The following is a 72,089-nucleotide window of genomic DNA, read 5'->3' as shown; positions in this document are numbered from 1 at the left end:
CGTAGCATCATCTCCCTTCCTACTCTCTCTTTCTCTCTCTCACTCACTCACTTTTTCTCTCTCACCTCTTGAACATCAACATAGCCCAGCCACTATCCTCTTCAAAATCATAAAAAAGAACAAACTCAGATCAAATTGAAGAATAGAGCATGCATAGATTCAAAATAAAATCCTAATTTCTTAGAACCTTCACCAAAAATTGTCAATTTCTCAGATTCAAGATCACTATTTTCGTTGCAAATAACACAGAACATTAATTCGATTTTGGCGACGCTGGGAGGAGATGACGAAAACGTATCGCTAGGAGGAGAAGAGAGCAGCGACGCCGAGAGAAGAAGACGAAGATACGACGTTTGAAAAAGGAAGGAACTCAACGTTGAAGAAGTTGTGGTTGCAGAAAATAGATGACTCAAAATTGCTACTTCCTGAAGCCAAAAACCTCCCGAAGAAGAAGAAGAAAAAGAGGAGGGGAGGAGAAGATGGAGCTCACGACAGCAAAAGGAGGAACCACCATTAATACACAAAAGAGAGAGAAGAACGACAGAGATGAGAGAGACATCAATAGGGAAAGAAGAGGAAAGAGAAAAGTGCGAAGAGGAAGGAGAGAAAGAGAGAGGGACGATTAAAGAAGATAGAGTAGAAGGAAGAGAGAGAGTGCGGAAAGGGGAGGGTGCTGCAGCAATGGGGTTCTCGGTTTAGATGAAGATGAAGAGGATGAGACTCACCAAGGGTAGTTTGGGGATTTTATGTAATTATTTAAGGTTTGGGTAAATTTTGCTTGCGAAATCAATTTTTTATGGGTAGAAATGATAATTTTTATCTTCTATGGGTAGATATGTCAGCGTTTTCAACTTTTATGGGTAGAAATTGTAGTTTATTCTTTTTTGGATTATCAATTTTTTTTTGTATATGTACTAAATTTTAATTATCAATTTATGGTAAACTTTTGATTGTAATGTAAAACCATAGATTAGCTGAATATTGAAATCAAAATATGAAGCTTTGTTCTGATTATATATTTATTTAGTGTAATTATATGTTACTATTCAACACTCACATATAGAATTGTTCGAGTTCAATACTGATTTCCTATGATTGCAAATTTCTTAATGATTTTCCTTGCTCTACTTTTAAATAGATATCGCCGAATTATTCTTTCTGGTGTTGTTTTTGTAATTTTGGTTGTGCTTGTTTTCTTTTTTGAATCCTTGAATTGAAAACTTCATATCTTATATAGCTAAGGACGGAACAAATAGAATGCTTCTCAAGTTTTAAGGATTCTCTTTCTTACCTGTTGCAGATCTTATTTTGCTTTTTTATGCAACGTGTTTTATGTTTATCTTCTGATTGAAACGTTGCATTGCCATCATCATAAACGTAAGTAATGCATAGATTGATACAAATATAGGACACTAGCTTTTTATATTCCGTAAAAACCACAATGATGTATGTTTTTTTATATTTTTATGGTATGTTGGCATGGTTCTATAACTATAGATTTGACACAAGTGGAAGATACTAGTAAAATAGTTGTTGAATTGTGCTGCCATAATGAAATATAAGCATGACTTATCTTGAAGTATTAAACTTTTAGAATCTGCTTTATTTTTATGATGATGATATAATGATGCATGAAAAAATCATTGTATAAATAACATGATCCTGAAAGTGTATTATAAAGTAACGAATTATTATATAGTTATGAATTTTACAGAATTATAATTTGTAGATTAGCAAACTCTTTTTTTGTTTTCAAATATAATTCAGCACCCAGTAAAGTGCACTTATTGGCTGAATCTTACTTATCCCTATATTATAAAGAGTAAATGAATAAAAATACACATTAAGGAGTTTGGGTGGACAAAAATACACACCAATGAATCAAAACTATAAAAGTACACACCAAAGATAGTAATCGATGGACAAAAGTGGCACGCTGTTATTGGGGTTTTGTGTCGATTAAATTAACTACGTATATGGCAGTTTAATGTATAACCTAGCACACTTTTATATTTAAAAATCAGTATTTATTAAAGAGTAATGCTAGGGGCCAGCAACTTTTGTGATTAGTAGCCATCAAATAGCCATCAATGATGATCTAATGGTGTGAGATTGGTATGAGATTTCATCCCATGGTTCATCTTTCTCTACTGGTTACATGCTGGCCAAAATTCAATAAAATTGCTGGCCTCCTAGACTTTTCCTTTATTAAAATAGAAATACAAGTGAGTTGCCCTAATTTAAAAGAACCCAAATTTTATCCCTTTGTAAAATCTTGTGAAATTGAGGGATGAGGGTGAACCATGCTCTAAATCTCCCATATATCTCTCTTTCAACCTTTTTTGTAGTCTTTAATCCCCCTCTCTTTTTTTCTTAGTAGATAGTCTCACCACCAGAAAAAATATTTTAATGAAGTCAACACCTTTTTTTTGAGTATATCATTTCAACTAGTCTTGTATGATATCATTTCACCTGATCTTACTATGTTACTTGATCTTGTAAACTCATTTTTTACCATGACTTTTCGATCTTCTAGAAGTACAATAAATTTTCAGGTATGATTCCTATGTAATTTCTTGATGTCTTTATGTGTTGCTATTATCTACATAGAAGCATTTGGATTGCGTATAGTCTCTATAAAAATTTTTGGCTCTCCTTCATCTGTTAGAAGACAATACGCATCGTGGTTTGTCATAATATAATCCAAGTGTCATGATGGTGTTTTTCTTTGTCAAGTATATTTACAAATTTCTATGTCATTGGCCTCATCTAATTCTTGTTCCTCGTGCTTTGGTTCTGCTTTAGAAAATTCACCCTCTTTGTATTCTCATCTATTTGAACCGTGACTATCTCTTTAATAATACTATTACTTTTTTGTTCTCCTTGTAACTTATTTTTTTACAAATATCACATCTCTACTGACAACTACCTTATGAGTAGTGGGATTTTACATACGATACTCTTTAATTTCATTAGCATAATTCAAAAATATACATTTTTTAGATTTTGGGTCCAGCTTTATTCTCTCCTAAGAATTGTATGTCACATATATAGGACAACCAAATATATTAAGAAGAATAATTAGGTGGTTTACCTTGCCATATCTCTATTTGTGTCTTCAACTCAACTCCAGTTGATGATTATCGATTTATCACATAAGAGAACTTAGGTAAATAAGCAGTCCGCAACATAGCTTATGTTTGAGAGTCTTATTCCTTCACTCTGATATACCATTTTGCTTAAATATTTGTGCAACTATGAGGTGTCGCTGAATACCTGCTTGTATGCAAAATGTTAGAAAATCACCATTTACATATTTTCCTCCATTATCTAACCTCAAGTACTTGATCTTCTTTCCATATTCAAGTTTAACTTGGCTTTAAATTCCTTGTGTATCGCAAACACGTCTGACTTTTTCTTGATCGAGTACATCCAAAGCCTCCCAGAGTACTCATCAATAAATGATACAAAATATTTTACTTCTTTTAGGGACATTTTTGGTTACTCACATACATAAGAATGAATCAATTCCAATATGTGCCTACTCCAAGCAGCCGATCTACCAAATGTCAATCTATGTTGCATGCTTGTAACATAGTGCTCACAAAACGGTAAGTTATCGATTTGAGTCTAGAAGTGAGATTACGTTCTAAAAGAATCTCTAAGCCTTGTTCCACCATGTGACCCAGTTTGCAATGCCATGTAATCGTTATTTCTTCTTGACTTGCTGACGTAATTGATGCCTCTGCCTCTTGCAAAGCATCTGCGACAAGCATGTATAGATTCACCATAATCTTTTCTGCTTTTATTACCACAAGAGCACATTTAAAAAATTTTAAGATCCCACCTTCAATATGGATCTTTGTAACCAAGGTCATCAAACTGTCCAATAGACAACAAAATTTTCTTCAAGCCCTTTGCATGTCTTACCCCTTGAAGTGTGCTAACAGAACCATCAAATATTGTTATTTTGACAGTACCCACTCCAATAATTTTTAAGGCGTGATTGTTCACAACTAGAAAAATCACTTTTAGTAGCCATTTGTTTTGCTTTTAGCGGCAATAAAAATAGCGTCTAATATATTTTCTGGCAATTAAACATTAGCCATTTTATGGTTTGTCACTAAAAGATTTTAGCGGCAATTATAACAATTGTCAGTAAAAGCCTATTTAATGACCGCACAAAATATATAACTTTTAGTAGCCATATAAAATGGCAACTAAGAGTAATTTTAAAATTATAATGTTATTCCACTACTTTTAGTTACTATTGCTATTACCACAGTTATTCCACTACTTTTCACAGATTGGCTATCTAATTTTTTTCAGTAATTTGAGAATTTCCTCAAGCAATAGGCTTTTACCAATCCCAGCGGAGCCTGTGATGAACACGGATTTTTCCTGAGGGATGGCAGACAAAATATGCTTATGTTCGTTTCCCCATTCTATTGGAGTGGAGTGAAGGTTAGCCCAATGTTAGCATTCAGATTTTAGCCCTAGCTCAAAAATGCTACCTTTTCCTGGCTTTCCAAACAAAGCCCATCGAAGTCCAGTCCATCTAATTCATTTTATTCTCATTCCAGGACGGCCCAGGCTGCTATTCGAGTGCAATCGGCAAAAGCAAGTTTACGTTACTTATTTGAAAAAAAGAATTCTTTCGTTCTGCTGTCAAAAGTAGGGATTTGTGTCTGATCCTTTCAATCAAGCGGTAGAGGCAGAGGCTTTACTTCAATTGCCTACGCTAGGACAGAGCTGCTGTCAAGTGAGGATTGGTCGAGGGGAGTTCCATCATGTAGTTGGGTACAAAGAAGCCAGTAAAAGAGGAGTAGTCAGGGTACGACGAAGCACGCCTGGTACGTAAGCGAATACGGATCACGTGGGTTTGTACTCATCCGCTTTCGAGCTATCGAGTGAGGATTGGCTAAACGTACTTTGTCTCCTAGTTGATTAGTAGTTTGACGGATTATCATCGGTGTCGAGCCACGTTTTCATACCCGCAAAAAACAGGGGTCGGTCCATCGTCATAAACATGACTACACACCACTATATAAAATATAAAAAAAGAAAGAATTTCAAATAATAAGAAAAAGAAAAAGTCTTGCAACACCTATAAATAGGATGCTTCTTTTTCTATTTGGCAAAGCAAGGGGAGATATGGATCTACCAGTTACCACTGTAATACTTTCTCAAATTGAGCAAGCGATTCACCATGTAGAGAACGCAAAGTTCGAGCAAGAGCAAACCCTGGCGGCCTTCTGGGAGCACATGCCTCCTGTCGAGGAGGAGGTCGTGGTAAAGCGGATACAAGAGCTTCAGGACCGCATTCGCGCTCTCGAAGAACGAAGGAGGGCGCTCATCCAAGAGCGCGAATTGCTCCTTATCAAGGCGACCCGCATCATTTGCGGGAGACCGCGGGGAAGCAACTAATAAGTCCTTAGTTTTTCTTTTGCTTGCTTTTAACTATATATAGAATGTTGTTTGTTTGTTAACTTTTTGTTATAATGTTGTGTTTAGTTGTTTGGCTGGTTTGTCTATGTGTACGTAAGCTTCCTTATTGTACTTCCTATGTAATGGCTATTCATCAATGAATAAAAAGTGCTGGTCTGCGCTTATGCGATAGCTTTTATGCTGTTGTTCTGAGGGGAACATCTTCCGCCCATCAATCTGGAGCAGCTGGCAACATGCAATATACCCGAGACTGGATTCGGGCTTTGGACGACCGGAAGAGGGCTCTGCTCCTCAAACGGCAAGAACTAGTCATCGCAGCAGCAATCCTCCAAGGAGGAAATGGGGGCAACTAGAGGACTTTGCTGTTTTCTATTTCTATGTTGTGTTTAGTTGTGTGGCTGGTCTATGTGTGTGTAAGCTTCCGATTGTATGCACTCCCATGTAAAAAAATGCTTGTAGTGTTGGAATGGAAAAAATCAACTTTGTTCTAGTTCATTCTCTTTCCCTGTTTTGTGCATCAATTTTATTTGAATTCTTTTTGAAATAGTGAACATAGGCTTCGAGTGCCTACCAGTTGGTCGGCTAGACTATGACTGAGTCAAGCAGACACCTGCTAATCCGCGCTTCCATTCGCCATAACATAGACCTAAAGCCAAACCATCGACGAAGAACCTATCACTGACTTTTTTTCAAACTTTGTCTTCTACCTTAAGCTCCCATGCTAAGTCAACTCAGTAAACAGATTCGCTAGTTGGGTCAATTGGCACTCTTTCACTAGTGATTGTAAGCTAGGTGCCCTTAAATGACAGGACGGGAAGAAGCTCTAATGGAAGCATCCAATCAACCGAGAATTCCACCTTTCAGATTCTACATCTACTACTGCTGGAGTGGAGAATGAATCTACTAGCTGTTCCAGCAAACATATACTAAAAATAAGAAAGGGCTAGGTGTTCATGCCACCAACCAAATCCTGAAAGAAAAACAAGAGCTTCCCCGGCAAACCAGTAGAAGTTACCCATCGAGTCGAGCAATGATCCATTGGAGAAGCAAGCTGCTCTTTGTCACCCCATTTTCCTGGGGACCAAGAACAAGCTCCAAAGAAGAGGAAGGACTTCTCGCAATCTCAGGTACAATGGCTAGTTGGAAAGCCTTTCCATTCAAGCCAATCTTTTAATTCACATGAATGTGAAATCATTGCAACTAATTCTGCATACCAATCATCCGCCACCCTTTCCTTTTAGATGAGGGGAGTTTTCCCCAAGTGTCTTCCGTGCCAATTAGTCACTATGGTCGCTACTCTATGAGAGAATGTGGGTGCGAACTCATCTCCTAATCTCCTTTGATCCCAGATTCCATTTTATTTCCGAAAGCGGTACAAGGAAAATCAATCTCTCAACCAGTCACAGGTAGCCGGTAGGAGCAAGTCTTCTAATCGAGATTCCAAGTCTTATTTTGTATTTATGACATCTTATGTATTAGAAAGGTCTGGGCTAGACTAAGAAGGAAGGGAGTGAACCCACAGGAAGAGATAGAGATTATGTTTAATTACAAATAATTACATTTTTTTAATCTTACAAGAAATGAAAAGAACGAATAACATTTAAACCAAGATCAAACTCAGAACTGAAAGACAACAGAATAGAGATTTTTATCATTCCTAGCACTATAAATCACTCTATCTCTATATCGCTTTAAAGCAAGGTAGGCATGAAGTTCCCTTCGCTTGGTATCCGCATAGCGTTTCATACGAGTCTGAGCATTCTGTAAATTACGCTTAAGGAGAGAAGTATTGCATCTCGATCTCTTAACAGTTGCTCCAATTCTGAAGGGACCCCATCGTCCGGATAAAACTTAAGAAAAATAGGGGGGTCACGACCATACGCAGCTTTGAATGGAGTCATACCAATGGAAGTCTAGAAGGACAAGTTGTAACAATACTTAGCCCAAGGCAAGTAGGAAACCCATAAACGCGGAGTCTCATGAACGAAGCAACGTAGGTATAGCTCCAAACATTTATTTAAAGCCTCCATTTGCGGGTGGTACGACGAGCTCATATTCAGAGTAGTACGTACCATGAAGCTTACATAAATGTTTCCAAAAAGCACTTGTGAAAGCTTTATCACGATCAGAAACAATAGCCCGCCATGGAGTTTCACTATAGGTTCTAGAGATATAGAGTTCAGTGACTGTAAGGCTTTTTGCTAAGGCAGATCCTGATCGGAGGGGATACAACTCACTGGGTAGATTTTCTTTCGCCTACAGGGGTAGGCATTCCAATGAAGTTCCATTATTCTTTTTGCTAGGAAGGACTCCGCTCTTTGAAAGCGTTCACGCTATTTACTTAAACAAGTAAAAGTAAAGGAAGAGATGGGTTGGCTCCTTCTCTTTTTGGCTTAGCCTACCAGGGAAATAACTCCTTTGATAGCCCTTTTAAGTTAAGGCGGGAAGAGCGGATTCTTCTTCCTTTACTGTAAAGGGAGGTACATATTGACTCCTAGGGATTCGTTTCAAATGAATGTAACGATTCGTTGAACTATGTGAAATGTCTATCTAGTCTATAATCTATACGAAAAGAAAAGTACAAGTCACTCCAAACGCTTTCTCATTAGCTCGTATTATAGTAGCATTTCGGATTGGAAACTCATCGTCATACTGGTTGGCCCCGCACGGAGATCTCTTTCTAGAGGATTTCGTAACAAAGGGCTCCTGAGGTGCTAGCCGCCTTCTCGGGCTACACTTATACAGCCAGGCCAAACATACTGTCTGTGATTCGCCTAGCTGGGTGATACCTTTTGGAATGGATCCCATCCAGACTGACTAGAATGCCACTGATTTATACATAGCCCACAATCTCTCTATCTTTTGATATCGGGTATGCACTAGAGCGAGAAATAGATTTAAATCCAACACTAGCTACAAGTACCGGTTAAGCAGATCGTTGTCAATCTGCTTAATTGGTACTTGATATGAATGGCCATTTCCCCACACCCATTAGATTAGGGTGATTAGCATGAGTCTTTCACTGAGATTAGAGAGAAATCTCTAGTCAAGCTAAGGACTCTGAACCTCATACACTATTGTATGAGTCACGGAGCTATTTCCTCAATATGGCCTTTCGCTTCACTCAAGTAACTGCGTACCTTCATTTCGGAGCTAGCCATTCATGGAAAGGCCTATATAATAGAATGAAAAAGGCCTTACACGCACAGTTTAGAGTGACTTACCGTACCTTACATCCAAGAGGAATCGAACCTCTTCCAGTTTTGTGAAAAACTGGAATCCTTTGGATATCTCCCTCCTTTGCCCTCCTCCCTCCACCGTTAGTTTTCGCTGATACGGTCGCGCAGCGCTAACATAAACAGATCAGTTACTACAGGCATGAAAAATACGTAAAAAAAGATAAGCCACGCTAAGTGGTCCTTAAGTTCTTTTATACTTTTTGGAAATTCCCTGGTCGAGGGGCTCCAGGGAATTCATTCTCTAAGGCAAAGCTAAAGCAAGATAAGGTGTGGAAATGGGAGAGCGCTCTCTCGCGATCCCTACTCTAACGAGTAACCTAAGATTACAATGTCATCCACATACAAAAAAACCTTTGACCAGCTGTAGAATGGCGATAGAAAACAGAGTGGTCAACTCCACATCTACGAAGACTAAAATCAATAATCACCTCATTGAATCTACCAAACCATGCCCGAGGAGATTGCTTCAAATCATATCAATCTTTCTTCAGACAAAAAACTAGTCCAGACTCCCTCGCCATGTCAGAATGCATTTTGAATGTCTAGCTGATGACTTTCTCTCTAGGTGCCAGCAGTCCTCGTGTAGAGTTAGAGCCTAACGTGTAAGACTCAACTGCCGAGGATGCTCCCTCTTGCGAAGGATACAATGCCCTCGTGTGAACCTAGAGACGCCAACCTAGCTCACGCTAAGTTGATGTCGGCACTTGACTTTCAGCCCGGTATGACAGATTACACACTAAGTTCTTATCATATCATCCCCTTTTATTGATGGGCAAACAACGGGGATTGAACCCGCACGTGGTGGATTCACAATCCACTACCTTGATCCACTTGGCTACATCCGCACCTATCCCCACACAGGTTTTAGTCTCTATCTACGATCATATTCATTCAGACCCCCCCACTATCAAAGAGAAGCTTTTTCCTAGAGTATAGAAAAAGTATATTGTTGTGTTTTAGAATTAGGGGAAACAAAGCTTCAACATATGAATATGCCTGGCAAAGCTTCAAACAAAGAGGTTGGGCTGTTCACTTCATTGATTTTACTTCACTTAAGATTAAAGATGGGGGCACTATAGGCTTAAGCTCGTCATTCATGCAATTCCCCCGTCCATCGATCGATCACGTGAGCATCTTTTATAGAAGGGCAGCACATAGCGAACGAAAAAAGCGTTCATCCTGGATTCTATTCCTCAAGAAAAATGTCTATCAATTGATACCTATTCATTCGGTCAAAGTCTCCACGGCATTTTTATGCCTCTACTGAGATGTGCATCATGTTGGTTGATAGGAATCGGCAAAGACCTTCTTGTACACGTCCTCGAGGGCTGCATTCATGGCAATCATCACTAGTTTTTCTGAGGGCATGTATGGCTTTGTTCTTGGTGTTGTTTAATAGATGTCGAGTGCCGCTTTTTCCCGTCCGAGAACCTCCATCTGCTCTAACTGGGCGAGCTAGAATCCTTATGTCAGGTTGGTTGTTCAAAAGACATATCTTTTCTCTTTACCCTTTGCATCTTCATCTTTTCGAAAGCCTAGACCCATTCTTCTGGATCCTAATTAGTCCTAGGTGCAAGGCCTCTTCCATAAAAAAAAGGATATCTACTCCATTTTGTTGATAGAAAGAGGATAAGCGCTATCCATTGCATGAGTGGTAGCTCACGCTCAAAACTCCTCCTACACGAGTCCTAGTCATTACGTTGCAGTCCGTTTTTCGGCGTCGCTTGCGCAATTTTTTTCCCTTATTTGATTATTTCATCCATCCCCAACCTTAATCGAGTATGTATGAAGGGGGTCGGTCAGTTAAGCGGTTCGGGTTCTTGGTCGGTTCCCGTTCGTCTGCCCCCCCTCATAGTCCATTAGTAGGTAGGGTGGTCAACTTAGAGGGTGCCCGCCTCCAAAAGCGGAGACCGAACAACTGCCAGGTTGTTGAAGACACGTCTGAAGAGGAGGCGGGAGTGCTAGGGTATTGTACTAAGGGTCTAAAAAGGGTCTTAACCTAGCTCCCAAGCCCTTCGCCCTTCAAGAAAGCTATAGCTATGAAAGAAAGCTTAGGCAAAAGCCACTCTCAGAGATCATAATAACAAAAGAGGAAAGCATATGACGTAAAAGACAAGCTTACCTCGATCTGTCATTACATATGATATATCGAGAGTTCAAGACCATAACGTAAATCATTTAGAGAATGCCGATGAGAAAGTAGATTTGGTTCCGAAGTATGGAAAGCTGTGAATACAGTTAGTGAAGCTAGACCAGGAAGTGGGGTATCCCCAAAAAAGAGGTCAGTCTTAAGTTCTAGCTTAGATAGCTTAGACTGAGCTTTGCTTTCTTAAAAAGTTATTTTTTCGTTATTAGAGAAAAGCAGAAGCGGAGCACTCGTGGCACACTTACTATACCCATTCGAGAAGAAAGTATAGTTCCTATTCACCGCTACCCCTGAGTGAACAGTCTTTTCAACAAAAGAGACAACAACTTCTCCCTCGGGCTCTCTCTCCTAAGCTTGAAATAGGGAGGTTGGGCTAGGTGTAAAAGGCTTAAAAAGCTCCATATCAACATACATTAAAAAAGTGAGATTAGATCGAAAGTCATCTTTTTTCCAACCAACTTGCTCAAACGTAAATAAACGACTCCAAGGATTCTCTTTCCTCGGTATGCTAGAAAGAAGTTAGGAGGATGGTTGTTTCACGCTACGAAGTCATTTTTGTGTTGAATTGGACCTGGTACTGTCAACCTATCTTCGTTGAATAGAAGAAAACAAACTCGAGGTATTCCCCCTAACGTTTATGGGCATAGGTGCAAATGATTGGATGGCCCACTCTGGACCCTATCTTAGCGCGCTGCTCTGCAGCTTTGTTTGCAGCACTTCGCTCGTAGTTGAGAAGATTGAATTTGGGTGCAACTTGATTCGTTGGAACCAGTGTGTTCATATTCCGAGTAGGATTCAAAAGGATGTATCTCATGGAATAGAATCCGCTTCTAGAGGGTCTCGTGCTCCTAACAAAAGAGGGCTTTGCCAGAAATACTATGAATCATCGGGTAGGTTTTATCCTAAAGATTTGGAATAAAGGACGGAGGTTGGGTAAAGGGAAGAACAGCGATTGGCAGACTAGACTAAGTGTCCACTCACTACCTTTAGAGAAAAATAAGATTTTTGTTGTTAAGAACATAATTATCCAAAACAGTTAGCTAGCAGCGATTCAAATGGATTAGCTAATCGTTCTCCCAATGACCTTTTCGATCGGGTCACTGGATTTATTTTCAAACAAGGTCTTTTCCACTCGTGCTAAACACACGATTCCGGAAATCCTCAATCCATATATTTACCCATCGATCAGACCATAAGCTTCTGGGCGATACTGTGCTTCAAACATGTGGTCTTCACCTATATAGTATCGAAGGCTTGAGTTATGTCACTCTGCCCGGAGACTCCTACCCTTCTCTTATATTATCTTAGAAGCCTAACCTTTCTTATTTAAACTTCTTCCCGACTTTATATTAAGGTTTCGTATAAGACCTCCCAGACATTGTAATCGTGATCTCTGATGTTGGTATTGGCGATTTCTCATAACCTTCAGCTACCCTAATAGGTTCCTACATTTATTAGATGTTGTAAAGGTGCGAGTTGTCTCAGAGGCCGAAAGTTACGGGAGGATATATCGATAGGATACCCCAGCCGAAGGAAGTGTGATGAGCGGATAATTTATACGCTTTTTGGCATTGTTTTTACATAGTTTTTAGTATGATTTAGTTAGTTTTTAATATATTTTTATTAGTTTTTAAATAAAATTCACATTTCTAGACTTTACTATGAGTTTGTGTGTTTTTCTATGATTTCAGGTAATTTCTGGCTGAAATTGAGGGACTTGAGCAAAAATCAGATTTAGAGGCTGAAGAAGGACTGCAGATGCTGTTGGATTCTGACCTCCCTGCACTCAAAGTAGATTTTCTGGAGCTACAGGAGTCCAAATTGCGCGCTCTCAATTGCGTTGGAAAGTAGACATCCAGGGCTTTCCAGCAATATATAATAGTTCATGCTTTGCCCAAGTTTAGATGACACAAACTGGTGTTCAACGCCAGCTCTCTGCCATATTCTGGAGTTAAACGACAGAAACAGGTTGCAAAGCAGAGTTAAACGCCAGAAACAGGTTACAAACTGGCGTTTAACTCCAAGGAAGACCTCTACACATGAAAGCTTCAATGCTTAGCCCAAGCACACACCAAGTGGGCCCGGAAGTGGATTTCTGCATCATTTACTTATTTCTATAACCCTAGTAACTAGTTTAGTATAAATAGAACTTTTTACTATCATGTTAATGGTCCATCTGATCTTTGATTAGTCTTATGCTATCTTAGACCTTTATGGGGGCTGGCCATTCGGCCATGTCTGGACCTTCATCACTTATGTATTTTCAACGGTAGAGTTTCTACACACCATAGATTAAGGTGTGGAGCTCTACTGTTCCTCATGAATTAATGCAAAGTACTATTGTTTTTCTCTTCAACTCAAGCCTATTTCTTCTCTAAGATATTCATTCGCACACAAGAACATGATGAATGTGATGATTATGTGACGCTCATCATCATTCTCACTTATGAACGCTGCCTGACAAACACTTCCGTTCTACATGTAAACAAGCTTGAATGTGTATCTCTTAGCCTCCTAATCTACGATTAGAGTCTTCGTGGTATAGACTAGAATTATTGGCGGCCATTCTTGAGATCCGGAAAGTCTAAACCTTGTCTGTGGTATTCCGAGTAGGATCTGGGAAGGAATGGCTGTGACGAGCTTCAAACTCGCGAGTGCTGGGCGTAGTGACAGACGCAAAAGGATTACTGAATCCTATTCCAGTATGATCGAGAACCGACAGATGATTAGCCGTGCGGTGACAGCGCATCTTGGACCATTTTCACTGAGAGGACAGGAAGTAGCCATTGACAATGGTGATGCCCTACATAAAGCTTGCCATGGAAAGGAGTAGGAATGATTGGATGAAGATAGCAGGAAAGCAGAGGTTCAGGAGGAACAAAAGCATCTCTATACGCTTATCTGAAATTCTCACCAATGAATTACATAAGTATTTCTATCCAATTTTATATTTTAATTATCAATTCACCATAACCATTTGAATCCGCCTGACTGAGATTTGCAAGGTGACCATAGCTTGTTTCAAGCCGACAATCTCCGTGGGATCGACCCTTACTCACGTAAGGTTTATTACTTGGACGACCCAGTGCACTTGCTGGTTAGTTGTGCGAAGTTGTGAAAAAGAACTAAGATTATGAACGTGCATATAAAGTTTTCAGCGCCGTTACCGAGGAATGAACGATCACGATTTTGCATATCAAGTTTTTGGCGCCGTTGCCGGGGATTGTTCGAGTTTGGACAACTGACGGTTCATCTTGTTGCTGAGATTAGGTAATTTTATTTTAATTTTAAGTTTTTGTTTTTATTCTTTTTTTTATTTTCGAAAAATTTTCAAAAAAAAAATTTTAAAAAATAAATTATTCTATGGCTTCAGAATTTTTAAGAATGAATTCTAGAGTTTCACGATGATCTGTTGAATTCTGGCTGGCTGTGAAGCCATGTCTAATTCCTTTGGACCGAGATTCCAACTTATCATCACAAGAGTCTTTGGACTCCCATCGTATCAGCTGTTATATTCCTGATTTGTATCTGCTAAAGCTTGGCTAGCCATTGGCCATGTCTAGTGTTTTGGACCGAAGCTTTCACTGAAAGCTTGGCTGGCTAGTGAGCCATGTCTAATTCCTGGACCTGAGCTTTAGACTAACATTGAATGATTCCTGGAATTCTCATTAGAAATTTTGAAATCCTTATTTTTCTTTTTTCCAATTAATTTTCGAAAAATTACAAAAAAAAATTTTAATAAAATCATAAAAACCAAAAAAAATTTGATGTTTCTTGTTTGAGTCTTGTGTCAATTTTTAAGTTTGGTGTCAATTGCATCTTTTTAATTTTTCATTAAAATTTTAAAAAATTCATCATATGTTCTTCATGATCTTCAAGTTGTTCTTGATGATCTTCTTTGTTTGATCTTTGCATTTTTATGGTTTGTGTCTTTTCTTGTTTTTCATATGCATTTTCAATATGTTAGTGTCTCAACATTAAAAATTTTTAAGTTTGGTGTCTTGCATGTTTTTCTTTTCTTAAAAATTTTCAAAAATAAGTTCTTGGTGTTCATCTTGACATTCAAGGTGTTCTTGCATGCATCATATGTTTTGATTCATAATTTTCATGTTTTGAGTCTTTTGGTTGTTTTTTTCTTTCTTCATTAAAAATTCAAAAATAAAAAAATATCTTTCCCTTATTTTCTCATAAATTTTTGAAAATTTGAGTTGACTTTTTCAAAATTTTTAAAATTTAGTTGTTTCTTATGAGTCAAGTCAAATTTTCAATTTAAAAATTCTATCTTTTTCAAATCTTTTTCAAAAATCAAATCTTTTTCATTTTTTCTTTCATAATTTCGAAATTTTTAAAATTTATTTTCAAAATCTTTTTCTTATTTTTATTTCATATTTCCAAAATTAATGCTAACAATTAATGTGATTGATTCAAAAATTTTAAGTTGTTACTTGTCTAGTAAGAAAGGTTCAATCTTTAAATTTTTAAATCATATCTTTTTGTTTCTTGTTAGTCAAGTAATCAACTTTAATTTTCAAAATCAAATCTTTTTAAATTTCTTTTTCAAATCTTTTTTCAAAATAAGTTTCAATCACATCTTTTTCAAAATCAATTTCAAAATCTCTTCTAACCTCTTATCTTTTCAAAATTGATTTTCAAATCTTTTTCAATTAATCTTATCTTTTTGTTTAATTCTTATCTTTTTCAAAACTACCTAACTAACTCTCTCTCTCTAATTTTCGAAAATCACCTCTCTCTTTTTCAAAATTCCTTTTTAATTAACTAATTATTTTAAATTTTAATTTAATTTAATTTAATTTAAATTTTTTTTAAATTTTCGAATTTTAACTTTAATTTTAAATTAAAAACAAAAATATTTTTCTTTTCTTTTCAATTATTTTCGAAAATTTTTTCTCTCTCATCTCCTTCTAATTATTTATTTATTTACTAACACTTCTCTTCATCTCAAAATTCGAACCCTCTCTTCCTCTTGGTGTTCGAATTTCTCTTCTTCTATTCTTTTCTTCTTCTACTCACATAAAGGAATCTCTATACTGTGACATAGAGGATTCCATATTTTCTTTTCTGTTTTCTTCTTTTTCATATGAGCAGGAACAAGGATAAGAACATTCTTGTTGAGGCTGATCCTGAACCTGAGAGGACTCTAAAGAGGAAGCTAAGGGAAGCTAAAGCACAACTCTCTGGAGAAAATCTGACAGAAATTTTCGAAAAAGAAGGAGACATGGCCGAAAATAATAACAATGCAAGGAAGATGCTTGGTGACTTTACTGCACCAAATTCCAATTTAAATGGAAGAAGCAGCTCAATCCCTGCCATTGGAGCAAACAATTTTGAGCTAAAGCCTCAATTAGTTTATCTGATGCAACAGAATTGTAAGTTTCATGGACTTCCATCAGAAGATCCTTTTCAGTTCTTAACTGAATTCTTGCAGATCTGTGATACTGTTAAGACCAATGGGGTTGACTCCGAGGTCTACAGGCTTATGCTTTTCCCGTTTGTTGTAAGAGACAAAGCTAGAATATGGTTGGACTCTCAACCTAAAGATAGCCTGAACTATTGGGATAAGTTGGTCACGACTTTCTTAGCCAAGTTCTTTCCTCCTCAAAAGTTTAGCAAGCTTAGAGTGGATGTTCAAACCTTCAAACAGAAAGAAGGTGAATCCCTCTATGAAGCTTGGGAGAGATATAAGCAACTGACCAAAAAGTGTCCTTCTGACATGCTTTTAGAATGGACCATCCTAGATATATTCTATGATGGTCTGTCTGAATTATCAAAGATGTCATTGGACCATTCTGCAGGTGGATCCATTCACCTAAAGAAAACGCCTGCAGAAGCTCAGGAACTCATTGACATGGTTGCAAATAACCAGTTCATGTACACTTCTGAAAGGAATCCTGTGAGTAATGGGACGCCTCAGAGGAAGGGAGTTCTTGAAATTGATACTCTGAATGCCATATTGGCTCAGAATAAAATATTGACTCAGCAAGTCAATATGATTTCTCAGAGTCTGAATGGATTGCAAGCTGCATCCAACAGTACTCAAGAGGCATCTTCTGAAGAAGAAGCTTATGATCCTGAGAACCCTGCAATAGCAGAGGTGAATTACATGGGGGAACCCTATGAAAATACCTATAATCCCTCATGGAGAAATCATCCAAATTTCTCATGGAAGGATCAACAAAAGCCTCAACAAGGCTTTAATAATGGTGGAAGAAACAGGTTTAGCAATAGCAAGCCTTTTCCATCATCCACTCAGCAACAGATAGAGAATTTTGAGCAGAATCCATCTAGCTTAGCAAATATAGTCTCTAATCTATCTAAGGCCACTTTAAGTTTCATGAATGAAACAAGGTCCTCCATTAAAAATTTGGAGGCACAAGTGGGCCAGCTGAGTAAAAGAGTCACTGAAATCCCTCCTAGTACTCTCCCAAGAAATACAGAAGAGAATCCAAAAAGAGAGTGCAAGGCCATTACCTTACTTGGTATGGCCGAACCCAAAGAAGAGGAGGAGGACGTGAATCCTAGTGAGGAAGACCTCCTGGGACGTTCAGTGACCAATAAGGAGTTTCCCTTTGAGGAACCAAAGGAATCCGAGGCTCATCTAGAGACCATAGAGATTCCATTGAACCTCCTTTTACCATTCATGAGCTCTGATGACTATTCATCTTCTGAAGAAGATGAAGACATTGCTGAAGAGCAAGTTGCTCAATATTTAGGAGTAATTATGAAGCTGAATGCCAAATTATTTGGTAATGAGACTTGGGAGGATGAACCCCCCTTGCTCATCAATGAACTGAATGCATTGGATAGGCATAAATTACCTCAAAAGAAACAGGATCCTGATAAATTCCTAATTCCCTGTAACATAGGCACCATGACCTTTGAGAAGGCTCTGTGTGACCTGGGGTCAGGAATAAACTTAATGCCACTCTCTGTAATGGAGAAACTTGGGATCTTTGAGGTGCAAGCTGCCAGAATCTCATTAGAGATGGCAGACAACTCAAGAAAACAAGCTTATGGACTAGTAGAGGACATGTTAGTGATGAGCGGATATTTTATACGCTTTTTGGGGTTAATTTCATATAGTTTTTAGTGTGTTTTAGTTAGTTTTTAGTCTATTTTCAGTAGCTTTTAGGCAAAATTCATATTTCTGGACTTCACTATGAGTTTGTGTGTTTTTCTGTGATTTCAGGTATTTTCTGGCTGAAATCGAGGGAGCTGAGCAAAAATCTGATTCAGGCTGAAAAAGGACTACTGATGTTGTTGGATTCTAACCTCCCTGCACTCAAAAAGGATTTTCGGGAGCTACAGAACTCCAAATGGCGCGCTTCCAATTACGTTGGAAAGTAGACATCCAGGGCTTTCCAGCGATATATAATAGTCCACACTTTGCTCAAGGATAGACGACGTAAACTGGCGTTCAACGCCAGTTCCATGCTGCTGTCTGGCGTCCAGCGCCAGAAACAAGTTAGGAGTTGGAGTTCAACGCCAGAATTGGATCCAAAGCTGGCGCTGAACGCCCAAAACAGCCCTATGCACGTGATTAGCTTAAGTCTCAGCCCCAGCACACACCAAGTGGGCCCCAGAAGTGGACTTCTGCACCATCTATCATAGTTTGTTCATTTTCTGTAAACCTAGGTTACTAGTTTAGTATTTAAACAACTTTTAGAGGTTTATTTTCACATCTCATGACATTTTCAGATCTAAACTTTGTACCTTTTGAAGGCATGAGTCTCTAAACTCCATTGTTGGGGGTGAGGAGCTCTGCTGTGTCTCAATGAATTAATGCAAGTAATTCTGTTTTCCATTCAAACATGCGTGTTCCTATCTAAGATATCCATTCGCACTTCAATGTGAATATGATGAACGTGACAATCATCATCATTCCCCCACGAACGCGTGCCTGACAACCACTTCCGTTCCACTATAGAATGAATGAATATCTCTTGGATCTCTTAATCAGAATCCTCGTGGTATAAGCTAGATTGATGGCAGCATTCAAGAGAATCTGGAAAGTCTAAACTTTGTCTGTGGTATTCTGAGTAGGATTTAGGGATTGAATGACTGTGACGAGCTTCAAACTCGAGAGTGCTGGGCGTAGTGACAGACGCAAAAGGATAGTAAATCCTATTCCGGTACGATTGAGAACCTGCAGATGATTAGCTGTGCGGTGACAGCGCATTTGGACCTTTATCACTGGAAGGATGGATGGTAGCCATTGACAACGGTGATCCACCAACACACAGTTTGCCATAGGAGGACGTGCGTGCGTGAATAAGAAAACAGAGGAAAGTAGAATTCCAGAAGACAAAGCATCTCCAAAACTCCAACATATTCTCCACCAGTACATACAAGTATAATTTGTGTTTTGCCCCTTTTATTCCTTGCAATCAAAATTGATAAGTGAATTATTTTATTGTTTTCCTGACTAAGAGTTACAAGATAACCATAGATTGCTTCAAGCCAACAATCTCCGTGGGATCGACCCTTACTCACGTAAGGTATTACTTGGACGACCTAGTGCACTTGCTGGTTAGTTGTACGAGTTGTAAAAAGTGTGATTTACAATTCGTGCACCAAGTTTTTGGCGCCGTTGCCGGGGATTGTTTGAGTTTGAACAACTGACGGTGAATCTTGTTGCTTAGATTAGGAAATTTTTGTCTTTTTGGTCAGAGTCTTTTATTTTCTTTTCAAAAATTTTTCAAAAAAATATTTTTTCTATTAAATCTCGTGCCAAACTTTAAGTTTGGTGTTTTCTTGTTGGTTTTCCTTTGTTTTTCGAAAATTTTATTTTGGTTTTCTAAAAATTTTAAGTTTGGTGTTCTTTCTTCATGTTCTTGTGTTCTTGTGAGTCTTGAAAGTGTTCTTAAGTTTTCCTTGCGTCTTGATCTTAAAATTTTTAAGTTTGGTGTTCCTTGGTGTTTTCCCTCCAAAATTTTCGAAAACAAGGAGCATTAGATCTAAAAATTTTAAATCTTGGGCTATCTTACTGTTTCTCTCTTTCCTCTTTAAATTCAAAAATATCTTTTCTCTCTATTTTTAAAAACAAATTTTTGAAAATTATTTTTAAAATTCAGATTTTTTTTCAAAAAAATTTAAAATCTTTTTCAAATCATATCTTTTTCAAAACTTCCTGATCACTTTCTCTCTCCTCATTTTTTCGAAAAATCTTCACCTATTTTTATTTTACATCATCTCCCTTTCTCCATCATGGATCTAAGTGGAAATGAACAGTCCAGAAGGACTCTGGGGTCATATGCTAACCTCTCTATTGCTTCATATGGGAGTAGTATCTGCATACCCTCCATTGGAGTCAGTAGCTTTGAGTTGAATCCTTAGCTCATTATCATGGTGCAGCAAAACTGCCAGTATTCCGGTCTTCCACAGGAAGAACCTACAGAGTTTCTGGCACAGTTTTTACAAATTGCTGACACAGTACATGATAAGGAGGTAGATCAGGATGTCTACAGATTATTACTGTTTCCATTTGCTGTAAAAGATCAAGCCAAGAGGTGGTTAAATAACCAACCTAAGGCTAGCATAAGGACATGGAAACAACTGACAGAAAAATTCCTGAATCAATACTTTCCTCCAAAACAGATGACACAGCTAAGACTGGACATCCAAGGCTTTAAACAAGGAGATAATGAATCTTTTTATGATGCCTGGGAGAGATATAGAGAGATGCTACGAAAATGCCCATCTGAAATGTTTTCAGAGTGGGTTCAGTTAGACATCTTCTATTATGGGCTTACAGAAAGAGCTCAGATCTCTTTAGATTGCTCAGCTGGTGGATCTATCCACATGAGAAAGACAATTGAAGAAGCTCAAGAGCTCATTGATACAGTTGCTAGAAATCAGTATCTGTACTTAAGCAGTGACCCTTCCATGAAAGAAGAGGCTAAAACAGTAACTGCTGAACTCAGTCCTGCAGAGCAAGCTGCTGAATTCAATAAGCAATTGGATTTTCTAACAAAGCAGTTAGCTGAATTCAAGGATAAACTACAAGAGACAAGGATGGCCAATATAAACATGGAAGTACAATTAAAGCAAACAAGGCAGCAGCTGTCAAAACAAATAACAGAAGAATGCCAATGAGTTCAACTAAGAAGTGGGAAAGTACTAACTACCCCACTTCAAAGCAGCAGGAAACCAAGAAATGAGCAAACCACTCAAAATCCATCTGAGGACAATAAGAGCCCAGGGAAAAATAATTCTGGCGCTAAAACGCCAGAAGTTGGGTGGAAGGCTGGTGCTGAAAGCCCAGACCATGCTCAGGACTGGCGTTCAACGCCAGAAACAAGCAAGGATCTGGCGTTGAACGCCCAAAAGAAGCACAGTTCTGGCGTTCAAACGCCAGGAACAGATGAGGAGCTGGCGTCTAACGTCACTCCAGCTTCTAACTCTGGCACTCAATTGCCAGTGAGGGATCAGACACACACAAGTGCTGATAACAACCCATCTAAAAAGGCTCATTCAACCACTTCTGTAGGAAATAAACTTACAGCAACTAAGGTTGAGGAATATAAAGCCAAGATACCTTATCCTCAAAAACTCCGCCAAGAGGAGCAGGATAAGCAATTTGCTCGCTTTGCAGATTATCTCAGGACTCTTGAAATAAAGATTCCATTTGCAGAGGCACTTGAGCAAATACCTTCTTATGCCAAGTTCATGAAAGAGATCTTGAGTCATAAGAAGGATTGGAGAGAAACTGAAAGAGTTCTCCTCACTGAAGAATGCAGTGCAGTCATTCTGAAAAGCTTTCCTGAAAAGCTTAAAGACCCTGGGAGTTTTCTGATACCATGCACATTAGAAGGTAATTGCACCAAGACAGCTTTATGTGATCTTGGGGCAAGCATCAACCTAATACCTGCATCCACTATCAGAAAGCTTGGTTTAACTGAAGAAGTTAAACCAACCCAGATATGTCTCCAACTTGCTGATGGCTCCATTAAATACCCATCAGGCGTGATTGAAGACATGATTGTCAGAGTTGGGCCATTTTCCTTTCCCACTGACTTTGTAGTGCTGGAAATGGAGGAGCACAAGAGTGCCACTCTCATTCTAGGAAGACCCTTCCTAGCAACTGGACGAACTCTCATTGATGTCCAACAGGGGAAAATAACCCTGAGAGTCAATGATGATGAGTTTAAGTTGAATGCTGTCAAAGCCATGCAACATCCAGACACATCAAAAGACTGCATGAAAGTTGATCTTATTGACTCTTTGGTGGAAGAGATCAACATGGCTGTGAGTCTCGAATCAGAGTTGGAAGACATCTTCAAAGATGCTCAGCCTGATTTGGAGGATTCAGAGGAAATGAAAGAGCCTCTAAAATTTCCTCTGGAAGAGGAAAAACCTCCTAAACCCGAGCTCAAACCATTACCACCATCCCTGAAATATGCATTTCTGGGAGAAGGTGACACTTTTCCAGTGATCATAAGCTCTGCTTTAAATCCACAGGAAGAGGAAGCACTTATTCAAGTGCTAAGGACACACAAGACAGCTTTTGGGTGGTCCATAGGTGACCTTAAGGGCATAAGCCCAGCTAGATGCATGCACAAAATCTTATTGGAGGATAATGCTAAACCAGTGGTTCAACCACAGAGGCGGCTAAATCCAGCCATGAAGGAAGTGGTGCAGAAAGAGGTCACCAAATTACTGGAGGCTGGGATTATTTATCCTATTTCTGATAGCCCCTGGGTGAGCCCTGTTCAAGTTGTCCCCAAAAAAGGAGGCATGACAGTGGTTCATAATGAAAAGAATGAACTGGTTCCTACAAGAACAGTTACAGGGTGGCACATGTGTATTGACTATAGAAGGCTCAATACAGCCACCAGAAAGGATCATTTTCCTTTACCATTCATAGACCAGATGCTAGAAAGACTGGCAGGTCATGATTATTACTGCTTTTTGGATGGCTACTCAGGCTATAACCAGATTGCAGTAGATCCCCAGGATCAAGAGAAAACAGCATTCACATGTCCATCTGGAGTGTTTGCTTATAGAAGGATGCCATTTGGGCTGTGTAATGCGCCTGCAACCTTCCAGAGATGCATGCTCTCTATTTTCTCTGATATGGTGGAAAAATTTCTGGAAGTCTTCATGGATGACTTCTCAGTATATGGAGACTCATTCAGCTCCTGTCTTGATCACCTGAAACTAGTTCTGAAAAGATGCCAAGAGACCAACCTGGTTTTAAACTGGGAAAAATGTCACTTTATGGTGATTGAAGGGATTGTCTTTGGGCATAAAATTTCAAACAAGGGAATAGAGGTGGATCAAGCAAAAATAGAGGTAATTGAAAAATTACCACCACCTGCCAATGTTAAGGCAATCAGAAGCTTTCTGGGGCATGCAGGATTCTATAGGAGGTTTATAAAGGATTTTTCAAAAATCGCAAAACCTCTGAGCAATCTGCTAGCTGCTGACACGCCATTTATGTTTGACACAGAGTGTCTGCAGGCGTTTGAAATGCTGAAAGCCAAGGTGGTCACAGCACCAGTTATTTCTGCACCAGACTGGACATTACCATTTGAGCTAATGTGTGATGCCAGTGATCACGCCATTGGTGCAGTGCTGGGGCAGAGGCGTGACAAGCTTCTGCACGTCATTTATTATGCTAGCCGTATTTTAAATGATGCCCAGAAAAATTACACAACCACAGAAAAAGAATTGCTTGCAGTGGTTTATGCCATTGACAAGTTTAGATCATGCTTGGTAGGATCAAAGGTGATTGTGTATACTGACCATGCTGCTCTCAAATATCTACTCACAAAGCAGGATTCAAAACCCAGGCTCATAAGATGGGTGTTGCTTCTGCAAGAGTTTGATATAGAAATAAGAGACAGAAAAGGGACAGAGAACCAAGTGGCTGATCATTTGTCCCGGATAGAGCCAGTAGAAGGGACGTCCCTCCCCTCTCCTAAGATCTCCGAGACTTTTTCGGATGAGCATTTATTTGCCATTCAGGAAACACCATGGTTTGCAGACATTGCAAACTATAAAGCTGCAAGGTTCATACCCAAAGAGTACAACAGGCAACAAAAGAAAAAATTAGTTACTGACGCAAAGTACTACTTGTGGGATGAACCCTATCTCTTTAAGAGATGTGCAGACGGAATAATCCGGAGATGTGTGCCTAGAGAAGAAGCACAGAGGATCCTATGGCATTGCCATGGATCACAATATGGAGGCCATTTCGGAGGTGAGCGAACAGCCACCAAGGTCCTCCAATGTGGCTTCTATTGGCCCACACTCTATAAAGATTCCCGAGAATTCGTACGTAACTGTGACAGTTGCCAAAGAGCAAGTAATCTGCCTCATGGTTACGCCATGCCTCAACAAGGAATCTTGGAGATTGAGTTGTTTGACGTATGGGGAATTGACTTCATGGGACCTTTTCCACCATCATACTCAAACACTTATATTCTGGTGGCTGTTGACTACGTATCAAAATGGGTAGAGGCCGTTGTCACACCCACCAATGATACTAAAACAGTGCTGAAGTTCCTCCAGAAATATATCTTCAGCAGGTTTGGGGTCCCTAGAGTACTAATCAGTGATGGAGGCACTCACTTCTGCAACAAACAGCTTTACTCTGCCATGGTCCGGTATGGGATTCGCCACAAGGTGGCGACTCCATATCATCCACAGACTAATGGACAAGCTGAAGTCTCTAACAGAGAGCTAAAAAGAATCCTAGAACGGACTGTAAGTACCCGTAGAAATGATTGGGCAAGAAGCTTGGATGATGCTATGTGGGCATACAGAACAGCATTCAAGACTCCTATAGGGACCTCTCCATACCAACTTGTGTATGGTAAGGCATGTCACCTGCCTGTGGAACTGGAACATAAAGCCTACTGGGCAACCAGATTCCTAAACTTTGATGCCAAATTAGCTGGAGAAAAAAGATTGCTCCAGCTAAATGAACTAGAGGAATTCAGATTCACTACTTTCGAAAATGCCAAGCTTTATAAAGAAAAATAAAAAAAATGGCATGACAGGAAGCTGTCATCTAGAATCTTTGAACCAGGACAAAATGTTCTGTTGTTTAACTCTAGGCTCAGGCTATTCCCCGGGAAACTGAAGTCCCGGTGGAGGGGACCATATGTGATTACAAGTGTATCACCATATGGTTATGTGGAGCTTCAAGATATTGATTCTGATAAGAAGTTCATTGTTAATGGACAGAGAATCAAGCACTATCTTGAAGGCAATGTTGAGCAAGAGTGCTCAAGGCTGAAGCTAGATTAAAAGCTCAGCAAGGTCCAGCTAAAGACAATAAAGAAGCGCTTGCTGGGAGGCAACCCAGCCATGGGGCATCACTTCCTCTAAGCATTTTGCCCTATTCTTGATTTTATTTGTTTATATAAAGTTCATTGATCCTAAGGTAAAGAGTCAATTGTATAAGTTCACAGGGTTACAGAAGGATTCTGCACGCAAAACAGAGAAAAAGAGCTCACTGGCAAGAAAACGCCAGTAAAAGTCTGTTTTGGGCGTTCAACGCCCAACAGAAGCATCCACTGGGCGTTGAACGCCAGTAAGGATAGCCATCTGGGCGTTCAGAAAAACGCCCAGTAACAAAGGACTTCCTTGCGTTCAACGCCAGAAATAAGCAGCAGCTGGGTGTTGAACGCCCAGGAGAAGCAGCATTTGGGCGTTGAACGCCCAAAACATGCAGCATTTGGGCGTTCAAACGCCAGGATGGTGGGGAGGAGGTAAATTCGTTTTTTCTTCATATTTTTCATTTTAATCCTAATTTTCATGTTTCAATTCATGATTTCTTGCATAAACATGTTAAGAACCCTGATTTCTAAAATCCCTAATTTCTAAAAATCCTTCTTTAAAAATATTAAATGTAAGCACAAATCCTTTTTTTTCAATCCAACTCAACTCTTTTTCAAAATTTTCAAAACAAATCTCTCTCTTTTCATTCAAAAATCTTTTCAACTAAGCAATATCTTTTTCAAATCTCCATACTATCTTTTTCAAAATTCCAAATCTATCTTTTTCAAATATCTTTCATATCTTTTCAATTTTAAATCATATCTTTTCTTATCATATTTTTTTCTAAAAATCATATCTTCTATCTTATCTTTCTCCCTATTTTTCGAAAACCCACCCTCCTCTCCCTTTAAATATGGGTTCGGCCTCGCTCCCCTCCCATCCACCATTGCACCTAGCTCTCCTTCTCTCCCTCTCCTTTCTTTTCTTTTTGCTTGAGGACAAGCAAACTTCTAAGTTTGGTGTGCTTATCCGTGATCACTAAGATCATGGCTCCTAAAGGAAAACAACCCACTCCAAGAGGCAAGAAAGAAAGCGTTCCAAAACCACTTTAGAATCAAGGGAAGTTCTTAACTAAAGAACATTCAGACCATTATTACAAAATAATGGGTCTAAGATCAGTGATCCCGGAAGTTAGATTCGATCTGAAAGAAGACGAATATCCGGAGATCCAGGAGCAAATTCGAATCAGGAACTGGGACATCCTAGCTAATCCTGAATCGAAAGTGGGAAGGAATATGGTCCAGGAGTTCTATGCTAATATGTGGCATACAGACAGGCAAAGACTATCTGGATCTACTATCTATGACTATCGGACCTTGGTCAGAGGAAAGATTGTTCATACCCACCTTGACAAGATCAGAGAGATCTTAAAACTACCTCAGCTGAAAGATGATCCAGACTCCTTCAATAGGAGAATGATGAGAACAGACAAGGGCCTGGATAAGATTCTAGAGGATATATGTATTCCTGGAGCCAGGTGGACCACCAGCACGAAGGGTGTTCCAAATCAACTCAAAAGAGAAGATCTCAAACCAGTCGCCAGAGGATGGATGGATTTCATTGGGCATTCTCTGCTGCCCACTAGCAACCGTTCTGAAGTCACTATTAGAAGAGCAGTGATGATCCATTGCATCATGATGGGAAAAGAAGTGGAAGTTCATCAACTGATTTCAACTGAATTTTACAAAAATGCAAACAAAAATTCCAAAGATGCCAGGTTGGCTTATCCAAGCTTGATTTCTATGCTCTGCAAGGATGCTGGAGTAAGGATGGGAATAACTGAGTATATCTCAATTGAGCGACCAATCACCAAAGCATCAATGAAAAAACAACAAGCACAGGATGACCCCATCAAGAAGAAAACACAGGAATTTCTCCTAGAAATCCCTCAATCTGAATACTGGGAGTATCTTGAAACATCAGTTACCAAGATGCAAGAAGCTATGGAACAAATAATGAAAGAACAGAAGGAACAAAGTAGCATTCTTTGCTATTTGATTAAAGAACAAGAGAAGCAAGGGCACGACTTAAGGGAATTGAAGCGCCAGAAATTATCTCTTGAAGGACCAAGCACCCCGCAGATTAGAGGAACATCCACTCCCCAGAACAAAGGTTGTTAAATTCCAATCTTAGCCTTAACTCTGTGATAACTGTTCTTATTCTAGTTTTACCTTAGGAGTCATATAGTAGTAATTAGTATCGATATTTTTGATTTTATCTCCAATTAAGCTATAATTTAATTTTCTCATCATCATCAAACATGAATAAAATAGAAGAATTTCTTTAGAATAAGAGGCAATAATTTTTTAGTTTTTAATAAGAACATTCTAATTATTTACATGTGGTGGCAATGCTTTCTGTCTTCTGAATGAATGCTTGAACAGTGCATATGTCTTTTGAATTTGATGTTTAAGACTGTTAAATATGTTGGCTCTTGAAAGAATGATGAACATGAGACATGTTATTGATAATCTAAAAAATCATAAGAATGATTCTTGAAGCAAGAAAAAGCAGCAAAGAACAAAGCTTGCAGAAAAAAAAATAGAAAGAAAAAACAAGCAGAAAAAGCCAAAAGCTCTTAAAACCAAGAGGCAAGAGCAAAAAGCCAATAACCCTTAAAACCAAAAGGCAAGGGTAAATAAAAAGGATCCCAAGGCTTTGAGCATTAGTGGATAGGAGGGCCTAAAGGAATAAAATCCCGGCCTAAGCGGCTAAACTAAGCTGTCCCTAACCATGTGCTTGTGGCGTGAAGGTGTCAAGTGAAAACTTGAGACTGAGCGGTTAAAGTCAAGGTCCAAAGCAAAAAGAAGAGTGTGCTTAAGAACCCTGGACACCTCTAATTGGGGACTTTAGCAAAGCTGAGTCACAATCTGAAAAGGTTCACCCAATTATGTGTCTGTGGCATTTATGTATCCGGTGGTAATACTGGAAAACAAAGTGCTTAGGGCCACGGCCAAGACTCATAAAGTAGCTGTGTTCAAGAATCAACATACTAAACTAGGAGAATCAATATCACTATCTGAATTCTGAGTTCCTATAGATGCCAATCACTCTGAGCTTCAATGGATAAAGTGAGATGCCAAAATTGTTCAGAAGCAAAAAGCTACTAGTCCCGCTCATCTAATTAGAATCTGAGCTTCACTCAAAAAATCTGAGATATTATTGCTTCTTAAATTATTTGTGTTCTATTTTATTTATCTAGTTGCTTGAGGACAAGCAACAGTTTAAGTTTGGTGTTGTGATGAGCGGATATTTTATACGCTTTTTGGGGTTAATTTCATATAGTTTTTAGTGTGTTTTAGTTAGTTTTTAGTCTATTTTCAGTAGCTTTTAGGCAAAATTCATATTTCTAGACTTCACTATGAGTTTGTGTGTTTTTCTGTGATTTCAGGTATTTTCTGGCTGAAATCGAGGGAGCTGAGCAAAAATCTTATTCAGGCTGAAAAAGGACTGCTGATGCTGTTGGATTCTGACCTCCCTGCACTCAAAGTGGATTTTTTGGAGCTACAGAACTCCAAATGGCGCGCTTCCAATTGCGTTGGAAAGTAGACATCCAGGGATTTCCATAAATATATAATAGTTCATACTTTGCTCAAGGATAGACGACGTAAACTGGCGTTCAACGCCAGTTCCATGCTGCTGTCTGGCATCCAGCGCCAGAAACAAGTTAGGAGTTGGAGTTCAACGCCAGAATTCGATCCAAAGCTGGCGTTGAACGCCCAAAACAGCCCTATGCACGTGATTAGCTTAAGTCTCAGTCCCAGCACACACCAAGTGGGCCCCAGAAGTGGACTTCTGCACCATCTATCATAGTTTGTTCATTTTCTGTAAACCTAGGTTACTAGTTTAGTATTTAAACAACTTTTAGAGGTTTATTTTCACATCTCATGACATTTTCAGATCTGAACTTTGTACCTTTTGACGGCATGAGTCTCTAAACTCCATTGTTGAGGGTGAGGAGCTCTGCTGTGTCTCAATGAATTAATGCAAGTAATTCTGTTTTCCATTCAAACATGCGTGTTCCTATCTAAGATATCCATTCACACTTCAATGTGAATATGATGAACGTGACAATCATCATCATTCCCCCACGAACGCGTGCCTGACAACCACTTCCGTTCCACTATAGAATGAATGAATATCTCTTGGATCTCTTAATCAGAATCCTCGTGGTATAAGCTAGATTGATGGCAGCATTCAAGAGAATCTGGAAAGTCTAAACCTTGTCTGTGGTATTCCGAGTAGGATTCAGGGATTGAATGACTGTGACGAGCTTCAAACTCGAGAGTGCTGGGGGTAGTGACAGATGCAAAAGGATAGTAAATCCTATTCCGGTACGATTGAGAACCTGCAGATGATTAGCCGTGCGGTGACAGTGCATTTGGACCCTTATCACTGGAAGGATGGATGGTAGCCATTGACAACGGTGATCCACCAACACACAGTTTGCCATAAGAGGACGTGCGTGCATGAATCAGAAAACAGAGGAAAGCAGAATTCCAGAAGACAAAGCATCTCCAAAACTCCAACATATTCTCCACCAGTACATACAAGTATAATTTGTGTTCTGCCCCTTTTATTCCTTGCAATCAAAATTGATAAGTGAATTATTTTATTGTTTTCCTGACTAAGAGTTACAAGATAACCATAGATTGCTTCAAGCCAACAATCTCCGTGGGATTGACCCTTACTCACGTAAGGTATTACTTGGACGACCCAGTGCACTTGTTGGTTAGTGGTATGAGTTGTAAAAAGTGTGATTTACAATTCGTGCACCAGTTAGTAAAGGTTGAAGGCCTTTACATCCTTGCTGATTTCATAATCCTAGACACTGGGAAGGATGAGGATGAATCCATCATCCTTGGAAGACCCTTCCTAGACACAGCAAAAGCTGTGATTGATGTGGACAGAGGAGAGTTGGTCCTGCAACTAAATGAGGACAACTTTGTGTTTAAAACTCAAGGATCTCCTTCTATAACCATGGAGAGGAAGCATGAAAAGCTTCTCTCACTACAGAGTCAACCAAAACCCCCACAGTCAAACTCTAAGTTTGGTGTTGGGAGGCCACAACCAAACTCTAAGTTTGGTATTGAACCCCCACATTCAAACTCTAAGTTTGGTGTTGGGAGGTCCCAACAATGGTCTGAACATCTGTGAGGCTCCATGAGAGCTCACTGTCAAGCTATTGACATTAAAGAAGCGCTTGTTAGGAGGCAACCCAATGTTATTTAATTATATCTATTTATTTTCTATTGTTATTTTATGTTTTTTTAGGTTGATGATCATGTGGATTCACAAAAACTACTGAAAAATCAAAAACAAAATGAAAAATAGCATTAAAAACAACTTACCCTGGAGGAAGAACTTACTGGCGTTTAAACGCCAGTAAGAAGCATCAAACTGGCGTTTAACGCCAGAAAGAAGCATCAAGCTGGCGTTTAACGCCAGAAAGAAGCATCAAGCTGGCGTTAAACGCCAGAAACAAGCACCAGACTGGCGTTTAACGCCAGAACAGAGCATGGAAGTGGCGTTAAATGCCAGAAACAGGCTACATTTGGGCGTTTAATGCCCAAAACAAGCAGCAAGCTGGCGTTTAACGCCAGACATGCATGCTAAGGGCGTTTTACATGCCTAATTAGAGCAGGGATGTTAAGTCCTTGACCCACTGGATCTGTGGACCCCACAGGATCTCCACCTACCCCACATCTTCTTCTCTCCTCTTCACACCTTTTCATAACTCTCTTCCACAAATACCCTTCACCAATCACCTCAATCACTTTTCCCCATCACCTCTTCACCATTCACATCCATCCTCTCTTCCCCAAAAACCCCACCTACCTCCAAAATTCAAACTCTTTTCCCTCCCAAACCCAACTCTAATGGCCAAACCCTAAACCTCCCTCCACTCCTATATAAACCCCTCATTCCTTCTTCATTTTCACACAACACAACCATCTCTTCTTCCCCTTGGCCGAATACATACCTCTCTCCCTCTCCTCCATTTTTCTTCCTCTTCTCCTTCTTTCTTTCTTCTTTTGCTCGGGGACGAGCAAATATTTTAAGTTTGATGTGGTAAAAGCATTGCTTTTTATTTTTCTATAACCATTAATGGCACCTAAGGCCAGAGAAACCTCAAGAAAGAGGAAAGAGAAGGAAATTGCTTCCACCTCTGAGTCATGGGAGATGGAGAGATTCATCTCAAAGGTCCATCAAGACCACTTCTATGAAGTTGTGGCCAAGAAAAAAGTGATCCCTGATGTTCTTTTCAAGCTCAAAAAGAGCAAATATCCGGAGATCCGACAAGAGATTAAAAGAAGAGGATGGGAAGTTCTCTCTAATCCTATTCAACAAGTCGGGATCTTAATGGTTCAAGAGTTCTATGCAAACGCATGGATCACTAGGAACCATGATCAAAGTGTGAACCCGAATCCAAAGAATTGGCTTACCATGGTTCGGGGGAAATACTTAGATTTCAGTCCGGAAAATGTAAGGTTGGCGTTCAACTTGCCAATGATGCAAGAAAACGCACGCCCCTACACTAGAAGGATCAACTTTTTCAAAGGTTGGACCAAGTCCTCATGGACATATGTGTGGAAGGAGCTCAATGGAAAGTTGACTCAAGAGGCAAGCCGGTTCAGTTGAGAAGATCGAACCTTAAGCCTGTAGCTAGAGGATGGTTGGAGTTTATTCAATGCTCAATTATTCCTACTAGCAACCGGTCTGAAGTTACTGTAGACCGGGCCATCATGATCCATAGTATCATGATTGGGGAGGAAGTGGAAGTTCATGAGATTATACCTCAAGAACTCTATAAGGTGGCTGACAAGTCTTCCACTTTGGCAAGGTTAGCCTTTCCTCACCTCATTTGCCACCTCTGCAATTCGGCTGGAATTGACATAGAGGGAGACATCCTCATTGATGAGGACAAGCCCATCACTAAGAAAAGGATGGAACAAACAAGAGATCATGGACCTCAACAAGAGCATAAGAAAATTCCTCACCATAAAATTCCTGAGATGCCTCAAGGGATGCACTTCCCTCCACAAAACTATTGGGAGCAAATCAACACTTCCCTAGGAGAATTAAGTTCCAACATGGGACAACTAAGGATGGAGCACCAAGAGCACTCCATCATCCTCCATGAGATTAGAGAAGATCAAAGAGCTTTGAGGGAGGAGCAACAAAGACAAGGAAGAGACATAGAGGAGCTCAAGAGCACCATTGGTTCTTCAAGAAGAGGAAGACGCCACCCTCACTAAGGTGGACCCGTTCCTTAATCTCCTTGTTCTTATTTTCCTGTTTTTCGTTTACTATGCTTCATGTTTATTTATGTTTGTGTCTTTATTACATGATCATTAGTGTTTAAGTGTCTATGTCTTAAAGCTATGAATGTCCTATGAATCCATCACCTCTCTTAATTGAAAACTGTTCTAAAAACAAAAGAACAAGAAGTACATGGTTTCGAATTCATCCTTGAAACTAGTTTAATTATTTTGATGTGGTGACAATACTTTTTGTTTTCTGAATGAATGCTTGAACAGTGCATATGTCTTTTGATATTGTGGTTTATGAATGTTAAATATGTTGGTTCTTGAAAGAATGATGAAAAAGGAGAAATGTTATTTGATAATATGAAAAATCATAAAATTGATTCTTGAAGCAAGAAAAAGCAGTGAATACAAAAGCTTGCGAAAAAAAAGAAAAGAAAAATGGCGAAAAAAAAAGAAGAGAAAGAGAAAGAAAAAGCAAGCAGAAAAAGCCAAAAGCTCTTTAAACCAAAAGGCAAGAGCAAAAAGCCAATAGCCCTTAAAACCAAAAGGCAAGGGTAATAAAAAGGAAAAGGCTTTGAGTATCAGTGGATAGGAGGGCCTAAAGGAATAAAATCCTGGCCTAAGCGGCTAAACCAACCTGTCCCTAACCATGTGCTTGTGGCGTGAAGGTGTCAAGTGAAAACTTGAGACTGAGCGGTTAAAGTCAAGGTCCAAAGCAAAAAAAGAGTGTTCTTAAGAACCCTGGACACCTCTAATTGGGGAATTTAGTAAAGCTGAGTCACAATCTGAAAAGGTTCACCCAGTTATGTGTCTGTGGCATGTATGTATCCGGTGGTAATACTGGAAAACAGAGTGCTTAGGGCCACGGTCAAGACTCATAAAGTAGCTGTGTTCAAGAATCAACATACTGAACTAGGAGAATCAATAACACTATCTAAAATCTAAGTTCCTATAGATGTCAATCATTCTGAACTTCAATGGATAAAGTGAGATGCCAAAACTATTCAAGAGGCAAAACGCTACTAGTCCCGCTCATCTGATTGGAGCTAAGTTTCATTGATATTTTGGAATTTATAGTATATTCTCTTCTTTTTATCCTATTTGATTTTCAGTTGTTTGGGGACAAGCAACAATTTAAGTTTGGTGTTGTGATGAGCGGATAATTTATACGCTTTTTGGCATTGTTTTTACATAGTTTTTAGTATGATTTAGTTAGTTTTTAATATATTTTTATTAGTTTTTAAATAAAATTCATATTTCTAGACTTTACTATGAGTTTGTGTGTTTTTCTGTGATTTCAGCTAATTTCTGGCTGAAATTGAGGGACTTGAGCAAAAATCAGATTCAGAGGCTGAAGAAGGACTGCAGATGCTGTTGGATTCTGATCTCCCTGCACTCAAAGTGGATTTTCTGGAGTTACAGGAGTCCAAATGGTGCGCTCTTAATTTAGTTGTAAAGTATACATCCAGGGCTTTCCATCAATATATAATAGTCCATGCTTTGCCCGAGTTTAGACGACGCAAACTGGCGTTCAACGCCAGCTCTCTACCCTATTCTGGAGTTAAACGCCAGAAACAGGTTACAAACTGGCGTTTAACTCCAAGGAAGACCTCTACACATGAAAACTTCAATGCTCAGCCCAAGCACACACCAAGTGGGCCCGAAAGTGGATTTCTGCATCGTTTACTTATTTCTGTAACCCTAGTAACTAGTTTAGTATAAATAGAACTTTTTACTATCATGTTAAGGGTCCGTCTGATCTTAGACCTTTATGGGGGCTGGCCATTCGGCCATGCCTGGACCTTCATCACTTATGTATTTTCAATGGTAGAGTTTCTACACACCATAGATTAAGGTGTGGAGCTCTACTGTTCCTCATGAATTAATGCAAAGTACTATTGTTTTTCTATTCAACTCAAGCCTATTTCTTCTCTAAGATATTCATTCGCACACAAGAACATGATGAATGTGATGATTATGTGACGCTCATCATCATTCTCACTTATGAACGCGTGCCTGACAAACACTTCCGTTCTACATGTAAACAAGCTTGAATGTGTATCTCTTAGCCTTCTGATCTACGGTTAGAGTCTTCGTGGTATAGGCTAGAATTATTGGCGGCCATTCTTGAGATCCGGAAAGTCTAAACCTTGTCTGTGGTATTCCAAATAGGATCTGGGAAGGGATGGCTGTGACGAGCTTCAAACTCGCGAGTGCTGGGCGTAGTGACAGACGCAAAAGGATTACTGAATCCTATTCCAGTATGATCGAGAACCGACAGATGATTAGCCGTGCAGTGACAGCGCATCTTGGACCATTTTCACTGAGAGGACGGGAAGTAGCCATTAACAACGGTGATGCTCTACATAAATCTTGGCATGGAAAGGAGTAGGAATGATTGGATGAAGATAGCAGGAAAGCAGAGGTTCAGGAGGAACAAAAGCATCTCTATACGCTTATCTGAAATTCTCACCAATGAATTACATAAGTATTTCTATCCTATTTTATATTTTAATTATATTTTAATTATCAATTCACCATAACCATTTGAATCCGCCTGACTGAGATTTGCAAGGTGACCATAGCTTGCTTCAAGCCGACAATCTCCGTGGGATCGACCCTTACTCACGTAAGGTTTATTACTTGGACGACCCAGTGCACTTGCTGGTTAGTTGTGCGAAGTTGTGAAAAAGGACTAAGATTATGAACGTGCGTATAAAGTTTTCAGCGCCGTTACCAAGGAATGAACGATCACGATTTTGCATATCAAAGTGTTCTATTCCCAGTGGTCCAATAAAAACAAGTTGTTTATTAATCCTGGGCACAACTCTGGATCCATATCCATCTGTCTCTTCCAACAAGCCTGGTTCAATACGAGCTGTATTGGTTGTCTCACTGCATGCACTTAAAACAAAGCCAATTCCACTTGGGAAGATCAACCCCTCCATATTCTTATTATGGTTGCTCGTTTTCAAGTACTTTTTATTGAACCATCCGGTATGTTTATAACTTTCAAATTGAACTGGTAGTTCATGTATTGTAGACCAGGCATGGAGCGTACCATTGGACCTCTTCTGGAACTCCGTTATTCAAGTAAAGAAATGGGGTGGTTGCTTGCTTTTTCTCTTTCCCTTTAGCTTGGGACTTCTTAATAGTATGAATCCCATCTATTGATTCCCTTTCCTTCGATACTGATAAACTACTATTTTATGGTTTATAATGTGTTTAATTGTGTGATTTTATCATGATCTTTACCCACTTATTCATATGATTAGCATGCATTTATATATCCTTCCTAAAATTATTACATGATTGAAAACTTGCTTCCTAGAGACTTTTAATTATGTATTTTAATTCTCCTTTATTCTATTCGATGCCGTGATCTGTGTGTTAAGTGTTTCAGGCTTTATAGGGCATGAATGAGTTGGAGATTGGAAAGGAAGCTTGCAAAAATGGAAGGAACACAAGAAATTAAGGAGATGACCAGCGAGAAGTGACGCGGCCGCATGGCTCACGCGACCGCGTGGAAGAGAGGAAATCGCAGTGACGCGGCCGCATGGCTCACGCGACCACGCGGATTGGAATAGCACAAGTGATGCGGAGGCGTGGACGACGCGCCCGCGTGGCAAAGCAAAACGCCGCATGACGCGTTCGCATGAATGACGCGATTGCGTGACATGCGCGATCTGCATAATCTGCAGAATTCGCTGGGGGCGATTTTGGGCCCTATTTCGACCCAGTTTTCGGCCCGAAAAAGCAGACTAGAGCCAGAGGACATGCAGAAACCAAAAGCAACATTCATTCTACACAGTTTTTAGTTTTTAGATCTAGTTTTACTCCTCCTCTAGGTTTTCTCTCCACACATTCATAGTTCTTAGGATTTTTAATTCGATTGCTCTTTGCATTGGGATATTGAGAAGAGTTATTACCTCATCAAGACTTTGTCATTCTAGTTCGTTTTCTTTACTTGGCTTTACTCTTCCATGTCCTTTAATTTACTCAATGTTACTATTGGATTATTTTAGAATTATTAATACAAGAGTTACTTTTATTTTTTATTGATTTCTTTGAGTTTTATTTATCATGTCTTTCTTTAATTCCCTTGTCTATGTTATGTGTTCCATAATCACAATTAGCGAGTAGTTCCCTAACTTGATGGGGAGTTGATTGAAAGGAACCCTTGAGTTGGAATACTCAAAAGAGAGATTGTAATTGGATTCATTGTTGGATGGCTCTCTAGTCACTAACGCCAATCCTTCCAAGTAAGCGGATTGGGACTTGTGAGTAGAAACATCATTCCAACTTGTTTGACTTTCCCTTATTTAGTAAGGGATAACTAAATAGAACAACCTTCAATTATCAATTAATCTTGAGAGTACTGCAACAAGAATGGGGCTTCCAACTAATCTACTCCCAATCAAGGCTTTTATTTAAATTACTTAATTCCCCCAATTTAATTTTCTGTTTATTCAACTCAAACTCTTTCTGAAAATATCTGATTAATGAAATAGCACACCTTTCTGCAACTCGTTGGGAGATGACCTGGGATTCATACTCCCAGTATTTTAAATTTTAATTTTTGTGACAACCTTTCTAAATTGATAAGCGGATTTCTGGTTGGTTAAGAACTATACTTGCAACGCACAACTTATATCAATTCTTAATTAGCCAATTTCCGCCACGTCAATTTTTGGCGCCGTTGTCGGGGAGTTGCAATAGAGTTCTAAAGTTATTAATTGGATTTTATTTATTTTCATTTTATTTTATCTTGCTACCATGAGCTAGTTGTTTCTTTCGTTAGATGACGCGTTCACTTCCTGATCCAAACTTGCTAGTATTTGATCCTGAGATTGAAAGAACTATTTCACGAATAAGGCAAGCTCGGCGTCGGTTAGTCCTCTCTGAGGGCGGATCTGAAACGTCACTTGAGAAAGAAACCAGCCTCCGTTTTACTGATTTGGTTGATTTACGTGCAGGTAACATGGCAGCAGCTAGGAGAGTTACTATCCAGGAGGCTGGAGCCCCTGATTTTACAATGCAACCATTTCAAGCGCATCACCCAGCGGTGGCTATAAACTTTGAAATAAAGACCGCACTGCTCAATTTGATGCCCAAGTTTCATGGCTTACCTGCTCAAGAGCCTATCAAGCACCTGAGAGATTTTCAAGCAGTCTGTTCTACTGTCAGGCGTGATGGTGCAGATGAAACTTCAATTTTGCTGAAAGCTTTCCCGTTTTCTCTTGAGGGGAAGGCAAGAGGGCGGTACTACACTCAACCAGCAGCAACTGTATCCAACTGGGATACACTGAGAAGAGAATTCTTGGAAAAATTCTTTCCAGCTGAAGTTACTAATAAACTGAGGAAAGGCATTTCCATGATTGTCCAGGATGAATCTGAAACTCTCTATGAATACTGGGAGCGCTTCAATAATCTTCTGGAAGCATGCCCCCACCATATGATTGACAAGATAGTATTGCTTGGTTACGTCACACAAGGCATGAGGCCCCAAGATAAGACCACATTGGAAAGTGCTAGCAATGGGTCTATGAAAAAGTACAAGACCACTGATGAGGCATGGCAATTGATTAGCGACTTAGCTGAATCGACTCGGAATCATAGGCAGGAACAAGGCCGTTCAAAAGCTGTTGCAGAAGTATCCTCTAGCAGAGAGACTGCTGCTCTGACTCAGAGTATCTGTGAAATAACCAACATGCTGAAGTAGATGCAATTGAATCAACAACAAGTTCAGCAAGCTCAACCTTCTCCACCACAGCAAAACCAACAGTTAGTCCCACAGAGAGTTTGCGGAATCTGTGCTGATTATAGCCACTATACTGATGAGTGTCCGCAGCTCTAGCAGGAAGACAATACCGTGGCAGCCATTCATAACTTCTATGACCGCCCCAACCAAGGGTACAATCAAGGTGGCAACTATAACCATGGATGGCAGGACAATTCTAACCAGAATTGGAGGGACAACAACAACAATAGAGGAGGCAGAGACAATCAGGGAAATCAGAGGTGAAATAATAACAACAACAGACAGCAGAACCAGAACCAGCCTTACAGAGCGCCTCACCTAAGACAATCCCAAGGACCACAGAATATCCAACAGGAGACCTCTCAAATTACTTATCCTTCCTCATCTTCTAATGATGATTTACTACAATCCATTGATCAGAGACAACAGACCATGGAAAATAACATTAATGCCTCTCTAAATGGTCTGATCGCTACTCTGCAAGCTCTTGTCTCACAGATTGGATCAATGAATAACTCCAATAACCAGCCTTTGAGCTCCAGTGGAATCCCCTCTCAACCATTACCCAATCCCAAGGGTGACATTAATGCCATCACCCTAAGGTCCGGAACCACACTGCAGGAGAGGAATCAAGAGGAGCCAAGCCCACCAGAACACGCCTCAGCTGAAGAGGTAGTGGAAATAGAAGATGTTGAAGAGGAAGAGGACACGCAGGACATAGCTGGAAAAGAAGAAGTTCAACCACAGGAGGAAGCACCACAGGGCACAGATACTGCAGAAGACACCACTCCTATCCCATTTCCACAACTTGCAAGGAAGCCCAGGAAGCAGCTGGAACCTGATCCCAAAATGGTAGAGATATTCAAAAAGGTTGAGGTAACTGTTCCTCTTTTTGATGTTATTTAACAGGTACCTAAATATGAAAAGTTTCTAAAAGATTTATGTATACATAAAGACAAAATTAATGAATTAGAAACTATTCCTTTAGGTAGTTCCATATCTGCTTTAATGGGAGGTTTACCTGAAAAGTGTAGTGACCCAGGTCCTTGTATAGTTAATTATACTATTGGTGGTGTGATAATTTCTGACTGCATGTGTGATTTAGGAGCATGTGTGAGTAATGCCTTTGTCTATATATGATATTTTGAGGCTCCCTCCCTTAAAAAGGTCGGCAGCTCATTTTGTGTTAGCAGATAAGAGCATTATTACAGTGGTTGGAGTTGCTGAAGATGTATTAGTGGGCATTAAAGGACTCACATTCCCCACTGATTTTTATATTCTGGAGATGCCCCAAAATGACTCAGAGAAGCCATCATCAATCCTACTTGGAAGACCTTTCCTGAAGACATCAAAGTTCAAATTGGATGCTTTTCAGGAACATACTCTTTTGAAATAGATGGTCGCTTAGTAAGTTTCAACCTGAATGGAGTTATGAAGCACCCTCCAGAAGATTATTCTATCTTCCAGTGTGACATCATAGATGAAACTGTAGCTGAAGTTCACCAGGAGGAATTAGAGGAGAAGCACATAGGACAAGGTCCAAGTGTGGGGACATTTTCAGAGGACAATGACAGTGCTTTACCATTGTTACCAGCTCCAAACAACCCAGAGCCTGACCATGACCAGAAGTTAGAATTAAAACCCCTTCCTCCACACCTCAAATATGCTTACCTTGAGGACAAGCAAAAGTGTCCAGTTATCATTGCAAGGGAACTCACTTCTCAACAAGAAGAGCAGTTACTTAGTGTGCTGAGGAGGCACAAGAAGGCAATTGGGTGGAGTTTGGCAGATATAGTAGGCATCAACCCTCAAGCATGTGAGCACAGAATATTTTTAGAAGAGGGAGCAAGGCCCGTTCGTCAATCCTAGAGAAGACTGAACCCCACTATCTTAGAGGTTGTCAAAAAGGAAGTGACCAGACTACTGGAGGAAGATATCATCTATCCCATCTTAGACAGTGAATGGGTAAGCCCAGTACAAGTAGTGCCAAAGAAGTCTGGAGTCACTACAGTGAAGAATGAGCATGGAGAGCTCATAGCAACCAGAGTACAGAACGCTTGGAGGGTCTGTATTGACTACAGATGCCTCAACCAAGCAACCCGTAAGGATCACTATCCTCTTCCATTCATTGATCAAATGCTGGATTGCCTGTCAGGTAAATCACATTATTGTTTTCTAGATGGTTACACAGGTTATTTCCAGATTCATATAGCTCCTGAGGATCAGGAAAAGACTACTTTTACATGTCTTTTTGGGACTTATGCTTACAAGAGAATGCCCTTTGGCTTGTGCAATGAACCAGCTACCTTCCAAAGGTGCATGATGAGTCTTTTCTCTGATCTTATTAAGGACTGTATGGAAGTTTTTATAGATGATTTTAGTGTTTATGGCGATTCCTTTAGCCTTTGATTAGATGGATTATCTAGAGTATTAGATAGATGTGTCAGTACAAACCTCGTATTAAATTTTGAAAAATGCCACTTTATGATTAAACAAGGGATTGTACTAGGACATGTTGTGTCTAATACTGGCATTTCTGTAGATCCAGCAAAGGTGGATGTTATTTCTAGTTTACCTTACCCCTCTTCTGTGAGGAAAGTTCGCTCGTTCCTTGGCCATGCAGGATTTTACAGGAGATTCATTAAGGACTTCAGTAAGGTAGCACTTCCCTTATCCAGACTACTGCAGAAGGATATTGAGTTCGAGTTCAGTGAAGATTGCAAACAAGCGTTTGATAAGCTGAAGACCGCCCTGACTCAAGCTCCAATTGTGAGAGGACCAGACTGGAGCCAGCCATTCGAAATAATGTGCGACGCTTCCAACCATGCAGTAGGAGTAGCATTGGCTCAGTGTGAAGGTAAAGATCCTTTTGTTATTGCTTATGCGTCTAAAACTCTAGATGCAGCACAGTCCAATTACGCTACTACTGAGAAAGAGCTTCTTGCTATTGTTTTTGCTCTGGATAAATTCTGAGCCTATTTACTTGGTACGAAGGTAGTAGTATACTCGGATCACGCAACTCTAAAGTATCTATTAGCTAAAAAGGAGTCCAAACCAAGGCTTATACGTTGGATACTGCTATTACAAGAATTTGATTTAGAAATTAAGGATAGGAGTGGTAACCAGAATTTAGTGGCAGACCACTTGAATCGCCTTGAGCACATTTCAGATGACCCCACTCCTATAGCTGATAATTTCCCATTTGATAACCTGCAAGCAGTATCCGAGGTAGTCCTTTAGTATGCACCTGTAGCTAATTATCTAGTTAGCCGCACCTTTCCTCCAAACTTTTCTAAGCATCAAAGAGACAAGCTGAAAAGCGAGTCTAAATATTATATATGGGATGACCCATATTTATGGAGATGTGGCACTGACCAGGTAATTAGACGGTGTGTGCCTCAATCAGAATTCCAGTCCATCTTAGAGGCCTGTCACTCATCTGAGAGTGGAGGACATTTTGGCCCTCAAAGAACAGCTAGAAAAATCTTAGACTGTGGATTCTGGTGGCCTACACTTTTTAGAAACACTGCTGAATTTTGTAGATCTTGTTTCCCATGCCAAAAATTTGGTAATATATCCAGGAGGGATGAGATGCCTCAACAAATTATGCTTTTCTATGAAATTTTTGACGTTTGGGGCATTGACTTCATGGGTCCATTTCCAAATTCTAATGGTTATTTTTATATATTGTTAGCTGTGGATTATGTTTCCAAATGGGTGGAAGCAATTTCTACCCACACTGATGATGCTAACACTATTGTTTCCTTTGTGAGAAACCACATTATTTGTCGCTTTGGATCACCACGAGCAATCGTAACTGATCAAGGCACCCATTTTTGTAACAGGAGACTAACAGGATTAATGAAGAAGCATGGAATAATTCATAAGGTTGCAACATCATATCATCCTCAGACTAATGGGCAAGTCGAGGTGTCAAACAGAGAGATAAAGCGTATCTTGCAGAAGATAGTCAAAACTCATAGAAGAGATTGGAGCACCAGGCTACAAGATGCACTTTGGGCGTACAGAACTGCATACAAGACACCCATTGGGATGAGTCCTTTCCGCTTAGTCTATGGAAAAGCTTGTCATCTCCCTGTTGAAGTCAAGCACAAAGCCTTTTGGGCAGTAAAGGAGTGCAACATGGGAATTGAGGAAGCCGGAGATGAAAGGAAATTGCAACTGCAAGAATTGGAAAGCCTTCGCCTAGAAGCTTATGAGAATTCAAGACTATACAAGGAGAAGATGAAGGTTGTACATGATCAGCACATTAAGAGAAAAGAGTTTCAACCTGGAGACTTAGTCCTCCTTTACAAATCTCGACTGAGACTCATGCCAGGCAAGTTGAGATCAAGATGGGATGGTCCATACAGAGTAGAGAAGGCCGAACCGTACGGAGTTTATCACCTAAGTCTTCCTTCCAGCTCTGAACTTATCAAAGTTAATGGACATCGTTTAAAGCTGTACCATGGAGAGCGGATGCAGAAAAACAAGGAGCTCGAGATCTTCCTCTTGGAAGATCCTCACATAGCCGAAGATTGAGCTAATGGAGCGTCCAACTTACGGACGTTAAAGCAAAGTGCTAGGTGGGAGACAACCCACCATGGTGTGATCGTTCTTTTCTTTATTTTTTAGTTTTTTCTATTTAATAACTCTTCTCTTTATTAGTACATTTCGTGCATCTGCATTTACATACCTTTATTTATTTAAAAAAAATGTTATGCGACGCGACTGCATAATTGACGCGTCCGCGTCGCAAGGAGATGGGGAAAAATAAAAACAAACAGAGAGTCATGCAGGAGCGTGGCTGGAGGCGTGCCAATGGCACAATTCACCCCACGCGACCGCGTCGCCGAGGCGTCCACGTCACATGGGAACATTGGCCTCCCACGCGACCGCGTGACCCATGCAGCCGCATGCCCTAGAATTCGACGTTAAAAGGGTGCACGACCGAAAGTTGTGCTAGAGTGGTGCTGGATTGGTACTGAACGCACAATCCTTCCCACGTGGCCGTGTGACCGACGTGACCGCGTCATATCCTTCTAATGGCCACTCACGCGATCGCATGCCCACGCGATCGCGTCACCCAATATTTGGCAATTAATGATTTTGAACAGAGAGTTGTGCGAGCGCGAGGTTGCCCTCGCGCCATTAGCCTAAAACGGGTCACGCGACCGCGTGACCGACGCGACTGCGTCAATCAGTTTAAGCGCAAGTCGCCCGACCGCGTGCCTCACGCGACCGCGTCGCTTACGCCGCACAGTTTTCCTGATTTGCCAACTATCTTATCTTTTTCTCCCCAAATCCTATTTTCTCTTTTCCCTCCTTATTTCTTCTCCCTCCCTTCTTCTTTCTTCCTTCTTTCTCACTTTTTACACCCTCACTCTCTCTCTCTCTCTCCCCCCCCATTAACAAGGTTTTCTTTTTTCTTCTTCTCTCCTTACTTTTCAATTTTTCTTCTTTTTTTCTATATTATCTTGTTTCCTTTTCTTTTTACTTTCATTATTCATATTTTCTTCCTTTTTACTTGGTGTTAAAAATTTATTTGAGTCATTATTTCTCATTATATGCTTGTGGATTGTTCTAAATTTGTTTGGCAATTATATATTACTTTTTAAAAGGGTTGCTTGCATGTTCAATTTAATACTTTCCATACATTATTTTACCATGCATGCTATGTGTTTGTGAAAAAGCCCATATGGCATTTTGCACTTTTCTCTGTTATTCTACTCTACTGTTAAATGCCCGTTTTTCACAAAACCCTTTTTATATTTTATTCGTTATAAATAATTGTCAATACAAATGTGATGGTTTGTTACGAGTGATGCTTGATCTATGCTACTCATGCCTTTGCCAGCATGCCAATAAAGACTTGCATTCACTTGTCATCATATGTCATCATATGCACTAACTATTTTCCATTGATGACTTTTCACATGTAGTCATGACCATGTGTTAACATCATTTACCTTTTACTGTGCATTCATAACCACCCTTTTCCGTTCTCTTCCTTGCTCTATCTTTTTGAATTTAATTTACTTTCTCTCCCCTTTTTCAGAATGGCCACCAAGAAAGGAAAAGAGAAAGCTACTCCCAAATCTACAACAAGAAGAGGAACAAAAAGAGCATTAGTGGCAGAACCCTCTTCAACTGTGGTTAAACCCTCAACAAAGAGACTTAAGAGGATTATAAAGGTTGATGATAAAGAAAAAGCCTTCCCAGCAAAGGACACTGCACGATTTTCCAATCGCTACTGTGAGTAGATGTTCCCCATCCTGGCAGAAAGGAGCTACAACAACGAATACCTTCTTCTCCTCCCAAACCATATTGCTACCTTTGTTGAGCCGCAAATTGCACAAAGACAATGGGGTTTCCTACAGAGACAGCCGAGGCAGGTCAATCTTTCTTGGGTAGTCGAGTTCTACTCCAACTTCCACCTGCCAACCCTGCAGTCTGTCTTTGTCCGTCAGAAGCAAGTCCCTATTACAGAAGAGGCCATTCAAAAAGCTCTAGGTCTTTCCCCTATTCCAGAAAGTTTGGACGCCTTTCAAGAAGCCGCACTCAAGCGCCAGATGTACCAATTTGACTGGGATGCTGTTCTCAGAGTTATCGCACTACCTGGCAGCCGATGGATCTACAGATACCATCGTACCCGCCCTAAGGGAATTTCGGCTTCAGCACTTACCTTGGAGGCTCGCGTATGGACACAGATCATGTCCCATTACGTCTTTCCGAGCACTCACGAGTCCTCCTTCACTGCGGACATGGCCGTTCTACTATGGTGCATCCTTACAGACCAGCCTCTGAACCTACCAAGAGACATCCGGAATGTCATGGGACATGTACAAATCGCGGGCAACTTACCTTTCCCCGCCTTGGTCTCAGATCTCGTCTCAGCAGCCGGAGTCTCCTTCAGAGCTGGGGACACCAAAGCCATACTTCCACGGGATGATCAATATGTCCTTAATGGGAAATATATCAGACCCTCAGCAGCCACTACAAGCCAGCCCACTGAACCGGCTCAAGACATTCCTCCTTCCATACCACAAGCACCTACCACAGACCAACTGCTCCATCAGATACTCGAAAGGTTGGATCGGCAGAAACACAAAGCTAAGATGAGAGAGCGCCGTAATAAGCGCCGATTCACATACCTCAAGTAGCTGATTATGGGAAAATTCAAGGACTCAGACACCCCGGACTCCACTTCCTTTACCAGCACAGGGAGCCATGATGGTCCCAACTGTGGAGATACTGCTACCAGCCCACCCCTGTTCCTGACAGATGGCACCGAGGACGGTGCAAAGCCTTAAGTGTGGGGAGGTTGGTCAGTACCTGACTTCCGGAGGTAATTTCTCTTCCCTAAATACCAATAAATTAGGATATTTAGTTAGTTTTTCTTTTATATAATAGGATAAATTGCATAGTAATAGATTAGTTGCATGCATGTTCCACTTGATTGAAAAGACAATAAGTTTCTTCTAAGACTCTATTTTTGGAACAAAATTTCACTAATTTTAATTAAATTTTTATGTTAAATTTGCTTGAAGTTGTATTTGGAACATGATTTTTGAGCTAAAGAACACACAACCTGTGAGATTTGAGCCTTTATGCATGGTTACATTATTTAACCATAATTATTTTATTCTTGTGTGTTTACTTCCCTATGATTGTAATCTATATTTTGTTTCATCCTATATGTCCAATATTTATTATATTTATATGTTTGCATATGATTGAGGCCATTAATTGTTTAGCTCACTTATCCAAATTAAGCCTACCCTTTCAATTACCTTTGTTAGCCACTTTGAGCCTTTAAATCCTATTTGTTCTATATTTTACCACATTACTAGCCTTAAGCAGAAAAACAATTATATATCCCAAACTGAATCTTTGGTTAGCTTAAGACAGAATTGTGTGTGCTAATTAAGTATGGAAAATTGTAGGGACAAAAGATAATAAGGGAATGTGTCATGATAATATAATGGAAATTTGAATACCTACTCATGTGAAACTATAAGAATTAAAAATCTATGTGCATTGATAAGCTATGTTTATTTTTATGCTTATATAAAAAAAATTCAAAATAAAAAATATTCAATAAATAAATAAGGGGACAAAATTACCCCAACGTTAAGTTAAGAATTCAAAGGTCAATGCATGTATGATAAAATTAAAATAAAAGTTGATACATGAGTATGGAATGTAAAAGAGAAATTCTGGGTAGCTAGGTATGAATTCTAAAGTTATATAGAATATATACATAGGTTATGTTAAAGCTTGGGTTAATTAAAGATTCAGTTTATAAGCTTACTTAGCCATATATGTATCCTTACCATTACCATGGCCCCATTACAACCTTGAAAAGACCTCATGATGTCTGCATTGGTATATTAAATGTTATTGATTGATTAGAAGAAGAACAAAAATTAGAAAGCATGACTAGAGAAGGATAGAGTGATTGCCCTATACACTAGAGAGATTAGAGCGTATATACATAATCAGTGAGGGTTCAATGCTTAAAATTCTATATTCCCTGCTTTCATGAGCTGCCTTCTTGCATCTTTATCTGTTCTTACTGCATGAGAATTGAATTAGTGGAATTTGATTTGTAATAGTTTTGAAGAGCTTATTTATTATTGATCAAGTGGACAAAAATCATATAGTTGCATTCATATATATAGGTTGCATTGCATTGCATGAGTTTTACATGTTCTTACTCATTTATTTTATCTCCTTCAACTAAGCATGAGGACATGCTAATGTTTAAGTGTGGGGAGGTTGATAAACCACTATTTTATGGTTTATAATGTGTTTAATTGTGTGGTTTTATCATGATCTTTACCCACTTATTCATATGATTAGCATGCATTTATATTTCCTTCCTAAAATTATTACATGATTGAAAACTTGCTTCTTAGAGACTTTTAATTATGTATTTTAATTCTCCTTTATTCCATTCGATGCCGTGATCTGTGTGTTAAGTGTTTCAGGCTTTATAAGGCATGAATGAGTTAGAGATTGGAAAGGAAGCTTGCAAAAATTGAAGGAACACAAGAAATTAAGGAGATGACCAGTGAGAAGTGACGCGGCCGCATGGCTCACGCGACTGCACGGAAGAGAGTAAATCGCAGTGACGCGGCCGCATGGCTCACGCGACCGCGCGGATTGGAATAGCACAAGTGACGCGGAGGCGTAAACGACGCGCCCGCGTGGCAAAGCAAAACGCCGCATGACGCGTCCGCATGAATGATGCGATCGCGTGACATACGCGATCTGCATAATCTGCAGAATTCGCTGGGGGCGATTTTGGGCTCTATTTCGACCTGGTTTTCGGCCCGAAAAAGCAGACTAGAGCCAGAGGACATGCAGAAACCAAAAGCAACATTCATTCTACACAGTTTTTAGTTTTTAGATCTAGTTTTACTCCTCCTCTAGGTTTTCTCTCTACACATTCATAGTTCTTAGGATTTTTAATTTGATTGCTCTTTGCATTGGGATATTGAGAAGAGTTATTACCTCATCAAGACTTCGTCATTCTAGTTCGTTTTTTTTTACTTGGCTTTACTCTTCCATATCCTTTAATTTACTCAATGTTACTATTGGATTATTTTAGAATTTATTAATACAAGAGTTATTTTTATTTTTTATTGATTTCTTTGAGTTTTATTTATCATGTCTTTCTTTAATTCCCTTGTCTATGTTATGTGTTCCATAATCACAATGAGCGAGTAGTTCCCTAACTTGATGGGGAGTTGATTGAAAGGAACCCTTGAGTTGGAATACTCAAAAGAGAGATTGTAATTGGATTCATTATTGGATGGCTCTCTAGTCACTAACGCCAATCCTTCCAAGTAAGCGGATTGGGACTTGTGAGTAGAAACATCATTCCAACTTGTTTGACTTTCCCTTATTTAGTAAGGGATAACTAAATAGAACGACCTTCAATTATCAATTAATCTTGAGAGTACTACAACAAGAATGGGGCTTCCAACTAATCTACTCACAGTCAAGGCTTTTATTTAAATTACTTAATTCCCCCAATTTAATTTCCTGTTTATTCAACTCAAACTCTTTCTGAAAATATCTGATTAATAAAATTGCACACCTTTCTGCAACTCGTTGGGAGATGACCTGGGATTCATACTCCCAGTATTTTAAATTTTAATTTTTGTGACAACCTTTCTAAATTGATAAGCGGATTTCTGGTTGGTTAAGAACTATACTTGCAACGCACAACTTATATCAATTCTTAATTAGCCAATTTCCGCCACGTCAGACACATATGCATAGGGCATTCCTCTTGACTCCTAAAAGCTTCTCAAAGAGCTCCTGAGACTAGTGCTACTCCTAGTCTCCACAGAAAACTTGCTGCCGCTATTTAGTCTACAATTACTTTAGCCTTCGTTTTAACAGCAAGAGTACCTTGCGGGGATATCTTCTCCTATGATTCAATTCCTAAAAACCTCAAAACATCTCCTTCTCTGTGCGCTCACTCCATTCCTCAGCAAAGCAATCCGGCTTAATTGGATCTATGTGCAGGCAAGGCAGTACTGGTACTCAATCGATCTTGCTCTAGCCGAAAGTGGCTTCACGGAAAGGAAAAGTAAATCTTCCCTATAGTGCTTTCTCGAGTGGCCAGATATGATCTTGCCAAAAGGTGCGGAAAAAGCAACTTCACGCTCTACTTTAGACTACTTTCCTTTTCCAGGCAATTGGTTTAGCTAACCCTTATTATATTATACACATCTATTGCGCAAAGAAGCATCGCTCCTTCCAGACTTTATTCCACAGTTTCGTCTATCCAATCATTCGACTAAGGGGAGAAGGGTGGATAAGGCTTAGTAGATTCGGAAGAGAATTCTAATCCATATCTGATCTTTCCCGGAAAAGACTTTGGCTTCTTGAATAGGCCAGATTCCACTTGTCGTGAGAAAGAGGATGAAAGGAACGCTTATTGGTTTCGTTTCGTAGCCCCTCCTGCCGCAGTGTGTACTAAGTCGACAGCTTCTTTGTCAAAATGAGGAATCGGAATCCCTTCACTTAGTAGCTTTAAAAAGGAAGTCAGGTTTTGCATTCTATAGAATGCCCAGAATCGGTTGTGAAAGAATGGCTTTTATTCCAATCATCCGCTATGCCAAGTAGTTCCTTTTCATCGTCTACGAGACTTTTAGTTAAATGAAAGGGTCCAAAAAGAGCTCGAAAGGAGTCCTTCATAGTGAGAGAGTGAGTTCTGGTTTACTTTGAAGGCACGAGGTGAGGGATAGTCTTAGCTGCGAGGCCCCGTACTAAATATGATAACAGGGATGTAAGAAGAGTATGGAGTTGGTGCACGTAGTAATGCCAGGGTCTCGAATGCAAAACTTGGACTTGAAGGGAAGGAAGGCTTCCCCAGTCGCTCTAGTTGATGCTTATTTTCTTTGGTGTACAGGGAATTCAATAATAGATTCAAAGTGGAAGTGCAAAAAAGGCATATCGGCTAAGGCCTAGTTCCTCTTCAAAGGTAGGTAAAGATTGAATAGAATCTTATCCTTTCTCAGCGGGATCCTATCTTCGCATGAAAAAAGTCAAGTAAGCAGTCAAGAATGAATCTATCTCAGATTTGGCTTTCACAGGCTAAATACTGTATATTGGAAGTATATAGATAGGGCTTTTAGAAGCTAACTGCTCTTTAGGCTATGCTATGTAAGAACCATCGGGCTCGAATCTTACTAAACCCAGGGAATCCATTCCTCTTCTCCCGTATGCCTAAAAGGAAGAAGCCTAAGCAGCAATTTCGTTTACTCAGTCAGCTATCTACACCGGTAAGTTAGGTATTTCCTTCGTCTCATCTAAGTTGTCTAGTAAGGAAGGAGAAAGGAAGAAGTCTTCTTTCGTTCCAGATATTGATAAGCTGGTGATTCTGTTCTTGCAATCAGGTCCGGAGAAGTAATTCCATTTAGTTAGCCCTTTTAGAGATAGAGGAAGAGATATCTTTCTATTGTTGTAGTTACCAAAGCCTGTACTTAGAAGTCTAAAGTTAGAAAGCAAGTAAAGTCTTGAAGTATAGGCATAAGCCTTAAAGAATCACAGCCTAACTAATAAAGCCGGGCCTTCTACTAAGAGTGCAGTTAGAAAGCTATAAACAATTCTTATTTCCTTCCTTTTATATATACAGTGAAGTCAGAACCCGAGCTAGTACTATAATTTAGTCTAATACATTCCCGACCGGAGCTAGCATCCTATATCTATTTAGTTAAGAAAGCATTGAGACCAGAGACATAGAAGCTGGAAGAAAGAACTAATAGTAATAACAAGAAGGAGTTGGGGGCGCCCCCTATTTATTCATTTCACCTAATCAAGTTTGTTAAATCAATCAGACAACTGTAACTAATAAGATAAAGAAAGAAAAGAACCTTTCGGAGAAACCAAGGTAGTCAAAATCTCTTACTTCGGACAAGCGTAAAGAATAAGATCAACCAATCGAAGGGACTTCCATTCGATCCTTTCCTCTTTCTTAATGGAATTCATGCTTTCAATCTTTGTCTGTCATCTTACGTCATTTCATGTCTTCAGTCAATCTTAATGACTTCCCTGGCTTTATACTTTTAGACTTCCGCCCAGATCAGATGAAGTAAGGGCTTGAACAACAATCTTTGAATATGAGATTAAGGCAGAGGCTTATTTGTTGCCTGATTTAAGGGGAATAGTAGAGATATCATGGATATACTTCCTAAACAATAGAGGCACTTTATTAAGTATCTCTACTGAGGGCATCGCAACCTTTCTAAGGTCTGATGGAGGGGACAATATAGATTGGAAGGTCTCCTTCAACACTGGTTGGCTAGCTTTATAAGCTTGGCCATAGTAAATGCTGAAATGTAGATCTTAACAACTACATCTGCCCTATCATCCTGCCTTCTTATAAGTTTTTGATGGAATGGCGTGAAATCCATCATTGGCAAAACAATTGGAAGAAGGCATGGACCTTCTCATTGAGTTTCTTTGTTTTTCTTCTTTATTTATGTCGTCGGCTTTCACCATGTGCTAGGAATAAAGTTGTGGATGGATTCGGGAATTCCTCACAAACTAATCCTCGGTTGGAAGGGAATTAGTCTAACTCCAATTTTGGGAGTCAGCCTTGCACCTCTATTGAGTAATGCCTGAGTCGACCCCTTCTCCCAAACTTCCTACAAGCCAGGCTATTCAGGGTCGGAACGAGTAAGCCTCGAGAGACTCACTTATTGGAAAAGATGATGTTAAGCTTCCTACCATTGGCCTTCCTGCGCCCCTTCTTAGTCAATGGGACTAAGAAGGGGGCGGATGCTCGTAACATAACATCTCCTCACTTGAGCATCTTTATATGAAAATAGTTCAGTTATAACAACGGAAAAATTTAGGACCATGCCTCCACTTATGGTAACCAAATCCTTCTGCCGGGATTAGCGTCAAGTCCATTGTGAGAGGCGCTTAAAAGGCCGTTAAGGCATTACACTAAGGGGCCCCGAAATTGGATAGGGGGAGGGGAGAGGTTGCTTCCTAAAAACTACTGGGTTTGGCTCGTTGCCTTTGATTCCTTACCCATAGCATAAGATAAAGGGTGCGTGCTTCAACATCTAAGTTTCACACAAGGAACCTCCTGCTCTTAGGTGTTCTCTGTCCCTCCCAGTCCTAGAAATCTAAATAAGTAAGTAAGATAGGTCGTAGCTTGGTTATCAATAGGCTTGGAAGAGGGGCTAGTCAAGAAAGTGGCGCATTCATGGTGTCTGGAATCAAGGTCAATAAAATGAATCTATCTAGTAGGGGCTTAGTTCTATTAAAGATTAAGGCGAGGGAATAAACTCTGGGCCCCGAGGTAAGATATAGAGTGTGCAGCGACTGCCTTCTCTCTTTTGGTTGTCGATTGCATGCAGTTTTCTCGATTTCTTTCGTTCTCCTTTTTGCTTTATTTGATTTCCATTCTCAGAACTATACTCTGAACTCTTAGTCAGACTGTATAATCTAATAGGAAGAGGCATACTAGACCTAACTGCTAGCTATGAGAATAGCTTAAGATGATAACCCGATGGAATCCGCTCTTATAGGAGGAATTTCCTTAGTTATCGGAATCCAGGTACAAGCTGCTATCGAATAGGCGCTGTTCACACGTCTTGGTGAATAAGCTATGATCACTCTACAACTTTCTATTTAGCATGCTAGCTTGGCTTATGGCTTTGCTCCTTTACTTCTGTTGTCGGCATACCGGTCTTGGCCTTTTGCTTGGCACGTTGTCGGAATAGGCTGTGATGCCAGATAGTGAAGTTCGAAGGGCCTTTCTTTATCACCGTGAGTAGCAATAGAAGTTTATTCTCAAACAAATCTTAGCCCAAACCTACAGATTTACGCTTTGACGCCCAAAAGCTAAAGCAACGTCGTTCCGCTGGAGTGGAGGGATTACTGGCTTTAAGCTGAGCTTCTTCTGCAACTGGCTGATCGGATGGACTTTTGTTTAACTTACAGACTGATCGCTAGAATGAAAAGAGGCTTGCTCAGGCCCTAGTCTAAGGAAAGGAATGCCTTAAAGAAAACTCCCACTTAATGACCAGCATCGTCTATTCTTGCTCGACCCTCTTGTGATCCCATACATATCCATTCCATATTTTATGAAATCACTTAGATAGAAGCATGTTGGATGACAGAACGATGCAGATATGGGTCTGGGTGCTACAAGTATGGATTTTTTCCAAGCAAGTAGAAATGACATCAGTGATAGATCGAATCGTTTAGTACGCTAACCTTGACAGTTGAATTTCTCGATGGAGAGAGCGTCTGTTCACATTAGAGTCCGAAGGATATGTAGTCACTTTGAGTTTCTTCTAAATGGGGTATGTGTTCAGTGTGCTAGGTCAAAGAAAGAGAGAAAAATGATAGGTAGTTTCCTTATTGCTTTTACGGGGGGTTTTGGTAGAATTGGGTTCGACTCCCGTTATACGCAATGTGGCGAATCAGATTGATTCAACGAAGATATGCCTGCATTAAGATTTAAAATGTGTCGTCTAATTTTAGGAAATGTTCAGAAGAGAGAACTTACAATAATACAACGCCGCATTCTCCGAAGATTGAGGAACAAGAAGAGATCTATTAAGAGAAAGATTTATCCAAGAGAAAATCTTAACAGTTACATCCAATCAAAAACTACACGAAAGTTGCCTCTTATTCATGGGGATTTAACCATCACAGAGACGCACAGAGGAATAGAACAAACTTCATATATCCCTTTTATACTCAATCCAGAAACAAGATCAGACGTTATTCCGGTTCGTCTCCATTTTCGTGAAACTATTCCTCAAGCAAGGCAGCTGATAAGTCATCAAAGGGTTTGTGTGAATAATCAAATGGGAAGTATTACTCGTTTGAAAGTTTCCCACGATGATCTAATATCTTTTCAAGAAAATGACGCGAAAATCCGCGGTGAAGATATAAGGAGATCTTTCTATATCGAAATACCAGTAGAAAAAATTATAGGCAAATTCCTGGGTTACCGGGTAACAATGAGGAGAAGAACCAAAACAGAATGGTTTTGCCTACTCAAAACTAAGCGGGGATGCCGCCTGCTACTAAAATCCTGGTTTTTGCAACAACAATTGTGTTATTCTATGCAAGAAGAATACTTAGAAAGAACAAAGAAGTTTGGATCCGTAAAAGTATGCTTAGGAAGTTCTTTTGCTGAGCACAACAGAATGAAGAGGAATTTTTATCATTTCAAATCTCTATTCTTATCGAAGAAAAGAAACAAGAAAAAATGATATCTTCCTACTCGAACAAGAAAGAAGATAGTTTAAAACTCTTCTTTATATAGTAATTCGACCTATTGGTCCGCACCCCCCATAAGTTTACCATGAAGAGAAAAATAAAAAGGATCGAACTACCTACTCATTATTCGGAGGTGACTCATAGAACACCAAAAGCGGTGGTATTTTATGGACCTAACATAGGTCACATCCCTCATGACATAAGATTGAAAGATCCAAACCTTCCTTTTCAGAGCAGAAACGAACGTGGCCAAAACATATAAAGATCGGCGTAGTCACTCATAGGGACATATCTATCCGGATAAGGGATAGTCTAGCCTATTGCCGTCTCTATCATGCTATTAGATAATCGAATATATAATTTTTTTTCTTATTTATAATTGAACAAAAGCGAGGAACGAGCCAAAGAGCGAGTTAGGTCTACTTCAAATAGGGGCCAAGTCTTTCCTAAGCTCTTTAACCCGTTCCTCAAGGACAGGAAAGATAGATAGATTCAATTAGATTACACTCCTATCAGTGTAACGGCCGCTTTCTCCCCCACCTGGCTGCTCAATCTAAACCATTAGGGGTGAGGAAGATTGATCAAACTCCCCAAGAAAAGGGGATAGGAATGTACTAAATCAACAGGAAGGCAGACAGGACTTTAGCAGACGAGCAATCGAATATTCCCACTTATCACTCATACTCCTCCTAGCCCATGATTCAGTCAGTGGTCATGGAGCTATGTAATATCTCTGTACTAAAGAACCTGGTCCTTTACTTGACTAAGGGAAAATCCCTAAGAAACGCACCGAGCAGAATAGCAGCATCATGCTTTAATTTAATAAGGATGTTAAGCTAGCTCGATCGCAGGAAATGATGGAAAGGTTGAAGCCCCCAGTGGCAAGAAGAACAAGGTAACGGATGGAAGATAGATAGAACGAGGTGACATTGGAACATGCAGTCAAATAATCAAGCTACTGCCCTTCCTTGGGAGGGATAGGAGCCCTTCTTTTCGAGCATTGAATAGCATGGCCTGCCTTTGGATGGGCTTTTAGGAATGAATGATAGAGCACAGATGAGCGGATAATTTATACGCTTTTTGACACTGTTTTTAGTATGTTTTTAGTAGGATCTAGTTACTTTTAGGGATGTTTTCATTAGTTTTTATGTTAAATTCACATTTCTGGACTTTACTATGAGTTTGTGTGTTTTTCTGTGATTTCAGGTATTTTCTGGCTGAAATTGAGGGACTTGAGCAAAAATCAGATTCAGAGGTTGAAGAAGGACTGCTGATGCTGTTGGATTCTGACCTCCCTACACTCAAAATGGATTTTCTGGAGTTACAGAACTCAAAATGGTGCGCTTCCAATTGCGTTGGAAAGTAGACATCTAGGGCTATCCAGCAATATATAATAGTCCATACTTTGGCCAAGAATAGACGACGTAAACTGGCGTTCAACGCCAGCTTTCTGCCCAAATCTGGCGTCCAGCGCCAGAAAAGGAGCCAAAACCAGAGTTGAACGCCCAAACTGGACAAAAACTGGCGTTCAACTCCAAGAAGGACCTCTACACGTGCAAAACTCAAGCTCAGCCCAAGCACACACCAAGTGGGTCCCGGAAGTGGATTTATGCATCAATTACTTACTCATGTAAACCCTAGTAGCTAGTTTATTATAAATAGGACATTTTACTAGTCTTTTTGACAATCTTTGGATTATCTTTTGATCTATTGATCACGTTTTGGGAGCTGGCCATCTCAGCCTTGCCTGGACCTTTCACTTATATATTTTTAACGGTAGAGTTTCTACACTCCATAGATTAAGGTGTGGAGCTCTGCTGTTCCTCAAAGATTAATGCAAAGTACTACTGTTTTCTATTCAATTCATCTTGTTTTGCTTCTAAGATATTCATTCGTACTTCAATCTGAATGTGATGAACGTGACAATCATCATCATTCCCTATGAATGCGTGCCTGACAACCACTTCCGTTCTACCTTCAACTGAATGAGTATCTCTTAGATCTCTTAATCAGAATCTTCGTGGCGTAAGCTAGAATGATGGCGGCATTCAAGAGAATCCGGAAAGTCTAAACCTTGTCTGTGGTATTCCGAGTAGGATTCAATGAATGAATGACTGTGACGAGCTCCAAACTCGCGATTGCAGGGCGTTAGTGACAGACGCAAAAGGATAGTAAATCCTATTCCAGCATGATCGAGAACCGACAGATGAATAGCCGTGCCGTGACAGGGTGCGTTGACCATTTTCACTGAGAGGATAAGATGAAGCCATTGACAAGGGTGATACCTCCAGACGATTAGCCGTGCCGTGACAGGGCATTGGATCATTTTCCCGAGAGATGACCGAAAGTAGCCATTGACAGCGGTGATGTATCACATAAAGCCATCCATGGAAAGGAATAAGACTGATTGGATGAAGATAGCAGGAAAGCAGAGGTTCAGAGGAATGGAAAGCATCTCCATTCGCTTATCTGAAATCTCTACCAATGATTTACATAAGTACCTCTATCCCTATTCTATTATTTATTTTCGAAAACCCATTACTGTTTTACATCCGCCTGACTGAGATTTGCAAGGTGACCATAGCTTGCTTCATACCAACAATCTCCGTGGGATTCGACCCTTACTCACGTAAGATATTACTTGGACGACCCAGTGCACTTGCTGGTTAGTTACACGGAGTTGTGAACCATGGTCTTGGCATCATGTTTTTGGCGCCATTTTCAGGGAAAGAAAGAGCAATGAATTTTACATAATTAAAGTGTAATCACGATTCCGCGTACCAAGTTTTTGGCGCCGTTGTCGGGGATTGTTTGAGTATGGACAACTGACGGTTCATCCTGTTGCTCAGATTAGGTAATTTTCTTTTTGTTTTCTTTTCAAAAATTTTTCAAAAATATTTCAAAATTTTCTCACCTATTTTCGAAAAAAATTTTAGATTCAAAATTTTTAAGAATGAATTCTAGTGTTTCATGAAGCATGTGAAGCCTGGCTGGCTGTAAAGCCATGTCTAAATTCTTTTGGACTGAGGCTTCCAACCATCAGCTGTTATACGACTGTAGGGTATGTCAGGCATGTCATGTCTGATTTACAAGCTGAAGCTTGGCTGGCCATTGGCCAGGTCTAGTGTTTTGGACTGGAGCTTTCATTGAAAGCTTGGCTGGCTAGTGAGCCATGTCTAATTCCTGGACTGAAGCTTTAGACTAACAATGCAAGATTCCTGGAATTCATATTAAAAAATTTGGAATCCTTATTTTTTTTTAAGTAATTTTCGAAAAATACAAAAAAAATTAGAAATTCAAAAAAATCAATAATATTTTTGTGTTCTTGTTTGAGTCTTGAGTCATATCATAAGTTTGGTGTCACTTGCATATGCATCTTGCATTTTTCGAAAATTTCATGCATTCATAGTGTTCTTCATGATCTTCAAGTTGCTCTTGGTGAGTCTTCTTGTTTGATCTTAATGATTTTTTGCTTTGTGTTGTATGTTGTTTTTCATATGCATTCTTGAATTCTTAGCGTCTAAGCATTAAAGAATTCTAAGTTTGGTGTCTTGCATGTTTTCTTTGCATTAAAAATTTTTCAAAAATGTGTTCTTGATGTTCATCATGACATTCATAGTGTTCTTGGTGTTCATCTTGACATTCATATCATTCTTGCATACATTCATTGTTTTGATCCACAACTTTCATGCATTGCATCATTTTTCTTGTTTTTCTCTCTCATCATAAAAATTCAAAAATCAAAAAAATATCTTTCCCTTTTTCTCTCATCAAATTCGAAAATTTGAGTTGACTTTTTCAAAAATTTTTAAAATCAAGTTGTTTCTTATGAGTCAAATCAAATTTTCAATTTGAAAATCTTATCTTTTTCAAAATCTTTTTCAAAAATCACATCTTTTTCAAAATTCTTAGTTATTTTCGAAAATTCCAAAAATATTTTTCAAAAATCTTTTTCTTATTTTTATATCAAATTTTCGAAAATAACATAATCAATTAATGTTTTGATTCAAAAAATTTGAAGTTTGTTACTTGCTTGTTAAGAAAGATTCAAACTTTAAGTTCTAGAATCATATCTTGTGATTTCTTATGAATCAAGTCATTAATTGAGATTTTAAAAATCAAATCTTTTTCAAAACTAATTTCTAAAATATCTTCTTATCTTACCTTTTTCAAAAAGTTGGTTTCAAAATATCTTTTCTAACCTCCTAACTTCTTATCTTTTCAAAATTTGTTTCAACTAACTAACTAACTTTTTGTTTGTTTCTTAACTTTTTCAAAACTACCTAACTAACTCTCTCTCTAATTTTCGAAAATATCTTCCCTCTTTTTCAAAAATTTCTTTTTAATTAACTAATTATTCTTATTTTTATTTTTTTTATTTTAAAAAATTTCGAAAAATACTAACATTTTTCAAAAACCATTTTCGAAAATCACTAACTCTTTTTCAAAAATTATTTTCGAAAATTTCTTCTCTCTCATCTTATTCTATTTATTTATTCATCTACTAACATCTCATCTCACATCTCAACCCTCCTCACAGTTGTGTTTCTTCCATTATATTACATTCTTTGTCTCCCCCTCTTCTTCTACTCACACAGAGATCCCTATACTGTGGTATAAAGGATCTCTATTATTATTATTATTTTTCTGTGCCCTCTTCTTTGTCATATGAGCAGGAGCAAGGATAAGAACATTCTTGTGGAAGCAGATCCAGAACCTGAAAGGACTCTGAAGAGAAAATTAAGAGAAGCTAAATTACAACAACCCAGAGATAACCTTTCAGAAATTTTCGAATAGGAAGAGGAGATGACAGCCGAAAATAATAATATTGTTAGGAAGATGCTTGGTGACTTTACTGCACCTAATTCCAATTTACATGGAAGAAGCATCTCCATTCCTGCCATTGGAGCAAACAACTTTGAGCTGAAACCTCAATTAGTTTCTCTGATGCAGCAGAACTGCAAGTTTCATGGACTTCCATCTGAAGATCCTTTTCAGTTCTTAACTGAATTCTTGCAGATATGTGATACTGTTAAGACTAATGGAGTAGATCCTGAAGTCTACAGGCTCATGCTTTTCCCTTTTGCTGTAAGAGACAGAGCTAGATTATGGTTGGATTCTCAACCCAAAGACAGCCTGAACTCTTGGGATAAGCTGGTCACGGCTTTCTTAGCCAAGTACTTTCCTCCTCAAAAGCTGAGCAAGCTTAGAGCTGATGTTCAAACCTTCAGACAGAAAGAAGGTGAATCCCTCTATGAAGCTTGGGAAAGATACAAACAGTTGACCAAAAAGTGTCCTTCTGACATGCTTTCAGAATGGACCATCCTGGATATATTCTATGATGGTTTATCTGAGCTATCAAAGATGTCACTGGACACTTCTACAGGTGGATCCATTCACCTAAAGAAAACGCCTGCAGAAGCTCAAGAACTCATTGACATGGTTGCTAATAACCAGTTCATGTACACTTCTGAAAGGAATCCTGTGAGCAATGGGATGCCTATGAAGAAGGGAGTTCTTGAAGTTGATACTCTAAATGCCATATTGGCTCAGAATAAAATATTGACTCAGCAAGTCAATATGATCTCTCAGAGTCTGCATGGAATGCAAGCTGCATCCAACAGTACTCAAGAGGCATCTTCTGAAGAAGAAGCTTATGATCCTGAAAACCCTGCAATAGCAGAGGTAAATTATTTAGGTGAACCTTATGGAAACACCTATAATTCATCATGGAGAAATCATCCAAATTTCTCATGGAAGGATCAAAAGCCTCAACAAGGCTTTAATAATGGTGGAAGAAACAGGTTTAGCAATAATAAACCTTTTCCATCATCCACTCAACAACAGACAGAGGACTCTAAACAAAATACTTCTAATTTGGCAAACTTAGTCTCTGATCTGTCTAAGGCCACTGTAAGTTTCATGAATGAAACAAGATCTTCCATTAGAAATCTGGAAGCACAAGTGGGCCAGCTGAGTAAAAGGATCACTGAAATCCCTCCTAGTACTCTCCCAAGCAATACAGAAGAGAATCCAAAAGGAGAGTGCAAGGCCATTGACATAAGCACCATGGCAAAACCTGTGAGGAGAGGAGAGGACGTGAATCCCAAGGAGGAAGACCTCCTGGGACGTCCAGTGATCAATAAGGAGCTTCCCTCTGAGGAACCAAAGGACTCTGAGGCTCATCTAGAGACCATAGAGATTCCATTGAACCTCCTTATGCCCTTCATGAGCTCTGATGAGTATTCCTCTTCTGAAGAGAATGAGGATGTTACTGAAGAGCAAACTGCCAAGTTTCTTGGTGCAATCATGAAGCTGAATGCCAAATTATTTGGCATTGATACTTGGGAAGTTGAACCTCCCTTGTTCATCAATGAACTAAGTGATCTGGATCAACTGACATTGCCTCAGAAGAGACAGGATCCTGGGAAGTTTATAATACCTTGTACCATAGGCACCATGATCTTTAAGGCTCTGTGTGACCTTGGTTCAGGAATAAACCTCATACCCCTCTCTGTAATAGAGAAACTAGGAATCTATGGGGTGCAAGCTGCTAAAATCTCATTAGAGATGGCAGACAATTCAAGAAAACAGGCATATGGACAAGTAGAGGACGTGTTAGTAAAGGTTGAAGGCCTTTACATCCCTGCTGATTTCATAGTCCTGGATACTGGAAAGGAAGAGGATGAATCCATCATCCTAGGAAGACCTTTCCTGGCCACAGCAAGAGCTGTGATTGATGTTGACAGAGGTGAAATAGTCCTTCAATGGAATGAGGACTCTCTTGTGTTTAAAACTCAAGGATCTCCCTCTGCAACCATGGAGAGGAGGCAGAAAAAGCTTCTCTCAAAGCAGAGTCAACCAGAGCCCCCACAGTCAAACTCTAAGTTTGGTGTTGGGAGGCCACAACCAAACTCTAAGTTTTGTGTTGAACTCCCATATCCAAACTCTAAGTTTGGTGTTGGAGAGTTTCAATAATGCTCTGAACATCTGTGAGGCTCCATGAGAGCCCACTGTCAAGCTATTGACATTAAAGAAGCGCTTGTTGGGAGGCAACCCAATTTTTATTTATCTAACTATATTTTTCTTAGTTATATGTCTTTGTAGGTTCATGATCATGTGGAGTCACAAAATAAAGAGAAAAATTGAAAACGGAATCAAAAATAGTAGAAGAAAAATCACACCCTGGAGGAGCATCTGCCTGGCGTTCAACGCCAGAACAGAGCATGGTTCTGGCGCTGAATGCCCAAAATGGGCAGCATTCTGGCGCTGAACGCCCAGAAAAAGCATGGTTCTGGCGTTCAACGCCAGAAATGGCAACAAATGGGCGTTGAACGCCCAAAATGGGCACCAACCTGGCGCTGAACGCCCAGAGTTGTGTGCAAGGGCATTTTACATGCCTAAATTGGTGCAGGGATGTAAATGCCTTAACACCTCAGGATCTGTGGACCCCACAAGATCATCTCAGGATCTGTGGACCCCACAGGATCCCCACCTACCTTATCATCTCTCTTTCCCTTCATGGTCATCCCTTCTGTTTTCCATTTACCACTCATATCCATACACCCACTACCTTCAAAATTCAACATCTCTCTCCCACCCAATCCCACCCATATGGCCGAATACACACATCCATCCATCTCCTCCATATCTTCTTCTTCTTCTTCTATTCTTTCTTCTTTTGCTCGAGGGCGAGCAACATTCTAAGTTTGGTGTGGTAAAAGCATAGCTTTTTTGTTTTTTCCATAACCATTGATGGCACCTAATGCCAGAGAAACCTCTAGAAAGAGGAAAGGGAAGACAAAAGCTTCCATCAAGGGTCTATAGCTCAGTGGTAGAACATTTGACTGCAAATCAAGAGATCCCTGAGATACCTCAGGGGATACATTTTCTTCCACACAATTATTGGAAGCAACTAAGGGTGGAACATCAAGAGCACTCCATCATCCTTCATGAAATCAGAGAAGATCTAAAAGCAATGAAGGAGGAGCAACAAAGGCAAGGAAGAGACATAGAAGAGCTCAAGGACATCATTTGTTCCTCAAGAAGGAAACGCCACCATCACTAAGGTGGATTCATTCCTTGTTCTTATTTCTTCTGTTTTTCGTTTTCTATGTTATGTGCTTATCTGTGTTTGTGTCTTCATTACATGATCATTAGTAGTTAGTAACTTTGTCTTAAAGTTATGAATGTCCTATGAATCCATCACCTCTCTTAAATGAAAAATGTTTTAATTCAAAAGAACAAGAAGTACATGAGTTTCGAATTTATCCTTGAACTTAGCTTAATTATATTGATGTGGTGACAATGCTTCTTGTTTTCTGAATGTATGCTTGAACAGTGCATATGTCTTTTGAAGTTGTTGTTTAAGAATGTTAAATATGTTGGCTCTTGAAAGAATGATGACTAGGAGACATGTTATTTGATAATCTGAAAAATCATAAAAGTGATTCTTGAAGCAAGAAAAAGCAGCAAAGAGCAAAGCTTGCAGAAAAAAAAAAAGAAAAAATAGGCGAAAAAAAATATTAAAGAAAAAGAAAAAGCAAGCAGAAAAAGCCAAGGCTCTTAAAACCAAGAGGCAAGAGCAAAAAGCCAATAACCCTTAAAACCAAAAGGCAAGGGCAAATAAAAAGAATCCCAAGGCTTTGAGCATCAGTGGATAGGAGGGCCTAAAGGAATAAAATCCTGGCCTAAGCGGCTAAACCAAGCTGTCCCTAACCATGTGCTTGTGGCGTGTAGGTGTCAAGTGAAAACTTGAGACTGAGCGGTTAAAGTCAAGGTCCAAAGCAAAAGAAGAGTGTGCTTAAGAACCCTGGACACCTCTAATTGGGGACTTTAGCAAAGTTGAGTCACAATCTGAAAAGGTTCACCTAATTATGTGTCTGTGGCATTTATGTATCCGGTGGTAATACTGGAAAACAAAGTGCTTAGGGCCACGGCCAAGACTCATAAAATAGCTGTGTTCAAGAATCATCATACTGAACTAGGAGAGTCAATAACACTATCTGAACTTTGAGTTCCTATAGATGCCAATCATTCTGAACCTCAATGGATAAAGTGAGATGCCAAAACTATTCAAGAGGCAAAAAGCTATAAGTCCCGCTCATTTGATTGGAGATATGTTTCATTGATAGTTTGGAATTTATAGTATGTTCTCTTCTTTTTATCCTATTTGATTTTCAGTTGCTTGGGGACAAGCAACAATTTAAGTTTGGTGTTGTGATGAGCGGATAATTTATACGCTTTTTGACACTGTTTTTAGTATGTTTTTAGTAGGATCTAGTTAATTTTAGGGATGTTTTCATTAGTTTTTATGTTAAATTCACATTTCTGGACTTTACTATGAGTTTGTGTGTTTTTCTGTGATTTCAGGTATTTTCTGGCCGAAATTGAGGGACTTGAGCAAAAATCAGATTCAGAGGTTGAAGAAGGACTGCTGATGCTGTTGGATTCTGACCTCCCTGCACTCAAAATGAATTTTCTAGAGTTACAGAACTCAAAATGGCGCGATTCCAAGTGCGTTGGAAAGTAGACATCTAGGGCTTTCCAGCAATATATAATAGTCCATACTTTGGCCAAGAATAGATGACGTAAACTGGCGTTCAACACTAGCTTTCTGCCCAAATCTGGCGTCCAGCACCAGAAAAGGAGCCAAAACCAGAGTTGAACGCCCAAACTGGCACAAAAACTGGCGTTCAACTCCAAGAAGGACCTCTACACGTGCAACACTCAAGCTCAGCCCAAGCACACACCAAGTGGGTCCCGGAAGTGGATTTATGCATCAATTACTTACTCATGTAAACCCTAGTAGCTAGTTTATTATAAATATGACATTTTACTAGTCTTTTTGACAATCTTTGGATTATCTTTTGATCTATTGATCACGTTTTGGGGGCTGGCCATCTCGGCCATGTCTGGACCTTTCACTTATGTATTTTTAACGGTAGAGTTTCTACACTCCATAGATTAAGGTGTGGAGCTCTGCTGTTCCTCAAAGATTAATGCAAAGTACTACTGTTTTCTATTCAATTCATCTTGTTTCGCTTCTAAGATATTCATTCGTACTTCAATCTGAATGTGATGAACGTGACAATCATCATCATTCCCTATGAACGCGTGCCTGACAACCACTTCCGTTCTACCTTCGACTGAATGAGTATCTCTTAGATCTCTTAATCAGAATCTTCGTGGCGTAAGCTAGAATGATGGCGGCATTCAAGAGAATCCGGAAAGTCTAAACCTTGTCTGTGGTATTCCGAGTAGGATTCAATGAATGAATGACTGTGACGAGCTCCAAACTCGCGATTGCAGGGCGTTAGTGACAGACGCAAAAGGATAGTAAATCCTATTCCAGCATGATCGAGAACCGACAGATGAATAGCCGTGCCGTGACAGGGTGCGTTGACCATTTTCACTGAGAGGATAAGATGAAGCCATTGACAAGGGTGATGCCTCCAGACGATTAGCCGTGCCGTGACAGGGCATTGGATCATTTTCCCGAGAGATGACCGAAAGTAGCCATTGACAGTGGTGATGTATCACATAAAGCCAACCATGGAAAGGAATAAGACTGATTGGATGAAGATAACAGGAAAGCAGAGGTTCAGAGGAACAGAAAGCATCTCCATTCGCTTATCTGAAATCTCTACCAATGATTTACATAAGTACCTCTATCCCTATTCTATTATTTATTTTCAAAAACCCATTACTGTTTTACATCCGCCTGACTGAGATTTGCAAGGTGACCATAGCTTGCTTCATACCAACAATCTCCGTGGGATTCGACCCTTACTCACGTAAGGTATTACTTGGACGACCCAGTGCACTTGCTGGTTAGTTACACGGAGTTGTGAACCATGGTCTTGGCATCATGTTTTTGGCGCCATTTCCAGGGAAAGAAAGAGCAATGAATTTTACATAATTAAAGTGTAATCACGATTCCGCGTACCAAGTTTTTGGCGCCGTTGCCGGGGATTGATCGAGTATGGACAACTGACGGTTCATCCTGTTGCTCAGATTAGGTAATTTTCTTTTTGTTTTCTTTTCAAAAATTTTTCAAAAATATTTCAAAATTTTCTCACCTGTTTTCGAAAAAAATTTTAGATTCAAAATTTTTAAGAATGAATTCTAGTGTTTCATGAAGCATGTGAAGCCTGGCTGGCTGTAAAGCCATGTCTAAATTCTTTTGGACTGAGGCTTCCAACCATCAGCTGTTATACGACTGTAGGGTATGTCAGGCATGTCATGTCTGATTTACATGCTGAAGCTTGGCTGGCCATTGGCCAGGTCTAGTGTTTTGGACCGGAGCTTTCATTGAAAGCTTGGCTGACTAGTGAGCCATGTCTAATTCCTGGACTGAAGCTTTAGACTAACAATGCAAGATTCCTGGAATTCATATTAAAAAATTTGGAATCCTTATTTTCTTTTTTAAGTAATTTTCGAAAAATACAAAAAAATTAGAAATTCAAAAAAATCAATAATATTTTTTTGTTCTTGTTTGAGTCTTGAGTCATATCATAAGTTTGGTGTCACTTGCATATGCATCTTGCATTTTTCGAAAATTTCATGCATTCATACTGTTCTTCATGATCTTCAAGTTGCTCTTGGTGAGTCTTCTTGTTTGATCTTAATGATTTTTTGCTTTGTGTTGTATGTTGTTTTTCATATGCATTCTTGAATTCTTAGTGTCTAAGCATTAAAGAATTCTAAGTTTGGTGTCTTGCATGTTTTCTTTGCATTAAAAATTTTTCAAAAATGTGTTCTTGATGTTCATCATGACATTCATAGTGTTCTTGGTGTTCATCTTGACATTCATATCATTCTTGCATACATTCATTGTTTTGATCCACAACTTTCATGCATTGCATCATTTTTCTTGTTTTTCTCTCTCATCATAAAAATTCAAAAATCAAAAAAATATCTTTCCCTTTTTCTCTCATCAAATTCGAAAATTTGAGTTGACTTTTTCAAAAATTTTTAAAATCAAGTTGTTTCTTATGAGTCAAATCAAATTTTCAATTTGAAAATCTTATCTTTTTCAAAATCTTTTTCAAAAATCACATCTTTTTCAAAATTCTTAGTTATTTTCGAAAATTCCAAAAATATTTTTCAAAAATCTTTTTCTCATTTTTATATCAAATTTTCGAAAATAACATAATCAATTAATGTTTTGATTCAAAAAATTTGAAGTTTGTTACTTGCTTGTTAAGAAAGATTCAAACTTTAAGTTCTAGAATCATATCTTGTGATTTCTTATGAATCAAGTCATTAATTGAGATTTTAAAAATCAAATCTTTTTCAAAACTAATTTCTAAAATATCTTCTTATCTTACCTTTTTCAAAAAGTTGGTTTCAAAATATCTTTTCTAACCTCCTAACTTCTTATCTTTTCAAAATTTGTTTCAACTAACTAACTAACTTTTTGTTTGTTTCTTAACTTTTTCAAAACTACCTAACTAACTCTCTCTCTAATTTTCGAAAATATCTTCCCTCTTTTTCAAAAATTTCTTTTTAATTAACTAATTATTCTTATTTTTATTTTTTTTATTTTAAAAAATTTCGAAAAATACTAACATTTTTCAAAAACCATTTTCGAAAATCACTAACTCTTTTTCAAAAATTATTTTCGAAAATTTCTTCTCTCTCATCTTATTCTATTTATTTATTCATCTACTAACATCTCATCTCACATCTCAACCCTCCTCACAGTTGTGTTTCTTCCATTATATTACATTCTTTGTCTCCCCCTCTTCTTCTACTCACACAGAGATCCCTATACTGTGGTATAAAGGATCTCTATTATTATTATTATTTTTCTGTGCCCTCTTCTTTGTCATATGAGCAGGAGCAAGGATAAGAACATTCTTGTGGAAGCAGATCCAGAACCTGAAAGGACTCTGAAGAGAAAATTAAGAGAAGCTAAATTACAACAACCCAGAGATAACCTTTCAGAAATTTTCGAATAGGAAGAGGAGATGACAGCCGAAAATAATAATATTGTTAGGAAGATGCTTGGTGACTTTACTGCACCTAATTCCAATTTACATGGAAGAAGCATCTCCATTCCTGCCATTGGAGCAAACAACTTTGAGCTGAAACCTCAATTAGTTTCTCTGATGCAGCAGAACTGCAAGTTTCATGGACTTCCATCTGAAGATCCTTTTCAGTTCTTAACTGAATTCTTGCAGATATGTGATACTGTTAAGACTAATGGAGTAGATCCTGAAGTCTACAGGCTCATGCTTTTCCCTTTTGCTGTAAGAGACAGAGCTAGATTATGGTTGGATTCTCAACCCAAAGACAGCCTGAACTCTTGGGATAAGCTGGTCACGGCTTTCTTAGCCAAGTACTTTCCTTCTCAAAAGCTGAGCAAGCTTAGAGCTGATGTTCAAACCTTCAGACAGAAAGAAGGTGAATCCCTCTATGAAGCTTGGGAAAGATACAAACAGTTGACCAAAAAGTGTCCTTCTGACATGCTTTCAGAATGGACCATCCTGGATATATTCTATGATGGTTTATCTGAGCTATCAAAGATGTCACTGGACACTTCTACAGGTGGATCCATTCACCTAAAGAAAACGCCTGCAGAAGCTCAAGAACTCATTGACATGGTTGCTAATAACCAGTTCATGTACACTTCTGAAAGGAATCCTGTGAGCAATGGGATGCCTATGAAGAAGGGAGTTCTTGAAGTTGATACTCTAAATGCCATATTGGCTCAGAATAAAATATTGACTCAGCAAGTCAATATGATCTCTCAGAGTCTGCATGGAATGCAAGCTGCATCCAACAGTACTCAAGAGGCATCTTCTGAAGAAGAAGCTTATGATCCTGAAAACCCTGCAATAGCAGAGGTAAATTATTTAGGTGAACCTTATGGAAACACCTATAATTCATCATGGAGAAATCATCCAAATTTCTCATGGAAGGATCAAAAGCCTCAACAAGGCTTTAATAATGGTGGAAGAAACAGGTTTAGCAATAATAAACCTTTTCCATCATCCACTCAACAACAGACAGAGGACTCTAAACAAAATACTTCTAATTTGGCAAACTTAGTCTCTGATCTGTCTAAGGCCACTGTAAGTTTCATGAATGAAACAAGATCTTCCATTAGAAATCTGGAAGCACAAGTGGGCCAGCTGAGTAAAAGGATCACTGAAATCCCTCCTAGTACTCTCCCAAGCAATACAGAAGAGAATCCAAAAGGAGAGTGCAAGGCCATTGACATAAGCACCATGGCAAAACCTGTGAGGAGAGGAGAGGACGTGAATCCCAAGGAGGAAGACCTCCTGGGACGTCCAGTGATCAATAAGGAGCTTCCCTCTGAGGAACCAAAGGACTCTGAGGCTCATCTAGAGACCATAGAGATTCCATTGAACCTCCTTATGCCCTTCATGAGCTCTGATGAGTATTCCTCTTCTGAAGAGAATGAGGATGTTACTGAAGAGCAAACTGCCAAGTTTCTTGGTGCAATCATGAAGCTGAATGCCAAATTATTTGGCATTGATACTTGGGAAGTTGAACCTCCCTTGTTCATCAATGAACTAAGTGATCTGGATCAACTGACATTGCCTCAGAAGAGACAGGATCCTGGGAAGTTTATAATACCTTGTACCATAGGCACCAAGATCTTTAAGGCTCTGTGTGACCTTGGTTCAGGAATAAACCTCATACCCCTCTCTGTAATAGAGAAACTAGGAATCTATGGGGTGCAAGCTGCTAAAATCTCATTAGAGATGGCAGACAATTCAAGAAAACAGGCATATGGACAAGTAGAGGACGTGTTAGTAAAGGTTGAAGGCCTTTACATCCCTGCTGATTTCATAGTCCTGGATACTGGAAAGGAAGAGGATGAATCCATCATCCTAGGAAGACCTTTCCTGGCCACAGCAAGAGCTGTGATTGATGTTGACAGAGGTGAAATAGTCCTTCAATGGAATGAGGACTCTCTTGTGTTTAAAACTCAAGGATCTCCCTCTGCAACCATGTAGAGGAAGCAGAAAAAGCTTCTCTCAAAGCAGAGTCAACCAGAGCCCCCACAGTGAAACTCTAAGTTTGGTGTTGGGAGGCCACAACCAAACTCTAAGTTTGGTGTTGAACTCCCATATCCAAACTCTAAGTTTGGTGTTGGAGAGTTTCAATAATGCTCTGAACATCTGTGAGGCTCCATGAGAGCCCACTGTCAAGCTATTGAAATTAAAGAAGCGCTTGTTGGGAGGCAACCCAATTTTTATTTATCTAACTATATTTTTCTTAGTTATATGTCTTTGTAGGTTCATGATCATGTGGAGTCACAAAATAAAGAGAAAAATTGAAAACGGAATCAAAAACAGCAGAAGAAAAATCACACCCTGGAGGAGCATCTGCCTGGCGTTCAACGCCAGAACAGAGCATGGTTCTGGCGTTCAACGCCAGAAATGGCAACAAATGGGCGTTGAACGCCCAAAATGGGCACCAACTTGGCGCTGAACGCCCAGAGTTGTGTGCAAGGGCATTTTACATGCCTAAATTGGTGCAGGGATGTAAATGCCTTGACACCTCAGGATCTGTGGACCCCACAGGATCCCCACCTACCTCATCATCTCTCTTTCCATTCATGATCATCCCTTCTGTTTTCCATTTACCACTCACATCCATACACCCACTACCTTCAAAATTCAACATCTCTCTCCCACCCAATCCCACCCATATGGCCGAATACACACATCCATCCATCTCCTCCATATCTTCTTCTTCTTCTTCTATTCTTTCTTCTTTTGCTCGAGGGCGAGCAACATTCTAAGTGTGGTGTGGTAAAAGCATAGCTTTTTTGTTTTTTCCATAACCATTGATGGCACCTAAGGCCAGAGAAACCTCTAGAAAGAGGAAAGGGAAGACAAAAGCTTCCATCAAGGGTCTATAGCTCAGTGGTAGAACATTTGACTGCAAATCAAGAGATCCCTGAGATACCTCAGGGGATACATTTTCTTCCACACAATTATTGGAAGCAACTAAGGGTGGAACATCAAGAGCACTCCATCATCCTTCATGAAATCAGAGAAGATCTAAAAGCAATGAAGGAGGAGCAACAAAGGCAAGGAAGAGACATAGAAGAGCTCAAGGACATCATTTGTTCCTCAAGAAGGAAACGCCACCATCACTAAGGTGGATTCATTCCTTGTTCTTATTTCTTCTGTTTTTCGTTTTCTATGTTATGTGCTTATCTGTGTTTGTGTCTTCATTACATGATCATTAGTAGTTAGTAACTTTGTCTTAAAGTTATGAATGTCCTATGAATCCATCACCTCTCTTAAATGAAAAATGTTTTAATTCAAAAGAACAAGAAGTACATGAGTTTCGAATTTATCCTTGAACTTAGCTTAATTATATTGATGTGGTGACAATGCTTCTTGTTTTCTGAATGTATGCTTGAACAGTGCATATGTCTTTTGAAGTTGTTGTTTAAGAATGTTAAATATGTTGGCTCTTGAAAGAATAATGACTAGGAGACATGTTATTTGATAATCTGAAAAATCATAAAAGTGATTCTGGAAGCAAGAAAAAGCAGCAAAGAGCAAAGCTTGCAGAAAAAAAAAAAGAAAAAAATAGGCGAAAAAAAATATTAAAGAAAAAGAAAAAGCAAGCAGAAAAAGCCAAGGCTCTTAAAACCAAGAGGCAAGAGCAAAAAGCCAATAACCCTTAAAACCAAAAGGCAAGGGCAAATAAAAAGAATCCCAAGGCTTTGAGCATCAGTGGATAGGAGGGCCTAAAGGAATAAAATCCTGGCCTAAGCGGCTAAACCAAGCTGTCCCTAACCATGTGCTTGTGGCGTGTAGGTGTCAAGTGAAAACTTGAGACTGAGCGGTTAAAGTCAAGGTCCAAAGCAAAAGAAGAGTGTGCTTAAGAACCCTGGACACCTCTAATTGGGGACTTTAGCAAAGTTGAGTCACAATCTGAAAAGGTTCACCCAATTATGTGTCTGTGGCATTTATGTATCCGGTGGTAATACTGGAAAACAAAGTGCTTAGGGCCACGGCCAAGACTCATAAAATAGCTGTGTTCAAGAATCATCATACTGAACTAGGAGAGTCAATAACACTATCTGAACTTTGAGTTCCTATAGATGCCAATCATTCTGAACCTCAATGGATAAAGTGAGATGCCAAAACTATTCAAGAGACAAAAAGCTATAAGTCCCGCTCATTTGATTGGAGCTATGTTTCATTGATAGTTTGGAATTTATAGTATGTTCTCTTCTTTTTATCCTATTTGATTTTCAGTTGCTTGGGGACAAGCAACAATTTAAGTTTGGTGTTGTGATGAGCGGATAATTTATACGCTTTTTGACACTGTTTTTAGTATGTTTTTAGTAGGATCTAGTTACTTTTAGGGATGTTTTCATTAGTTTTTATGTTAAATTCACATTTCTGGACTTTACTATGAGTTTGTGTGTTTTTCTGTGATTTCAGGTATTTTCTGGCTGAAATTGAGGGACTTGAGCAAAAATCAGATTCAGAGGTTGAAGAAGGACTACTGATGCTGTTGGATTCTGACCTCCCTGCACTCAAAATGGATTTTATAGAGTTACAGAACTCAAAATGGCGCGCTTCCAATTGAGTTGGAAAGTAGACATCTAGGGCTTTCCAGCAATATATAATAGTCCATACTTTGGCCAAGAATACATGACGTAAACTGGCGTTCAACGCCAGCTTTCTGCCCAAATCTGGCGTCCAGCGCCAGAAAAGGAGCCAAAACCAGAGTTGAACGCCCAAACTGGCACAAAAACTGGCGTTCAACTCCAAGAAGGACCTCTACACGTGCAACACTCAAGCTCAGCCCAAGCACACACCAAGTGGGCCCCGGAAGTGGATTTATGCATCAATTACTTACTCATGTAAACCCTAGTAGCTAGTTTATTATAAATAGGACATTTTACTAGTCTTTTTGACAATCTTTGGATTATCTTTTGATCTATTGATCATGTTTTGGGGGCTGGCCATCTCGGCCATGCCTGGACCTTTCACTTATGTATTTTTAACGGTAGAGTTTCTACACTCCATAGATTAAGGTGTGGAGCTCTGCTGTTCCTCAAAGATTAATGCAAAGTACTACTGTTTTCTATTCAATTCATCTTGTTTCGCTTCTAAGATATTCATTCGTACTTC

The 72,089-nt window shown here is 39.4% G+C and overlaps 4 non-coding genes across 4 annotated transcripts; all 4 read right to left on the bottom strand.

Annotated features, from left to right (window-relative positions):
* Positions 1 to 16,462: 16,462 nt before the first annotated feature.
* LOC148553825 (small nucleolar RNA R71) lies at positions 16,463 to 16,570 on the bottom strand. The gene has a single exon (XR_015893107.1). It is a non-coding gene; the product is annotated as a small nucleolar RNA R71 (small nucleolar RNA).
* Positions 16,571 to 37,764: 21,194 nt separating this feature from the next.
* On the bottom strand, positions 37,765 to 37,872 carry LOC148553824 (small nucleolar RNA R71). Its single transcript, XR_015893698.1, has one exon. It is a non-coding gene; the product is annotated as a small nucleolar RNA R71 (small nucleolar RNA).
* A 21,273-nt stretch (positions 37,873 to 59,145) lies between these two features.
* LOC148553823 (small nucleolar RNA R71) lies at positions 59,146 to 59,253 on the bottom strand. Its single transcript, XR_015893232.1, has one exon. It is a non-coding gene; the product is annotated as a small nucleolar RNA R71 (small nucleolar RNA).
* An 8,060-nt stretch (positions 59,254 to 67,313) lies between these two features.
* Positions 67,314 to 67,421, bottom strand: LOC148553822 (small nucleolar RNA R71). The gene has a single exon (XR_015893231.1). It is a non-coding gene; the product is annotated as a small nucleolar RNA R71 (small nucleolar RNA).
* Positions 67,422 to 72,089: the final 4,668 nt, after the last annotated feature.

This window comes from Arachis ipaensis, chromosome B7 (assembly GCF_059453495.1).
Source record: "Arachis ipaensis isolate K30076 ecotype BB chromosome B7, ASM5945349v1, whole genome shotgun sequence".
NCBI lineage: Eukaryota > Viridiplantae > Streptophyta > Magnoliopsida > Fabales > Fabaceae > Arachis > Arachis ipaensis.
The sequence above is the reverse complement of the archived record's forward strand: the minus strand, read 5'-3'. Positions and strand labels throughout refer to the sequence as shown.